The sequence below is a fragment of the Triticum aestivum genome, chromosome 5D (assembly GCF_018294505.1).
Source record: "Triticum aestivum cultivar Chinese Spring chromosome 5D, IWGSC CS RefSeq v2.1, whole genome shotgun sequence".
Lineage (NCBI taxonomy): Eukaryota > Viridiplantae > Streptophyta > Magnoliopsida > Poales > Poaceae > Triticum > Triticum aestivum.
The window spans coordinates 556195041-556267129 of NC_057808.1; positions in this window are offsets into that span (position 1 = coordinate 556195041).

The following is a 72089-nucleotide window of genomic DNA, read 5'->3' on the forward strand; positions in this document are numbered from 1 at the left end:
TTGCTGTAGGTATGCTTGTTTTGTCCTGCATTGCTCTGTAGTGAGTGCATCAAGCTCACAAAGAGGCCTACATATTAATATTTCTGCCATGCTCTGTTTTCTGATAACGGAACTTGATAACGAAACTTGCTATGTTTACATGCTTGCCATCATATCTTCTTGTCCTTTTTGGCTTATGGTCACTAAGGGACTTTTGTTATATGCTTTGAGTAGATTCACGCTATGCCTTTCTTTGCCATGTTAAGTTCCTGTAGAATGTTGATTTCGTGCTCTGAACATTGCTACCTGATGTTATTTCTGTCATGTCCAGTAATTCTGCCAAGTCTGTGAACCTGTTATTATTTGCAATCTTGCCGTGTCCTTTTGAGCATGTTCTAGTGATTTCTGGAGATATCTCAGTGTTCATGTTTTGTTATGCTTTACCTGTACATAATGTCCATGCCTTTTATTTTCATGTTGAGTTGCTGTAGCATATTATTTTGATGCTTGCCTTATGCCTAGTTGCTGTTTTCGTCAGTCTGTTGCTATGTCTTGTTTGGAGTGTATGTGTTGCACCGTTGCTCCGTTTTGAGCGTGCTCTATATGAAACTTGCTTAGTTTTGCATGTAGTCTCATATTATCATGTTGCATCCTTGTGTTGAGGTGTTTGCTTGTTGTTTGTATGCATTTTGCATCAATGCCATGTTTATCTTGTTTTGCTCATATCTTCTAGGCCGTAGCTCCGAATCTAATGATCTTTATATGTAACTTGACTAGAATTTCGTGTAGATCATCATGGTGCTCTTTAAATTGCTGTTTAACAACTTGAATATAAGGTTTATTCAGTTCTGGACCAATTTCGAAATATGCATATGAGGACTTACCGGAATTGTTATGTGGTGTTTCCGGTCTCATTTAAACTTGCCTTGGTGTGTTGTTCTTGTATGCATCATTTCTTGTCGCGAGTAGCTTCATATAGCCTTGTCATGCATCATTCTTGGTTGAGCATCATGCCTTGTTCATGTGTGGTGTGTTTACCTTGTTGTGTGCTTCTTCTCGATAGTTCCCGTGTCCTTGCGATCGTGAGGATTCGTTCGTCTTCGTGGCTTCATCTTCTTCATGGATTCGTTCTTCTTCCTAGCGGGTTTTCCGGCAAGATGACCGTCAACTTGGATCTCATTACTATCATTGCTATGCTAGTTGCTTCGTTCTATCGCTATGCTGCGCTACCTATTCACTTGTCCTTCAAGCCTCCCAAATTGCCATGAACCTCTAACCTTTGTCACCCTTCCTAGCAACCGTTGTTTGGCTATGTTACCGCTTTGCTCAGCCCCTCTTATAGCGTTGCTAGCTGCAGGTGAAGATGAAGATTGCTCCATGTTGGATTAGGTTTATGTTGGGATATCACAATATCTCTTATATATTATTATTAATGCATCTATATATTTGGTAAAGGGTGGAAGGCTCGGCCTTATGCCTGGTGCTTTGTTTCACTCTTGCCGCCCTAGTTTCCGTCATACCGGTGTTATGTTCCCGGATTGTGCGTTCCTTACACGGTTGGGTGATTTATGGGACCCCCTTGACAGTTCGCCTTGAATAAAACTCTTCCAGCAAGGCCCAACCTTGGTTTTACCATTTGTCCAGCCTATTTCTTTTCCCTAGGGAGTCGCTCTCTCGAGGGTCATCTTATTTTACCCCCTCCCCGGGCCAACGCTTGTCGAAGTGTTGGTACGAACTAGAGCCACTTGCAGCGCCACCTCGGGGAAACTTGAGGTCTGGTTTTAGTTGTACGTAGTGCTCATCCGGTGTAGCCCTGAGACCGAGATATGTGCAGCTCCTATCAGGATGTCGGCGCATCGGGCGGCTTTGCTGGTTTTGTTTTACCATTGTCGAAATGTCTTGTAACCGGGATTCCGAGACTGATCGGGTCTTCCCGGGAGAAGGAATATCCTTCGTTGACCGTGAGAGCTTATCATGGGCTAAGTGGGGACACCCCTGCAGGATATTATCTTTCGGAAGCCGTGCCCGCGGTTATGTGGCAGATGGGAATTTCTTAATATCCGGTTGTAGAGAACTTGACACTTGACCTTAATTAAAACGCATCAACCGCGTGTGTAGCCGTGATGGTCTCTTCTCGGCGGAGCTGAAGAAGTGAACACGGTTTCTGGGTTATGTTTGACGTAAGTAGGAGTTCAGGATCACTTCTTGATCATTGCTAGTTCACGACCGTTCCTTTGCTTCTCTTCTAGCTCTTATTTGCGTAAGTTAGCCACCATACTTGCTTAGTCGCTGCTGCAACCTCACCACTTTACCCCTTCCTTTTCCATTAAGCTTTGCTAGTCTTGATACCCATGGTAATGGGATTGCTGAGTCCTCGTGGCTCACAGATTACTACACCACCAGTTGCAGGTACAGGTTGTGCGATGATCATGACGCGAGAGCGATGTTTACTTGTTTGGAGTTCTTCTTCTGCTTCTCTTCGATCAGGGGATAGGTTCCAGGTCGGCGGCCTGGGTTAGCAGGGTGGATGTCGTTTGAGTTTTTGTTTATGTTTCATCCGTAGTCGGATGTTGAGCGTATGTATGATGTATTGATGTATTCTTGCGGCATTTGTATGCCTTGTATGTATCCCCAAATATTATGTAATGTTGATGTAATGATATCCACCTTGCAAAAGCGTTTCAATATGCGGTTCTATCCTTGGTGGGGCCTTCGAGTCTCTTTAGGATAGTATCGCATATTGGGCGTGACACCCGTAAAGGCGGAGATCTCCGTACAGCGCGGCACTGTTGCCACTCCCCCCTTGACGTCACTCCTGACGGACGGAGCCTGTTCCCACGACGGTCTGTCGGTACGGCCCGCAGGCGGCGGGCCCTGCCAGGCAGTGAGAGCTGTGAAGGTGGAGGACGCCGGACCAGCCGGACCGGAGGGAAGCCGGGTTCCAGTAGGCGGCCTGTTCCTCCCTCGAGGCCCGCGCGCCATTAACCAGACAAGACACGGTGTGGCTACAGTGATCGCCCGCCAGGCGGCGGGACTGTAGCCACGCTCCCCCGACCAAGCCTGCGTCATTAGCAGCACGACTACAGTGATCGACAACCGGCAAGACCAGCAAGTTGCCGGAGCGGCCTGCCGGCTCTGTACCAGACCAGTCGGCGGGGCCCACCAGGCGGCTGGCCCCAGCAGCCAGCGGAGAAACCGGAGACCAGAGGCACTGGCAGCCGGGCCCTACACCCGGCGAGGTTACCAATGTACCCCTGGGGGGTAGGCCTATATAAACCTCCCAGGGCACCCATGCAAGGGGTTCCCAACCTGTTAGAACTAGACTCACCCATAGAGAAAGGAGAGAGCTAGCCTTGCTTTCTTCCACCTCTAGCAAACAGCTCAAGGAGCACCATTGTATCACTAGTGCCTTAGTGACTCATGTGGAGACCCCACAGAGCAGGACTAGGGGTCTTATCTCCACGGAGAGCCCCAAACCTAGGTAAAGTTCGCTGGCGTACGTGTCTACGCCTTATCCCGCTTCCAGGCACCAGCGACGTTCTACTCGCTCCCACCATGATAAGTCATCCATTGGCATATGTCGCACCCAACCCCCGACATTTGGCGCCCACCGTGGGGCCAGGTGCACCGCCGTCCGGAGACCTGTTCTGGACGGGAACCTTGTTCCTCCCTGGCGAGCGCAGCCAGCCCGGCATGCCAGACGGAGTCTGCGCCGACGCACTGCATGGCGCGGAGGTCGCTTGCGCGGCGAGCTGCCTCGCCGATCTTGTTGGCGAGGTTCGCCTCTCCGACTGCCCGCGTCTGATGCGGGCACCGATGGCCCTGAGAGCCGCCTCGCGAGCCTCCTCGATCAGCTCCACGTCAGCAGCGAGCCTGCTGTAGACTTGGAATCTGTTGGCTCCACCGACCCGATGCTTGTCGACTCCAACACTGCGTCGCTTGACGCGTTCCCCACCAATATTGTGGTCTACGACGAGCCGCTTCCTCGCGCGGAGAGCGGCGGAAGCACCGTCATGGAGGTGCTTGTCATCGGCCACAGCAAGCACTCCAGCGAAGGTGCTCATGACCCGCTCAATGCGGCACTACAAGACCTGATGGCGCCCATTCCAGAAGACGCCGACGCCGAGATGCTAGAAGCACGCCGCGCCCAGCTCGTCGAGAGCGCCAAGAAGCTGGCCTGCATGAGACGTCTATCAGAGGCCTACCAGCGCGAGATGGACCGCGCTGTGGGTGGCACGCCGGCTCCTGGTGGGCCTAGCCGCATCGGCACGGTCCAGCAACACGGCGTGGCCATCGCCAGCCTGTTCGGGGCAGATCGCCCCGTCTACGCCATGCCCGCGGAAAATATACGAGCCGCTCAGGCGGCAGCAGAAGAGCTGGACAAATTCGAGGGCGAAGAGCATCGCCAGATGGCGGAGCGCGTCCAGCGACTTCTCGACGCGGCTGCTGAGCAACCCGAGGCCGGCTGCCGCACTGAGGCGCCCAACCGGCAAAATGACGATCCGCCTCCCCGCCGAGATCAAGGCGCAACATCCCAGACGCCGACTGCTGGCGTCCACAGAAGAAGAGACAAGGAGCCGGCTGCCAGTCGCGGCCGGACTCGCCTCACCATCGAGCGCGACCAAGACGGCCGCCCAAGAGAAGTGGAACGACGGGATGACTGTCCGCCTCCTCCCCCTCGCAGGGAAAGGCGCGTCTCCCCGTCGCCTGTTGAGCACCCGACACTCGGCAACCGCCTTGGCCGCCGAGAAGGAGTCGGAGAGAACGATGCCCGCCACCGGATCGACCAACTCAACCGATCCCTGGCACTAGAAGAAGATGATGAGCTGGGTCCGCCCTGTTTTGGCCCCCGCATTCGAGATGAGCCCTTCCCCAAATGGTTCACGCTCCCGAGAGACACGCCCAAATACACCGGCTTCGTGAAGCCGGAGGACTGGCTGGTCGACTACTCCACAGCCGTGAGCATCGCGAACGGCAACAAGCGCGTTGCCGTGAAGTACGTTCCGCTCATGCTCCAGGGCACGGCCCGGACATGGATGAACATCCTGAAGCCCGGCAGCATGAACAGCTGGGCCGATTTCACCGAAGCCTTCATCCGCAACTTCACCAGCACGTAGAAGCGGCCGCCCAAGCCCCGCCAGCTCTCCTTGTGTGTCTAAGGCCCCAACGAGTCGACTCGTGACTACCTCACACGCTGGGCCGAGCTCCGCAACTCTTGCGAAGGCGTGCACGAGGTGCATGCCATCGAGTACTTCACCGTCGGGTGCCGAGAGGGCACCCTCCACAAGCACAAGCTTCTCTGCGACGAGCCGGCGACCCTCGACGAGCTGCTGAGCATAGCAGGTAAATACGCCACGGCCGACTCCTCCATGAAGGCGGAGATCCAAGTTGATGCATCTGGCAAAGTAGCTCCTCCGGCTCCTCGGGCCCCGGCTGGTGACACCAGTCGGCGTCAGCAACCCAACGACAACAAACGCAAGGCCGCGCAGCTGGCTTCTACAAGCCGGCAGGTGGCGACAGTCGAAGACCAGCAGCCAGAAGGGCAGCCTCCATCCAAGCGCCAGAAGGGCGGCAAGCCCAATTGGCTGCCCGCTTTCTCGTATGAGCAGACTCTTGATGCACCCTGCAAATTTCACAGTGGCACGAAGCCGTCCAACCACACCACTCGGAAGTGCCATTGGCTCACCAGGATCGCCAAGGGTGACGGCCTTCTGCCTCCTCCACCTGCTGGGCAGCCGCCTCCCCCTCCACCCCAGCAGCCGGCAGTTCGACCGGTCGGAGCCATACAAGACGAGTATCCCGAAGAGCACGTAGCTTATGTCGTGTTCACCAGCATGGCCGACGACAACCACAGCAGACGGCAACGACAACAAGAAGTAAATACAGTGGTATCAGAGACCCCCGAGTTCATGCATTGGTCCGAGAAGCCCATCAGCTGGAGCAGAGCCGACCACCGGGAAGTAATGCCCAATCCGGGCTCCTATGCCCTGGTTCTGGATGCCACTTTTGCCACAGAGAGGCGAGCTGCTCGTTTTTCCCGATTTCTGATAGATGGCGGCAGCAGCATCAACATCCTGTACAAGGATACCATGGAGAAGTTAGGAATCAAACAAAGGCAGCTTCAGCCCAGCCGGACTGTATTCCATGGCATAGTTCCTGGCCTTTCCTGCTCACCAATCGGCAAGATCCAGATAGACATCCTCTTTGGAGACAAAGATCACTTCCGCCGAGAGCCAGTCTGGTTTGAGGTGGTGGACCTTGAGAGCGCATACCATGCACTACTTGGCCGGCCAGCTCTGGCCAAGTTCATGGCGGTCCCCCACTATGCTTACCTCAAGATGAAGATGCCGAGTTCCAACGGAATTCTGACAATAGAAGGGGATTACAAGAAGTCGTACGCCTGTGCAGCAGATAGCAGCCGGCTGGCCGAGTCCCTTGTGATAGCGGCTGAGAAGCGGCTCCTTGACAGGGTTGTGGCGATGGCAGGCAAGCAGCCGGAAATGCCACCCAATCCCAAGGAGTCGGAAGCCGACGGCTCGTTCAAGCCGGCCAAAGAGACAAAGAAGATACCCTTGGACCCGGAGCACCTGGAGAGGCACGCTATCATAGGAGCAAATCTTGACAGGAAATAGGAAGGCGAGCTCGTCGATTTCCTCCGTGAGAATCGGGATATCTTTGCATGGTCTCCCAAAGACATGCTGGGTGTTCCGACGGATTTCGCCGAGCACAAATTGCATGTCCGGTCTGATGCCAAGCCAGTCAGGCAGCCCTTGCGCTGCCTGTCAGAAGAGAAGAGAAGAGTCGTTGGAGAAGAGATAGCCCGACTGCTGGCAGCCGGCTTCATCATGGAAGTGTTCTTTCCAGAATGGCTGGCCAACCCAGTGATTGTGCTGAAGAAAAACAAGCAGTGGCGCATGTGTATTGATTATACCAGCCTCAACAAAGCCTGCCCCAAAGACCCATTTGCTTTGCCAAGAATTGACCAAGTGATAGACTCCATAGCCGGATGCGAGCTCGGCCCATCGGTATCACCAGATCAAGCTGAACCCGGCCGAAAGGCTGAAGACCGCCTTCATCACACCGTTTGGAGCCTTCTACTACTTGACCACGACGTTCGGCTTGAGGAACGCCGGCGCCACGTTTCAACGTTGCATGCAGAAGCGCCTCCTCAAGCAACTTGGCAGGAACGCCCATGTTTATGTGGACATTGTTGTGGTGAAGACGGAGAAGCGTGGAACGCTGCTAGAAGACCTCAAGGAGACCTTTGAGAACTTGCGCCGATTTCAAATCAAGCTCAACCCGGAGAAATGCGACTTTGGAGTACCAGCCGGCAGTTCGACCGGTCGGAGCCATACAAGACGAGTATCCCAAAGAGCTCGTAGCTTATGTCGTGTTCACCAGCATGGCCGACGACAACCACAGCAGACGGCAACGACAACAAGAAGTAAATACAGTGGTATCAGAGACCCCCGAGTTCATGCATTGGTCCGAGAAGCCCATCAGCTGGAGCAGAGCCGACCACCGGGAAGTAATGCCCAATCCGGGCTCCTATGCCCTGGTTCTGGATGCCACTTTTGCCACAGAGAGGCGAGCTGCTCGTTTTTCCCGATTTCTGATAGATGGCGGCAGCAGCATCAACATCCTATACAAGGATACCATGGAGAAGTTAGGAATCAAACAAAGGCAGCTTCAGCCCAGCCGGACTCTATTCCATGGCATAGTTCCTGGCCTTTCCTGCTCACCAATCGGCAAGATCCAGATAGACATCCTCTTTGGAGACAAAGATCACTTCCGCCGAGAGCCAGTCTGGTTTGAGGTGGTGGACCTTGAGAGCGCATACCATGCACTACTTGGCCGGCCAGCTCTGGCCAAGTTCATGGCGGTCCCCCACTATGCTTACCTCAAGATGAAGATGCCGAGTTCCAACGGAATTCTGACAATAGCAGGGGATTACAAGAAGTCGTACGCCTGTGCAGCAGATAGCAGCCGGCTGGCCGAGTCCCTTGTGATAGCGGCTGAGAAGCGGCTCCTTGACCGGGTTGTGGCGATGGCAGGCAAGCAGCCGGAAATGCCACCCAATCCCAAGGAGTCGGAAGCCGACGGCTCGTTCAAGCCGGCCAAAGAGACAAAGAAGATACCCTTGGACCCGGAGCACCTGGAGAGGCACGCTATCATAGGAGCAAATCTTGACAGGAAATAGGACGGCGAGCTCGTCGATTTCCTCCGTGAGAATCGGGATATCTTTGCATGGTCTCCCAAAGACATGCTGGGTGTTCCGACGGATTTCGCCGAGCACAAATTGCATGTCCGGTCTGATGCCAAGCCAGTCAGGCAGCCCTTGCGCTGCCTGTCAGAAGAGAAGAGAAGAGTCGTTGGAGAAGAGATAGCCCGGCTGCTGGCAGCCGACTTCATCATGGAAGTGTTCTTTCCAGAATGGCTGGCCAACCCAGTGATTGTGCTGAAGAAAAACAAGCAGTGGCGCATGTGTATTGATTATACCGGCCTCAACAAAGCCTGCCCCAAAGACCCATTTGCTTTGCCAAGAATTGACCAAGTGATAGACTCCACAGCCGGATGCGAGCTCGGCCCATCGGTATCACCAGATCAAGCTGAACCCGGCCGAAAGGCTGAAGACCGCCTTCATCACACCGTTTGGAGCCTTCTACTACTTGACCACGACGTTCGGCTTGAGGAACGCCGGCGCCACGTTTCAACGTTGCATGCAGAAGCGCCTCCTCAAGCAACTTGGCAGGAACGCCCATGTTTATGTGGACATTGTTGTGGTGAAGACGGAGAAGCGTGGAACGCTGCTAGAAGACCTCAAGGAGACCTTTGAGAACTTGCGCTGATTTCAAATCAAGCTCAACCCGGAGAAATGCGACTTTGGAGTACCAGCCGGCCAGCTTCTTGGCTTCCTGGTCTCAGAGCGCGGCATAGAATGCAACCCCGTGAAAATCAAGGCCATCGAGAGGATGGAAGTGCCCACCCGACTGCTGGACGTGCAGAAATTCACCGGCTGCTTGGCATCCATCAGCCGCTTCATCAGTTGGCTGGGCGAGAAGGCTCTTCCCTGTACCAGCTCATGAAGAAGACCACTTTTTCGAGTGGAACGACAAGGAAGACGAAGCTTTTCTCCAGCTCAAGAAGATGCTGACCACTCCGCCTATCCTGGCGGCTCCGACTCCTAAGGAACCCATGGTCCTCTAAATCGCCGCCACCAGCCGGGTGGTCAGCACTGCATAGTTGTGGAGCGCAAGGAGGAAGGCAAAGCACTACCAGTCTAGGGCCAGTGTATTACCTGAGTGAAGTGTTGTCCGCCTCCAAGCAAAACTATCCCCACTATCAGAAGATATGCTACGGCGTGCACTTTGCCGCCAAGAAATTGAAGCCGTATTTTCAAGAGCACCCAATCACTGTTGTCTGCACTGCTCCGCTTGCCGAGATGCTTCAGGCCGAGTGGCTAAATGGGCCATAGATTTGTCCCCCTACACCGTCTATTATCAGCCTCGCACTGCCATCAAGTCCCAAGCACTGGCCGACTTCCTCATCGACTGGGCCGAGACCCAGTACCTGCCGCCTGCGCCAGACTCCACCCATTGGCGAATGCATTTTGATGGTTCCAAGATGCGCACCGGTTTGGGAGCCGGCATCTTCCTCACCTCTCCCAAAGGCGACAAGCTCAGATATGTGCTGCAAATTCACTTTGCCGCCTCCAACAACGTAGCCGAGTACGAAGCACTCATAAACGGGCTCCGGCTTGCCAAGGAACTCGGCATTCGCTGGATCCTGTGTTATGGGGACTCTGACTTGGTTGTCCAGCAGTCAACGGGCGACTAGGACGCCAGAGATGCAAACATGGCCAGCTACCGCTTCCTTGTCCAGCAGCTCAGTGGATACTTTGAACGGTGCGAGTTCCTCCATGTGCCAAGAAATGACAATGAGCAGGCAGACGCCTTGGCACGAATCGGCTCCACCCGGCAAGCAATACCAACCGGCGTCGCCCCGCAACGCCTCCTCAAGCCGTCTGTCAAGCCATCGCCAGAGTCGGATTCCATCTTCATGCCGGATCCTCTTGAAGCAGTCGGATCCAACTTGAGAGCCCCAGCAGCAGGCACGGGAATTCCGGCAGGCGGCCCGGGGGCCGCGGCAGTTGCACCCGGCCCGGGGACTGCAGCGGTCAACCCGAGGACTGCAACAGTCGGCCCGGGGACTTCATCAACTCAGCAAGCGGCAGCCGACTCCAACCTGCCGCCTCCCGGCCCAACCGCCCTCGTCCAAGTAGCAGTCCTAGCAGTCAAAGAAATTGCAGCACCTTCATGGGCCCAGCCCATCCTCCACTTTCTGGTGAACAAAGAGTTGTCGGCTGATGAGATCTCGGCCCGACAAGTGCAACGCCGAGCTGCAGCATACACCATCGTCAACAGAGAGCTTGTAAGGCGCAGTTTCACTGGTGTCTACCAGCACTGCGTGGAGCCGGAGCAAGGCCGAGCAATCCTCAAAGATATCCATCAATGCGAGTGTGGTCACCACGCGGCTTCAAGAGCACGTGTCGCCAAAGCTTTCCGCCATGGTTTTTTCTGGCCGACTGCTCTAGAAGACGCCAAAGACTTGGTCCGGAAATGCAAAGGGTGCCAGAAGCTCCGCTCCAAGCCACATCAGCCGGCTTCCGCACTCAAGACCATCCCCATTGCCGGCCCTTTGTCGTCTGGGGCCTAGACATGGCGGGACCATTCAAAACAACGCGAGGTGGCATGACTCATCTACTTGTCGCGGTGGACAAGTTCACCAAGTGGATAGAAGCAAAACCAATCAAGAAATTGAATGGTCCGACCGCTGTGACTTTCATCTCCGGCATCACCATCCGGTATGGCATACCGCACAGCAACATCACCGACAATGGCACAAGCTTTGCCAAAGGCGCCTTGGCCCGTTCTGCGCGACGCAGGGCATCCGACTGGACATAGCTTCCGTTGCCCATCCGCAGTCAAACGGTCAAGTGGAGCGAGCAAACGGCCTCTTTTTGTCCGGTATCAAGCCCCGACTGGTCGAGCATCTAGAGCGTTCGGCCGGCTGCTGGCTCAACGAGCTGCCAGCCGTCCTCTGGAGCCTGCGCACAACTCCGAACAAGTCAACCGGCTTCACGCCTTTCTTCCTCGTCTACGGTGCCGAAGCCGTCATCCCGACGGACATAGAATTCGACTCCACTCGAGTCACCATGTACACCGAAGAGGAGGCAGAAGAAGCACGTCAAGACGGCGTCGATCTGCTGGAAGAGGGCCGGCTGTTGGCACTCAGCCGGTCCACCATTTACCAGCAGAGCCTGCGCCGATACTACAACCGGAAGGTCAAGACGAGATCCTTCCAAGAGGGAGACCTTATGCTCCGGCTGATCCAGCGAACAGCCGGCCAGCACAAGCTTTCAGCGCCTCGGGAAGGCCCCTTCATCATCAGCAAGGTGTTGGGCAACGATTCCTACTACCTGATCGACGCTCAGAAGCCTCGAGCGAGCAAGAGGGACGACTCCGGCAAGGAGACAGAGCGGCCAAGGAATGCAAATCTCCTGCGAAGAATTTCATAGTTGATGCAGTATGTACCATGCTACCTTTTGTATTAAAGTACGAAGACTCCGGGTCCCCCGAGAAGCGCTCGGGGATTGCCCTCTTTTATCTATATGATAAGAATTATGCCTATGAATGTGTTATTTCCTTTATGCCGCTTGGCACCGGGTCCGACTAGTCGGCCCGAGGACTCGCCACCTTGTACTATGAAATGCTTCCTGCAGCCGGACAAGTAATGTGTTGGTACTTAAGCCGTCTCCTGCTAGAAGCCGCAGCTCGCAGAGCGACTATCTGGTGGGCAAGAGAAAGGCAGAAAGGGTGCCCACATGAAAAATGGCTAAGGACCCAAAGCATGTGCATAGTTCAAGCCGGCTTCCCGCCTCTACGACCGGCTGTTGAGCAGCCGGCCGGCCGGCTTCTACTTAACTTGCTAAAAAGTTCTAATCGGCTAAGTACTTGCCTTCCCGAAAGTAGCTAAGTACTTGACCCAGCCACAGTCCGCAGAGCGGCTGTCAGGCTGACAATACGACAGCTAAGGGAGGGCGGCAAAGGAAAAAGGCCAAGGAACAGAAAGCAAGAAAAGATAGAACCCGGCAAAAATATTTACATATCTAAAAGCCCTTGGCCGACATTCAACAGAAGTTTAACATACACCCCGCAGGTGGAATTGTGCAAAGTTAACAAGTTCGTCGAGACTGATAAGCAGGTAAAACAAAAGATAAACTGGCAGCCTAGGGAGCAGCAGACGGGTTCGGTGGATCGGAGGAGTCGGTGGCGCCGGTTGGTGGAGTGGCCGGCTGGTCGGTCCCCGCTTGGTCGCCTCCAGTGGCAGCCGGCTCGCCCGGGCGTGGCTCCTTGCTGGAGGCGCAGTCGAGTGAGGTTGGCCGTCCGCTCCGACCTGTGGCGCCTCCTCTTCGCCTTCCTCCCCCTCCTCGTCTTCTTCTTCGCCACTGGAGTTGATCACCTCGGCCGAGTCCTCGCTGTCCTCCGGGTTTAGCCCGAACCATTCTGGTGGCGCCTCGGCGCCGTTCTCGGCCCGCTCTGGGATGAAGACGCTGGTGTCAGTATACTCGGCGATTGCCGCCGCGCGCTTGACAAGGCCATCCTCTACTGTCACCAGCTCCTCCTGGGCCTCCTGTCGAAACGTGGTCAACTGGGCTAGATTTAGCCCAGGGTACCACACCTTGATAAACTCCAAGGCCCGACGCGCTCCAGCTCGGGCCGAGGAGCCCTTCCAGGCCTCAAGACGGCCGGTTGCCACCTCCAGCCAGTCGGCAGTCCGACTGGGAGTGCGCGGTGCCGGCATGTCCGGCCACAGGGCGGCGATCGCCTGGGCGCCGACACACTAAAGGCGGAGCAGCATCCGGTGAGCCGGCCTAAGACGGGCCTCGGTGCTCAGGAGCTGCTCGCTAAGGGTCCGGGGGGCGTTGGCAGCAATCTGCGCACCTTCCGCCCTCCGTCCTTCGCGATCAGCTTCAATGGCCTGATTGGCGGCGTTAGAATGACCAGCGAAGAAGTCTGCCAAAACAGAAAGCAAAGAGCCAAAGTTAGAGGCGAGAGGCCGGCTCGACCAGCAGCCGGCATCTCAAAGAAGGAAAAAGAGGTAAGCTCACCATCAACTATGTCTTCAATCTTGTGAAAGCCGAAAGTCAGCATCGCCTCCTTGTCGGTCCAGGCGGAGCGTTCGGTCGCGAACTCAGCAAGGAGGCTGGTCTCCTTGTTCTCCGCCTCCTTCTGGACCTTCTTGAGAAGCTCCGCCTGCTCCGCTAGTTGCGCAACCAGTCGGTCACGCTCTTTAGCCAGCTTGCCGCACTCCACCTCCTTGGCACGCAGCGCGGTGTTGGCTTCGCCGGGTAGTGCTGCAAGGCGGCGTTGGCCTCTGCAGAGAAAAGAAGAAGGGAAAGGTGTCAGTTGCCAACAGAGAAGAAGTATAGTCGCCGGGGAGATCCGGCCCGACTGCTCAGCAGTCGGCCCGAATCTCGGGGACTACAGCCCGTGGGTGCGCCAGCGCGCCCCCGCGGAGAAAGGAGTCGTCAAAATCAACAGAAAAGAAGAACATTTGTCGGGGAGATCCGGCCCGACAGCTCAGCAGTCGGCCCGCATCTCGGGGACTACAGCCCGTGGGTGCGCCAGCGTGCCCCCGCGAAGAAAGAAAAAGACTTACTCCGGCTCTCTGACAGGTCCGCAGTCCGCTGAGTCAGCTCCTGCACCTTGGAGTTGAAGACGGTCGAACGGAGGTTGTGATAGTCCTGCAATGAAGATGTCAGATAATCTCAGTACTCGGAGCTTGCCAATTAAAAGTTCCGAGCCGCTTGCTCAGCAGCCGGCCCGAAACTCGGGGACTACACCCAGTGGGTGCGCTGGCGCGCCCCCACGGAGAAGCACAAAGTCAAAAAGCAAGAAGTATACCCGGACGGCTGCTCGCGATTCCAAGAACGCGTTGTTGCAGCGCTTGAGAGCGTCGGCTTCGGCCTGAAGTTTGGCTTGGACGTCCAGGATCGCCGTGTTCAAGGGGCCCGTCCCGCCTCCCCGCACCCAACCAATGGGCGCGGCGCTGGTTGCCTCGGCATCCGGGATTGAAGAGCTCGCGGAGGTGGTCTCCTGCGGGCGTGGCGCCGAGGCCGCCTTTGCAAGCCGGTGACGCGTCGGGGTACGGACTCAGGAGTTGGGTCCGTCGCCATCTCGTCTCCAGCTGGTGGCGTCGGTGGGTCAGCTGGCTGCTAGTCCCGCGCTTCCTCAAAGGGCGGCAGCTGGGGCGCGGTGGCGTCCGGCATGATGACGCCGTCGCCGTCCCTCTCCATGATCGGGTGCTCGTCGCCGGCTTCCCCAGTCAGCGCCACGAACTCCGGTGGTGGCGGCGCGGAGTCCAGGGGAGTGACGAATATCGCCGACTGGCGGCGGCCGGCTTCTTCAGCCTACTTCTTCGCCGCGACGTCTGCCTCGGCTTCCGCCAGCTTCTTTAGGGCGGCAGCCTCCGCCCTTTCCGCTTCCGCCTCCTCCAGGCGGGCAGCCTCCTGCTCCTCGCGCTCCTCCCGCGCGTTTTGCTCTGTTGCCTCCCGGAGGTCGGCGGCCGGGTCGATTCGCCGGGTGGTGGCAGAAGTCTTCGCCGACCCAAAGATGGAGGCAGCGGCCGACTTCTCAAGAGAGAGCGGGGCCCTAGATCAAGGGAAGCAAAGCAAAGAAATCCAGGAAAGATCAGCAAGGAAGGGGGAAGTACGAGAGGAAGTCAGTACTTACGCGGAAACAAGCTGCGGCTCCTTCACCGGCTTGCAAAAGCGGAGGGCCTTCGCGGCCGCCTCAATCCGCTTGGTCGTCGTGGCCGAACCCGTGGGCTTCTTCGGCCGGCTGCCGAACAAGCTCGGCGCGGCCCTGCATTTTTTTGCACCACCTTGGGCACCCGGCGTGGCAGATGAGCTCGCGCCTGGCTGGTCGGACCCTGGCTGGTGGCGCGGGGCGACTTTCCCCGCATCGTCGGCGGGCCAGTCCTCGAGGCCGGCTCCGAGCCCTGAGCCGCCTGCTTAACCGCCTCCTCCCTCGGCGTCGTCCTCCAAGGCCGCCGCCCCCAAGTCGGGGTCATCCACGCCACTCTCCGCTCGGTCGGGGAGGAATTGACGCTCCGGCCCCGCGGCGCCGGCGGCCGGCTGGAGGAGGGGGCTCTGTTCAAAGGCCGATTGGTCAGGTTGGGCAAGCAGAACTCGGCAACAAAAAAGATAGAGAAAGGGAAAGAGAACTTACCATAGGCGGGGGTTCGGCGCGCGAATACGGCTCCTTGCCAAACCGCCACTCTTCCGTGAGGTCGCAGTTCGCAAGGTAGTTCACCATGTGAGCTACCTCTGCGCGAGGCATCTCCTTGGTGCACAGCCGGCTTGGGTCCCGATGCCCGCTCATCTGACAGATCATGTGAGGGCGGCCCTGGAGCGGGAGCACCCGGCGCGCCACGAAGGCGGACAACAAGTCGGGCCCGGTGAGGCCCTCCGACTGTGTCAGCACCCGGAGCCGCGCGATGGCGGCGGCTCCAGAAGGCGATAGTGTCTTGGCCCGGTACGACCAGTTGGGCCGCCTCCCAGCCGGCGGGCCGACTGCGTAAGCCGGCAACTTGACCCAGTCGCCCTCCAGGAAGACACTCTTCACGTAGAAGTACGACCACTGCCACATCTTCACCGACTTGATCAGCGTGATGGGAGGAAACGGATTTTCGGCCGCTGGCCTCCGCACCGCATTGAAAGCGCCGCATTGAGCTGGCACGCCCGCGACGAGGGTGCCGAGCTTGGTGTAGAAGAACTCTCCCCAAAGCTCGATGGTGGGGAGGACGCCGAGGAAGCCTTCGCACAGAGTGACGAAGGCGGACAGCAGCACCACCGTGTTCGGGGCCACCGTGTTCGGGGTGAGGTGGTGCGGCTGAAGATTGTAGAACTCGAGGAAGGCCCGGAAGAAGCTGCTCGCCGGCAGGCCGAGGCCGCGCAGGCAGTGCGAGCGGAAGACGACCCGCTCGCCCTCCTCTGGCGCCGGTGAGATCTCCCTCTCCGGCGCGAGGTGAACCTTCACGTAGTCCTTGCCGGGCAGCCGCCGCGTCTATCGGAGAAAGTCGATGTGGTCTTCATGGACTTCGGAGCCGTCCCATGCTCCGGAGCGCGCCATGGGGGGCGTGAGGTTGACAGATGAGCTCATCGGAGACGAACCACAACAGCGCTCGATGTGGCTTGGAGGCGCTACGGCGAGAGGAAGAAGAAGGAGGAAAGAATGGGGAGGAGGGGCGCGCCTGCTCTGCCGCACCCCCTCCTCCCCCTACTTATAGGCCTACGGGCTACGAAGCCGAGGGGGCGGGCATGGGATCGTGGGATTAACTGTGCCCACGACCCCACGCTCCCACCTTTATCGCGCGAGTTACTGCGCGCAGTAATTCCGCAGGGAAACTCAACCACCCGCCTCAGCCGCAGCGGATCCGCTCATGTCCCAAGGCCTGGTAGTGGCGGGCCCCGCCCGCAGGCGTGTCCCGTCGCGCGCGTGGGCTGGCAGGCCGACCCGGCCACTCGACGCCATGTGGCATGCCCACGACGGGCGGCGGCCTGGAAGCTTAGCAAGCAAGCCACCTGGTTCCCGCCGTCGCGATTCGAAGTTCTGGACAAGTCCTCCTGGCTAAGGCCGACTCCCACTAGGCGGCTCGGCAGAAGTCTGAAGAAACTCCACCGCAAGCACTCAAAGAAGGAAACTGCTGAGGCTCCTCGGCTGCACAGCCGCGGCGCCTCACCAGCTTCGGGGACTACTGTCGGAGTAATGGGCCACGGGTAGGCTAACCCGAGACCCAGAACCTTTCAAGACATCGGGGCTGGCTGCGCCCCTCAAGGCATCAAGACGAAGTGCCGCCTTCTGGTGGCTGGCTGGAGGAATAGCCGGCTGCCCGTAGATGGCCGAGTTCCAGAAGCCGGCACCAGACAAGCCGACTCCTAGTGGGCGGCTTCCAGAGAAGCCGGCCCCTAGCAGTCCGCCCGTGGCGCCCACAAAGTCTGCACCCTCATCAATAAAGACAAGACAGGGAGTGGCTACAGTGTAGCCCATCCCTCTAAAATCCAGTGCCGGGCGTGGCCACAGTGCCCCGTACAGGCGGAGATCTCCGCACGGCGCAGCACTATTGCCACTCCCCCTTGGCGTCACTCCTGACGGACGGAGGCTGTTACCACGACGGTCTGTCGATACGGCCCGCAGGCGGCGGGCCCTGCCAGGCAGTGAGAGCCGTGAAGGCGGAGGAAGCCGGACTAGCCGGACCGGAGGGAAGCCGGGTTCCAGCAGGCGGCCTGTTCCTCCCTCGAGGCCCGCGCGGCATTAACCAGACAAGACACGGTGTGGCTACTATGATCGCCCGCCAGGCGGCGGGACTGTAGCCACGCTCCCCCGACCAAGCCTGTGTCATTAGCATCACGACTACAGTGATCAGCAGCCGGCAAGACCCGCAAGCGGCGGGAGCGGCCTGCCAGCTCCGTACCAGACCAGTCAGCAGGGCCCACCAAGCGGCGGGTCCCAGCAGCCAGCGGAGAAGCCAGAGACCAGAGGCACTGGCAGCCGGGCCCTACACCCGGCGAGATTACCAATGTACCCCTGGGGGGTAGGCCTATATAAACCCCCCAGGACACCCATGCAAGGGGTTCCCAACCTGTTAGAACTAGACTCACCCATAGAGAAAGGAGAGAGCTAGCCTTGCTTTCTTCCACCTCTAGCAAACAGCTCAAGGAGCACCATTGTATCACTAGTGCCTTAGTGATCATGTGGAGACCCCGCAGAGCAGGACTAGGGGTGTTATCTCCACGGAGAGCCCCAGACCTGGGTAAAGTTCGCCGGCATACGTGTCTACGCCTTATCCCGCTTCCAGGCACCGGCGACGTTCTACTCGCTCCCACCATGATAAGTCATCCATTGGCATATGTCGCACCCAACCCCCGACACTCAACATGCAACAAAGAGTCACTCCAAAGTCACTTATAGCGGAGAACAAATGAAGATATTTTTGTAGGGTATGAAACCACCTCAAAGTTATTCTTTCTGATCGATCTATTCAAGAGTCCGTAGTAAAATAACACGAAGCTATTCTTTCCATTCAATCTATCCTTAAGATACAAATCAACCAAAACCCTAATGGCACCTAGATACTCCAATGTCACCTCAAGTATCCAAGGGCATGATTATACGATATGCATCACACAATCTCAGATTCATCTATTCAAACCAACACAAAGTACTTCAAAGAGTGCCCCAAAGTTTCTACCGGAGAATCAAGACGAAAACATGTGCCAACCCCTATGCATAAGTTCATTGAACCCGCAAGTTGATCACCAAAACATACATCAAGTAGATCACGTGAATATCCCATTGTCACCAAATATAAGCACGGCAAGACATACATCAAGTGTTCTCAAATCCTTAAAGACTCAATCCGATAAGATAACTTCAAAGGGAAAACTCAATCCATTACAAGAGAGTAGAGGGGGAGAAACATCATAAGATCCAACTATAATAGCAAAGCTCGCTATACATCAAGATCGTATCACCTCAAGAACACGAGAGAGAGAGATCAAACACATAGCTACTGGTACATACCCTCAGCCCCGAGGGTGAACTACACCCTCCTCGTCATGGAGATCGCCGGGATGATGAAGATGGCCACCGGTGAGGGATCCCCCCTCCGGCAGGGTGCCCGAACAGGGTCCCGATTGGTTTTTGATGGCTACAGAGGCTTGCGGCGGCGGAACTCCCGATCTGTTCTGTTCCCCGATGTTTTTAGGGTATATGGATATATATAGGGGAAAGAAGTCGGTAAGGGGAGCCACGAGGGGCCCACGAGGGTGGGGGCGCGCCTCCCTGCCTCGTGGCCACCTTGAAGCTTCCTTGAATTCAACTCCAAGTCTCCTGGATCACGTTCGTTCCAAAAATCACGCTCCCGAAGGTTTCATTCTGTTTGGACTCCGTTTGATATTCCTTTTCTGCGAAACACTAAAACAAGGGAAAAAACAGAAACTGGCACTGGGCTCTGGGTTAATAGGTTAGTCCCAAAAATAATATAAAAGTGCATAGTAAAGCCCATTAAACATCCAAGATGGATAATATAATCGCATGAATACTGCATAAATTATAGATACGTTGGAGACGTATCAGCATCCCCAAGCTTAATTCCTGCTCGTCCTCGAGTAGGTAAATGATAAAAGAAATAATTTATGAAGTGTGAATGCTAGCAGGTGCACATGTTTGATCAATGATAATTTCAATCACCTTTTCTAGCATCATCATATGTCATAACAGTATCTCATCTCATAAAACTTTGCTTGATCAAGTAACAAACTATTCACATGTTAAAGTATAGATCATAAGCTTTCTTGAAAACTAACAAACCGTGTTATTAGTCATCAAACAATTACAATTCATCTTATTTTTAGGAAGAATCTATGTCAGAGCTTTGATTCAGCAAACTTCACATACTCAACTATAATTTAGTCTTCCATAATTGCTACCACTCAAAGCATATTTTTAGAACAAATAGTATTCATCGAACACAGAGAAATATAGGGGCTTAATGTTTCGCCTCCTAACCTTTTACCTTAAGGGTAATGTCAACAATAATAATTCATGTTCAAATATATTTGAATGGCAATATATGCTTAGATCTTTCTCCACCACATGATGCTTGCCAACTAAGGAGTAGGTTGGAATGAGAAGGAATACTACTGACTCTTGCATGAAAGTAAAAGCTAGGCCCTTCGCAGAGGGAAGCAGGGATTTGCAGAGGTGCCAGAGCTCAAAGCAAAAACAGAGATGAAAATAATTTTGAGAGGTATGCTTTAATTGTCAACATAACGAGCAAGAGTTCCCAATATCTTCCATACTAGATACATTATAGGCGGTTCCCACGCAGAAAGGTAAAGTTTTTACTCCCCCTCCACCAACATTCACACTCCACTGCTTGTCCGAAACAACGGGTGTCGTCCAACTATCAACATTCCTGGGGGAGTTTTGTTTAAATTATTTGTGATTTTGTTCTTGATCTTTTGATCATAGGACTGGGCATCCCAGTTACCAGCCATTTTCTCGTGAATGATGAGCGGAGTCCACTCATAGTGAGAATAACCCACCTAGCATGGAAAATACTGACAGCCCCTAGTCGCTACATGAGTGATTCGGGCATACAAACAGATTATTATTTGAAGGTTTAGAGTTTGGCACATGCAAATTTACTTGGAACGGCAGGTAAATACCGCATATAGGTAGACATGGTGGACACTCATGGAAGATACTTGGTTAAAGGAATTTGGATGCACAAGCAGTATTCCCTCTTAGTACAGATATTTTGGCTAGCAAAGGATTCTAAATAGCAAGCACCACATGTTAGAGGATCCATAACAATATAACTTCTATACAAATATACCCAAGCATAACTCATTATGTTGTCTTCCTTGTCCAACTTCAACTAATTTCCTCAGGTTTGAAAATAATTAATGGGGCTCACAATCATAGAAGATGTCCAAGATAGTATATTTATATGTGAAATCTCTCTTCCTTCAATATTCTTTCATGAATTGTTTAAGTGACCAATACAATGTTTGCTAACCTTCAATAAATTTACCACCTCTACTTCTTATATGTGAAATCATTACTCCCCATGGGAAAGGCATATGAAACATATATAATATTACATTTATGACATTCAAATCATTCAAACATTTACTCATAGGATATAAGTGAAGCACACGAGTAAATGACAAACTACTCCAAAAAGATATAAGTGAAGATCAATGATTAGCTAAATAATTATGTAGCTATGTGAAGACTCTCTCTCATTTAAGAATTTCGGATCTTGGTATATTATTCATACAGCAAGCAAAACAAAATAAAATAAAATGACGCTCCAAGTAGAACACATATCATGTGGTGAATAAAAATATAGCTCGAAGTAAAGTTACCGATGAACGAAGACGAAAGAGGGGATGCCTTCTGGGGCATTCCCAAGCTTAGGCTCTTGGTTGTACTTGAATATTACCTTGGGGTGCCTTGGGCATCCCCATGCTTAGGCTCTTTCCACTCCTTATTCCATAGTCCATCGAATCTTTACCCAAAACTTGAAAACATCACAACACAAAACTCAACAGAAAACTTGTAAGCTCCGTTAGTATAAGAAAATAAATCACCAGTTACGTACTGTTGTGAACTCATTCTAAATTCATATTGGAGTAATATCTACTGTATTCCAACTCCTTTATGGTTCATACCCTCCGATACTACTCATAGATTCATCAAAATAAGCAAACAACACATAGAAAACAGAATCTGTCAAAAACAGAACAGTCTGTAGTAATCTGCATCAAACGCAAACTTCTGGAACTCAGAAAAATCTGCCATAATAGGACGACCTAGATAATTTGATTATTGATCTCCATTACAAAAACTCAAAATTTTCCGGTTACTAACGAATAAACCAAGTTCAGTTCGAAATAACAAAGAAGTTCGTCCTTCATTACAAAACTCCTATTTTCCCATTCCTAAAAATACACAAAGAGGTTCAAAAATTGAAAAAATGGAGCGGTTTGATGTCTATAAAAATTCAGATTTTTTCAGTTGATAAAGGGTAGCGTCATTTTCTGCATTTTAATTTTTTGGAGCAATTCCATTTGAAAAAATAAAATCAATAATTTCATATTAATTGGAGCAATTCCATTTTTAAGTATACAACAAACACAAATTCTTCTTTGTTTCCATGCAAAATTAACGTATGAAGTTCAGTTTTAAAAAGGTTTTATGATGTTTACTTAAAAATCATTTTTTCCTTTTATAAGAATAAAACTAAGAAGTTCAAACTAAAAAAAGAGAAGTTCAGAGACAAAAAAACCTAGGATTTACATGCCCAATTTTGAGGAGTGTTTTAGGACTTGGGGCTAAAAAAAGCAGAGAGCTGTTCAAAGTGATAACAGCATGAAGTTCACGTGCTACATGGTGTGTGTGTTTCATATGAGAAAAAAGAAATAAAAGGTAAAACTCTAAAAAAAATTGCGAGAAGTTCAAGTCCTCGGCCAGGGGAACTTCAAAAATACTTGTGAGAGAGGTTCACCATGTATTTACATGTGCAAAAACGAACAAAAAATGTTGTTTATGTGAATTAAAATAATTCTCTCAATCCATTAAAAATTTAAAACAAAAATGCTCTACGTTAAAAAGTTTCTCATATTCAACAACTTTTCAAGGTGTATAAAATATTCTTATTCCAAAAAACAGTTAAACTAAATGGTGCATGTGTGTTCGAAACAGTTAAACTAAATCATTTTTTCTTTATAAGAATAAAACTAAGAAGTTCAAATTAAAAAACAGAGAAGTTCAGAGATTATAAAAACTTAGGATTTACATGCTCAACTTCGATGAGTTAGGAGTTAGGGCAAAAAACAGCAGAGAGCAATTCAAATAGATAACAACAAGAAGTTCACGTACTACATGGTGTGTGTTTCATATGAGAAAAGGTTGAATAAAAAGGCAATGTCCAAAAAATTTGTTGCTAGAAGTTCAAGTCCTTGGCTGGAGAAAGTTCAAAAATTCTTGTGAGAGAGGTTGAACAAAAATATGTGACAGAAGTTCAAGGTGAAAACAGAGGAAAGTTCAACTACTACACGGAATGCGTTTCATATAAGAATATAACAATAGAAAACAAAAAGCTTAAAATGTTTGTTGGAAGAAGTTCTTGTGCTCCTCCTAGAATAGTTCAAATTCATGTGCGAGACGTTCGTCGTTCATTTACATATTAAAAAAAGGCAAAAAATGTTGTTTTTCCATTTTAAAAACTGCTCTCAAGCTGCAACGAATTTGTAACACCTGTCTACATGAAAAAGTTGCTCTTATTCGTAAGCTTTCCAACAGTATATTATATGCTACATTCCGATATACAGTTTAAAAGTTCCATGTATACCAATTAAAACATGTTTTTATATATTGAAAAAAATTCATTTGAACCGCCGCGAGTATGAAAAATGATCAACACGGGAAAGTTGCATGTTTTCAACAGCATTCCATTGGTATATCATTTGTTTGAATCCGGCAAGTGCCTGGGGACTTACGGGCAAAAAACAACACGTGAAAAATGGAGTGAAGTTCAAACAGAAATGTTCCAGGAGTTCAACCTCTTCACGCAGTGCATTTTTGGAGACTCTATTATTGCGATGAAGGCGGAACTCATGATCTCAGAAGTTCAGATTCATAATGCCAGAACTTCACGTACTACACGATGTGTATTTTGTATTAACAAAAGAATTAAAAAACAAAGGCTAAAAGTTTTTTTGCTAAATGTTCAAGTGCTCGACCCGAGAAAGTTCTAAAATTCTTGTGAGAGAGGTTGAACAAAAATAGGTGACAGAAGTTCAAGGTGAAAATAGCGGGAAGTTCAACTACTGCAAGGAATGCATTTCAGGTGAGAATAAAAGCATAGAAAAAATACAAGCTTAAAAGGTTTGTTGACAGAAGTTCAAGTGCTCTGTCCGGGGAAGTTCAAAAATTCTGGCAAGAGAGGTTCACCTTGTATTTCCATATTCGAAACCACAAAAAAGAAATTGTTTTTTTGCGTTTTGAAATAATTCTCTCAATCCACAAAGAAGTTCAGTTATTCTTTGGGAGCAATTCGATTTCAAAAAGGAAATAAAAAATTCAAATTATAGAAATGGAAAAAGTTCATGTACTACATGGTGCGTGTTTAACATGAGAAAAATGAATTAAGAGGCAAGGTCCAATTTTGTTGTTGTTATAAGTTCAAGTCCTCGGTCAGAGAAAGTTAAAAAAAATATTGTGAAGGAGGTTTGTACAAAAGGAATATCATTTGTGTAACACCGACGAATGGATGAGAAAATTACAAACGAAAATACGTCACAGAAGTTAAACGTGAAAACAGCAGGACGTTCAACTACTAAACTAAATGAATTTGAGATGACAAACTTTTAAAATTGTCGTGTGTATGAAAAAATGATCAACACGGGAAAGTTGCGTGTTCATAGCAGTTTTCCATCCGTATATCACTTGCTCAATTTCGTTGAGTGGATGGAGAGCTACAAGAAAAAAAAGCACGTGAAAAACAGAGTGAAGTTCAAGTAGACATGTCGGGAAGTTCAGGTTCTTCACGCGGTGCATTTTCGAAGAATCTGTTTCGCGATAGAGGCAGAACGAATGATCTCATTATTTTCAAAATTACTTGAAAATGGCTAAGAATCAGAGAAACCATCAACATGAAAAAGTTTCACATTCTCCTTAGCTATTCAATGGTATATTATTTGTCCAATTCCGATAAAGTTTGTAGAAATTACAGTGACTACTTTTTTAGCCATTTTCAAAATTGACTTAAACCAGTAAGGAATTGGGAGAAACAATATATACCAAAAAGTTTCGCATTTCCTCAAGCTTTCCAACGCCATATCATTTGCTACATTCGGACGTACGGTTAAAAAATTAGCTCGAAAATACAAACTCAGTGCAACTTGGACCGTTTTCTAAATTACTTTTAAAACGTTCAAAATTAGATAAAAGTTTAAACATCAAAAGTAGCGCATTTTCATAAGCTTTCCAACACCATATCATTTGCCTCAATTAGATTATCCGTTTAGAAATAACATCGAAAATACGAACTCGGCTGTTCGGTTTGCGAAATTTTACGATTTCCCAAATTACTCTTTAACCGTTGGGAACTAGAGAAAATTTTCAACATCTGGAAGCAGAGGTTTTGCAGCAGCTTTCCAACGCCATATTATTTGCCTCATTCCGGTAAACGGTTTTGAAATACGATCGAAAATACGATTCACGTTTTTTGTATGAAGAAAAAACGGTTTTCAAAACGGCTTTTAAACCGCTTACATTTTGCCAAAAATTTAACTTGGGTCATGATACTGGTGTCCATAGCTTTACAACGGTATATAGCAAGCCCCATTTGGGCAATGTTGGCGGAAGTTCAACCTAGCACAGGGGGAAGTTCAGGTCGAACAACTCAGGCAGTAAAATTACAAAAACGCGAGTTCATCATGACCGGAGTGCAAAATCCGCCAACGAGCGAGATTCCTATTTAAAACGGGTATTTAGTTGCTAAAAAAACGTTTCTAGATTACACTAACATCATATAGAACACGACTAACCGGAATAATTCGCGGGGGAAGCCACGGTTGCGAAGATAGCCCGAAGGTCGAGTTCGTACAGAGAGAAGTTCAGGCGCGTTACTCACGCAGTTGAGGTTGTGATCAGAATATTATTCTAATCCCGTGATCAGAATAGTGTTTATCTGTGTGTATATATCAACGATGGCGAGGAAGTGGTATGCCGTGGTATGTAGGGCATGTTCCGGGTGTGTATGATGAGTGGCCAGAGTGTCAAGCCGAAGTCTCTGGCTTCTCGGGCGTTAGCCACAAAGGGTTTGATAGCAGAGTGGAAGCCGAAGCTAGTTACTTGAGATTCATAGCACAACAGGGGATTCAGAACCAGCGCCACTACAAAAGCTACTACATAATACCGCTTTTGATCATCGTGATCGCTCCTATCTTCTATGCAGTCATATCATAGTCTACATAGATGATGAAACATGAGTATGTGACCATGTAGTTGCATGTATTGGGAACTTGTAATGACTTGTAACGCTATTTCCATATATGTGTTCGACCATGATTAATGATGATGAGATACTTGCACTTCTAGAAAAAGGCCTGCTAGTGGCGCATCTGTTTTGCGTACTAATGGCGCACTACAGGTGCGCCACTAGCACCACGCCATTAGATTTTATTACTAATGGCACACCACAGGTGCGCCATTAGTATACCAGATACTAATGGTGCACCATGTAGTGCGCCATTAGTATATCATTCGGTGCTCCACTGGTATTCCCTCCAGGTGCGCCACTAATAACCTTATAGGTGTGCCACTAGTAATAAAGGAAGGTGCGCCACTAATAAGGGCTTAAATGCGCCACTAGTAATGTATTTGGAAAACAAAAAAAATCTAAATTTACAGAAAACAACCTATAAGGAAAAATAATTTAAAAACAAAAAATGAAATAGAATCATAATTTTTATTATAGTAAGAATATTGCAATGTCTTTACAAGTTTCCAATAAAAGGAAAATTGCAAGGAAATAACAGAAAATCCTAAAACTAATCTTTTCTTCTTTTTCTTCACTTTATCCCTGCAAAATGTAACAAAATAAACAGAAAGACAAACAAACTATTTATAACATGTCAATACTGTCATTTTTTTATGCAGAACTAGATATGAGCATATATTTCCAGAATTACATGGTAAGTAGTGCAGCATCTGTTGTTAAGTAATGATGAGAACCTCAGGACACCAGCATTGGCATGGCAAGATTAAGGAGCACCTGTTCTTATCAGTGAGAGTAGGAGAGAAAGAAAGAAAGTGAAAGACCAGTGTATCATCTGTCCAAATCACATTTAAGAGAGAGGGAATTGGCAAGGAAAGATATAGTCCATAACCTGCAAGAAGAAATAGGCCATTGATAGCACATTTACTAAACATCTGCTGTAAGCAGAACACATACACCCACTTACACATGGGTACTATTATGTATATAGGTACACAAGCACAACACATGCACCTGGTATAGATAGGAGTATAAGCATGCATCTAAATCATGTGAAACATATGAAATAGCTAATGCAAAGAAAGAATTATCACTACATGCAACCATCAGGACTATGTCATGTACAATATACAACTAAACCACCAATAGATGATGTACTAAACCATACAAGAAATACCAATACATGGTATTTAGATAAAGACTAGTATATATCAAACACAATACCAACTTGAAAGAGAAACTATAATTTTATACCACTACGGGAGCAAGTCATGAACTACAGAGTAATTGCAGTAAAGAGATGAATCAATATATGTTGATCAATAAGAGAGTTACAGCTATATACAAATGAAGGACTATATCCTTTATAAGATAACAAAGAAACATTAGCACTTATACATATGAACAAATAGAACCAGCATCCAACTAATAAAGAAAGTAGCATGTGCTATATGAGAGGAACAATAACATCTATAAGACCAAGATAATTGCAATGATAATAGTAGGGTCATGCCATCATTCGATCCAATCATTGCAGAACTAGTTGAGCGACCAATCAAATATAACAGTAGTTCCATTGGTTCAGCCAACAAGTTAACAAAAGTTTACTTCCTACTAATTTTGCAAATCGTGATACTAAAGAAAGCAGAGCTCGACATCACAGCAACAAAAGTGGTAGACTAGGAGCTTGGAACCATGCACGTCAAATCGCAGAGCAGAAAAATAGCAGTACTACCTGGAGCAATAAGAAACTCAACAGACTGGGGCAACATTTGGAAGGAGACAAGCAAGTACTACAACAGCTAGCTAGGCTGAATTGAAGATTAAAAAAATCATATGTTGAGCATGATTATACACATCAAGAGGAAGGGGTTCACGGCAGGGACCTTCAGGTCATGGCATGGCTTGCATCTCTCCTCCGCATGTGCATTGGTTTGCATCCAATCCTTGCAGTCCAATCCACGGATGTCCCTCCCTCCCTGCATCTCTAGAACAACACGACACTTAAATTTCATCAACTTCTGTTGCTACTGAATAAAAGAGGAGCAAGATGAATATGCTGCATAAGACATACATGGAGAAGCAAGCTGCTTGAAAACAGAGGAGATCCATGATGGTTGTTTTCATTCGCAACAGAAGAACTCAAAAAAATGCGCAAGTGTATGCTATCTATGGATACACCACCTCCACCAGTACCTAGCTCCCAAACTGAGAAAAGAAATCCATTCATATGCAGCAACCCAAACTTGACTTTGAGAGAGCGGACTGATTAACATTTTTTGTTGCGTCGAATTTTTCACAAATAGAAGCACTCCAGCAACTATGAGAATAAATCATAGAGGCTGGCCGAACTAATTGGTGCACTCAAACGATACCTGAGAGCGGCCTGATGAACACATTGTTAGGGACGCACATCTAGCTAGTTTCATGTATATCAATTAAGCTACTAGCTTGGTTGCTTCTTTTAGCTAGCATACACGTACGGGATTTGTTATAGCATACATAAACAAACACACGTTTCTTTTAGCTAGCTAGGCGGAAGTGAAGATTGACCAAAATCACATTCATATCAAGCAATGTGAAGCATCATTATACAAGGAAAAGGGGGAAACAGAGGAGTGCAGAGGGGCTCACCATGGGGGTGCTTTAGCCGATGCAGTGCACCGCCGTCTCGCCGGAGTTTACCCGCCGCGTGCATCCACCCCGCAGCCACTGGGTGCAGGAGCACCGACCACGAGGCGGAGCCGCCCGTGGGACTTGCGGTGGGCGTTGAAGAGGGCGGAGCAGAGTCGCCAGCGACATGCCGGAGTTGGAGGGGACGCCACCCTCGAAACCCTAGCCATGGGGAGGGGTCGTGGGTGAGCTCTCGGGGCCGCGAGAGGCGGATCTGGTCGGAGGGAAGGGAAGAGCGGTGGTAGGGGAGCACGGATCTGTGCTGCGAGCCGGCAAGGGCCGCCGGAACACGCTGGAATCGAGCGGCATAGGCAGCGGCGGCGAGGGTTTCATGGGTGGGGGAAGGGAGCAGGGAGAGACGAGCAAGAGAGGGAGAGGGAGAGGCCGTGCTGCAGGGTGCCTTTCTCTAGATGGATGGATGGATGGGTGGATGGATGTGGGGTGGAGAGCTAGTGGCGCACGGGGTGGCTGGTGCGCCATTACTAGTTAACACTAGTAATGGCGCACTGTGCCACGGTGCGCCATTAGTATTTTTGGAAAAAAAAACAAAAAACAAATTTTGTTAGTAGTGGCGCACCATGTTTGTGGTGCGCCATTAGTGTCTATCACACTAATGGAGCACCAGCACACGGTGCGCCACTGCTATATAGGAGTGGCGCACCACATGTCTAGTGCGCCATTAGTGTGCATATTGTCTATAGCCCTTTTCCTAGTAGTGTTGAGACATGTCGAGACTTCTGATAACTTTGGCTCATCGATGACTCACTTGCTTTTCAATGAATATGCATGTTCTTGTATAAATGGTGGATCTGTTTAAATGTGTACAGAGCCAAAACACAAAAAAACTACAAAAGTTAGTAGTGGCGTGGGGGTAAAGATTACCAGTAGCACTCAAATAACAATAGCGCTGGCTAGCTACACGCGCTGTAGATAATTATCAGTAGCACTGGAGGGAAGAGCGCTACAGCTAGCTTCAGGTACCAGTAGAGTTGGGTAAAACAAGCGCTGCTGCTAAAAAATAGCTGTAGCGTCGTAGCAGCAGCGCGCCTGCCCACGCTACTAATAGAAAAAAAACCAGCGCTACACGTAAGGGTTTTCCTAGTAGTGTGGCCCAGCTGTCAAGAACTCTCCGTTACCAACCAGCAAAAATAAGCGCATAGATGTGAACTCGGCTTGGCTCATTCCCGCAACCCGCGGCGTGGCGCGGTGGGCGGCAGAGGAGGAGTGCGCAAGGGCCTCTTCCATTCTCAAGTTCTAATAGCATGTGGAAGAGAAACCCTTATAAGGAGGTCCAACTCCTCTCCAACTTCCGGGATGGGACTAAACTTCCCACTACACCTAGTGCCAATTAAACCACATGGGCCCTTAGAGATTTTTAGAAATTGTTAGATGGGCCCTAGAAAAACCCTAAGAACCCCCCACCAGATCTCGAGGGCCCATTCTGTCCTCTTTTCCAATTTTGCTGTTCGATATACTAGTGTTTCAGTGAAGACCTGTTAAGGTTGAACTTCACCAAGAGAAAGTAGCTACACTCCTTCACAACTGAACAATCGACTATGCCTTGAATTGTTAGTTTGGCGTAAAGAAGCTTCACCAGATGTCTTACTAGTACTAGGCTGCCGAAGGCTGACCCCTCGGGTGGAGCATATAAGTCACACTCCTGGCCTATTGATCATGAGATTACTAGAGATCACCCCAATTTCATAGACTGTGACCAGCAGTCGGGCGCATATAGGTGTTTTCCTCCAAAGATCGCTCTATAGGATAGCATCTTGCTTACATAAGCTTTGGAGCACATTAAGACAATAGTCATCCTATAACCATACAGTATTGAGAGTGTTGTATCTCCAACGGAATGGGTTAGCATAGTTATTCTCCTCGGTTCACCACTGGCTTGTTTTTCCAGGTCCTACTTCAAAGGATCTCCGATCACATAGGTTGGGTTACCACCATGGGAACTCTTGTGGGTCTCATACCCATCTCCCTCGATGCATTATCTATCACAACACATGATAGTCCTTTTGGAAAGGGATCTGTCAGATTCTTAGCCGTTTGGAAATACTCCAACGCTATCACTCCAGAGTTCCTAATTTTCTGAAAGCTTTAATCTCATTCTTATGTGTTTATTGGACTTCATGTTGTCCTTTGAACTCTTCACCTTGGTGATGACAGTTTGATTGTCACAGTTCATAAGGATAGCTGGAACCAGTTTTTCAACCAATGGCAAAGTCCATCAAAAGATCTCGAAGTCATCCCACTTCGACGCCAGATGTGTCTAATGCTGTTAATTCTGCTTCCATTGTCGATCTCGTTAAGATCGTTTTCTTGCAAGACTTCCAGGAAACAGCGTCACCTCCAAGGATAAACATATACCCAGTTGTGGCCTTCATCTCATCAGCATCAGAGATGCAATTCGCATCACTATGCCCTTCATGTACCGACGGGTATCCGACATAGTGAAGAGTTCATAGTACCTTTTAGATAGCGCATAACTCTCTCAATAGCATGCCAATGTACGTCACCCGGATTGGAAACAAATCGGTTCAGTTTTCTCATAGCAAACGCGATGTCAGGCCTCGTTGCACTCGCTAGCTACCTGAGTGAACCAATGATTTGAGAGTATCTCAGTTGATCCTTAGATGTGCCTTCAAACTTCTGAACCAACACACTAGGATCATATGGTGTTTGAGATGGTCTGCAGTCTGAATATCCACAACGGCTCAACACCTTCTCAACATAATGGGATTGCAGAAGTGTCATCCCGCCCTCATTATCTCTTAGTAGCTTGATGTTTAAGATAACATCGGCCACACCAAGGTCTTTCATCTCAAAGTTCTGAGATAGAAATGACTTAACCTCCTCAACGACTTTGAGGTTGGTTCCGAATATCAGTATGTCATCAACATACAAGCACAGTATAACTCCTTTACCCCCACTATGGCGATAGTATACACATTTTTCAGTTTCCTTAACAACGAAGCCAACAGAAGTCAGAGTTGTATTAAACTTATCATGCCATTTCTTAGGTTTTTGTTTCAGGCCATATAAAGATTTCAACAACCTACACACTTTTCCTTCGTGACCATCTATCAAAAAGCCATCTGGCTATTTCATGTAGATTTCCTCGTATAGCTCTCCATTCAGGAAAGCCATCTTAACATCCATCTGGTGGATGAGAAGACCATGTGAGGCTGCCAACGAGAGTAATACTCGAATGATGGTCAGTCAGGCCACAGGTGAATAAGTATCAAAGAAATCTTCCTCTTCTTTCCCGTCATAGCCCACAAGCATGGCCTTGTACTTTTCAATCGTACCATTGGGCCTAAGCTTCTTTTTGAACACCCACTTACATCCCAATGGTTTGCAACCATAGTGACGCTCAGTGATCTCCCATGTCCCGTTAGCCATGATGGAATCAATCTCGCTACGGACCGCATCCTTCTAGTAGTCAGCTTCTAGAGAGGCATACGCTTCTGAAATAGAAGTGGGATTATCATCCACGAGGTACACAAAGAAATAATCACCAAAGGTCTTTGCAGTCCTTTGTCTCTTGCCCCTACCAAGTGTTTCCTCGTGATCCTCCTCAGGATTTTCATCATGTGTTTGTTCATAATATTCCATAGGAATGGCATGCTCAGGAGTCTCCTCATATTCTTGTCTAGAAATGATTTGCATATCTCTCATAGGAAAAATATCCTCGAAGAATGTAGCACCCTTAGACTCCATAATTGTACTGACCTTCTAGTCAGGTACCTTAGATTTCACTACTAGAAATCTATAGCCAACTCCATTCTTAGCATATCCTAAATTAACGCAGTCCACAGTCTTCAGTCCAAGCTTATGATTTTTGGGAATAGGCACATTGACTTTCACTAAACAGCCCCAAGTACGCAAGTACGAGAGTGTTGTCCTTCTCTTCGCCCATTTCTCATAGGGAGTGATCTCATTATCCTTTGTCGGAACTTTATTCAGGACATGGCATTCCATCAATATAGCCTCCCCCACCATGCCTTCGATAAACTCAGTGTATCTAACATGGCGTTAAACAAATCAGTTAGAGTACTGTTTTTCCGCTCGGCAACCCCGTTTGACTGGGGTGAATAGGGAGGCGTCCTCTCATGAATAATGCCGTATTCCGCACAAAAAGAATCAGACTCACTCGAGAAGTACTCTCCACCATGATCTGACCGGACTCGTTTAATTTTCTTTTCAATTTGATTCTCAACTTCTGCCTTATATAATTTAGAGTAGTGTAGAGCCTCATCTTTAGTATTTAGCAGATACACATAGCAATATCTAGTGGAATCGTCTATCAATGTCATGAAGTATTTCTTTCTACCTTTAGTCAACACACCATTCATCTCAACAAGATCAGAATGTATGAGTTCTAATGGTGCCAAGTGTCTTTCCTCCACAGCCTTGTGAGGCTTGCGAGGTTGCTTAGCTTGCACACATGAAAGGCACTTAGAACCTTTGGTAAACTGAAACTCGGAATTAAATCCAACTTAGCTAGCCGTGTCATAACAACGAAACTATGTGACAAAGACATGAATGCCAAACTTCAGATTCATTAACACTCGAATGAATATGGTTCACGACTTTATTACAAAAATATGTGAGGGAAAGGCAGAACATCCCTCCGCTCTCATAACATTTTCCAACAAATAGTCCATATTTAGTAACAACTAATTTATTAGACTGAATACCAACTTAAACCCTTCTCTACATAGAATGGACCCACTAACGAGGTTCTTCTTGATGGCGGGGACATGTTGCACGTTCTTCAGCTGCACAATCCTTCCTGAAGTAAACTTCAGATCGACCGTGCCAACACCATGAATAAAAGAACTTGCACCATTCTCCATCAATACAGACCCGTGGCCTGTGACTTGTTAAGAAGAAAACAATGAAATGTCAGCACACACATGAACACCTGCACCTGTGTCCACCCACCAATCGGTGGGCTAAAACACTAAAAAGTAGTAAATAAATTACCGTACCTAGATGCACCATTTTCATTGTTGCCCACAATCCTTTTGACGGCCTTGGAGTCCTGTCCTGACTTCTTGTACTTGTTTGGGTATTTGTTGGCCCAATGTTCATCCGAACCTCAAGTGAAGCAGCCATCTCCCTTCTTGTTCGTCTTGAAGGTCTTCTTACCTTTCTTCTTAAAGTTGGTATTATGTTGGATACCGTTCTTTCCCTTAGGACTATGGAGTTGAAGTTCCTCTGGTTCACCATGTTGGCGAAAGAAGTTCCTTTGACCGCTTTCCCGTTCGAGTCATTTGCTCTCGAGTTCTGCTCAATACTCAGATGGCCAATGACATCCTCCACTGAGAATTCACGCCTCTGATGTTTCAGAGTGGTAGCAAAGCTCCTCCGGGAATTAGGGAGCTCAACGATTATGCAGCCCGCGACAAACTTGCCTGATAAATCGCACTTAAGAAGCTCAAGCTCCTTAGCGATGCATATTATCTCATGAGCCTGCTCCAGTACAGGATGGTTTTCAACAATCTTGTAATCGTGGAACTGCTCTATAGTATATATTTCGCTCCCAGCATCGGTGGCTCCGAATTTAGATTCGAGCACCTCTCACAAGTCCTTGGAAACATGCACATGTAAATATGCGTCGACCAACTTATCTCCAACCACGCTAAGAACTGCTCCGAGAAATACGACGGTGGCTTCCTTGAACACCATCTCCTGTTCAGGAGCAATCGTTCCCACCGGCGACCCAGAACACGTTCATAGACGTGAGCCCTAACGTGGTCTTTGTTTGTCAACGCTTAAAATACGTACCGGTAAACTTATCCGCTTTTAGTGCAGCGACAAAGTCGCCAACCGAAAAATTCGTACACATATTAGGTTTTTGGATTGTTGAGTATATAGACAATTTTTGACTAATTTAATCCATGAATAAATCACTAGCATGACACTGACAGAATTAACAGGATGCTGATATTGGTTCACGAAAGCACATACTATGCTAACAATAGATACATCTACGCATAATACTAGTATGGCTAAGACAGTAATAAGCAGGAGTGGAATAAACGAGTTATACCCTCCTATGGGCCAGGCAGAAGCCACGGAGGCGGTGGCGGTAATAGCGGCGTCCTCGGTGGCTTCAAGTTTCTCGGCAGCGGCACGTTCGGCGCCGGTGGACATGGTGATGACGTGGGCGACGTAGACGTAGAGGAAGTAGACGAACGGCGAGCAGTCATGTAGTCGCTTACCAAAAATGTAATCGCCCCTCTCCCGTACATGATCCGGAGAGGTGGGGTTTCGGAGACCTGCTCTCCCATCAGCCGTGTACGCGGTGAACGGGATGGAGTCGCTGGCGGTAGCAGTAGCAAAGGAACGACTGTGGCCGGTGTGCGTGGAGCAAATGTGATATGTTTGTCGCACACATATATAGGCGCATCCGCGTGGAGAGGCGTGGGTTGGACCAACGTCCGAGTCCGTGAAAGCCCACGATCTGACGTCTCATATCGTGGCCCAGTTGTCAGAAACTCTTCGTTACTAACCGGCAAAAATAAGTGCATAGGTGTGAGCTCGGCTCGGCTCATTCCCATGGCGCGCGACGCGATGCGTCGTGACGAGGCGTGGCTTGCCGAGGCGGGCGGCGGAGGAGGAGTGTGCGAGGGCCTCTTCTATTCTCAAGCTCCAATAGAATGTGAAAGAGAAACCACTATAAGGAGGTACAACTCCTCTCCAACTTCCAGGGTCGGACTAAACTTCCCACTACACATAGTGCCAATTAAACCCGCATGGGCCCTAGATTTTTAGAAATTGTTAGATGGGCACTAGGCCCAGCCTAATATTTCAACAAAACATGCTGGCAAGGGAAGCGCGTACGAGGCACGCGGACTCATCCCGCAGGAGGCGGAGGAACATCTCCTTGAGAAGATCGTCCAACAGCACCGGCAGCGGGATGGTCTCGGTGGAGGCTAGGGTTTCGTCGGGAGGGGGAAAATTTGAGCTTTTGATTAATACCGAATTATTCGGTGGAGGCATGGGGCGGACGCTGGTAGTGGAGCACCGCCGCCACGAAGAGTGGAAGTGGGGCGGCGGGGGCTTGATGGTAATGGCGACCTGCTGCAATGCGATGCGGGAAATCAGATCAGGACATGAGAGGAGGTGCGGGCTTGCGGTGTAGCAAGGCGGTGGTGGCCGGTGACTGGCGATTAGGAGCAACGGCCGACAAGCTGGGGTTTGGGAGTTGGGTAAGAAGAAGAAACGATGAGAGTTCGGTGGTGACCATCTTTGGTTGCTTGGGAGTGTCCGACATGTGGGGTCAGAGTGGTAGTGAGAGTAAGTAGCCTGATCTCGTTCTCGCTCCTGCTTTGGTTTCTTTGGGTCGAACACAAACTTGGCCAAATGGGCCGGCCTTAGCGTGTCGGCCTGATAGCCCGCGTGCCCGGCCTGTGACAGACAACACTGGCCAACCTTCCTACCCACATTAAGATACACAAAGTCGAGGTTGTCACCAAGCGGCATCGTCGTCACTCCCCCATGAGCCAGCGACTCTGACTTCGTCATCGACTTCCACCCACAAAGTCCTCGTGACCGCAAAATCTGGAACTCTTGTCGGCCCATGCCAAATAGTCAGCCACCGATGTAGGCACCCAGACAACTCTGATTAAGAAGACCACCAAAACATAGGAGAAGTGGACAGAGTTGGCGCCAACCAACACCTCCACAAAGACCACCAGTCACCTATCATCGCTACCGCCTAGGTACCTCTAGGCAGCTACGACTTCGCGGTGACATGGCGAGACTCAAAAGAAACATGTGGAGCACGCTGAGGAAGAGCTGGCAACTAAAGCATTATGGTGACCCTGCACCGCTAGCCATCATGATCGTTGCCGAACCGGACACCACACCACCATATTGGCGGTCAGGTTCAAGCTCACACTCTGAATCTTCCCGTTCCTCGGCTCATAGAACTCTTTTACTTCATTTTTCGCCTTGAAAGTGGTAAAAATGATCTTTTTTGCAACTTCAGCTGCTTCATCCTTGGTCTAACACTAATATCTAAATCGAGACAGATACAATGAAGGTAACTAATTCAACGCCTCCTATTCCTGTAGTCCAACAGTGGCTGTCCGTTGGGGTATGGACCACCCTATGGGCCAGTGCCATCGCCGCCACCTCATGCTCTCACAGTGGCATCAATGAATGGAAAATGCTTATCTTCCTCGTCGTTGTGGGATCCTCTGCCACCTTTCTTGTCGTCGTTGTCATGGGGATTTATTGTGCTCTCTCCGCCTCGCCTACTGATTCTTTCGCCGCCATGGGAGAGAGGAGAGGAATCACGAGAGGGGAGAGAGGGAGGCCACCCTATCGAAACCTAGCCAACCCTAGGCTCCAACTGAGCGGTGTCCTGGCCGAGCCAGTGTCGCACCGCCAGCTCTGCTCGTCGTTGTCGTGGGGATTTATTGTGCTCTCTCCTCCTCCGCCTACTGGTTCTTTCGCCGCCATGGCAGAGAGGAGAGCAATCACAAGAGGGGAGAGAGGGAGGCCACCCTATCGAAACCTAGCCAACCCTAGCCTCCGACCGAGCGGCATCTCGGCCGAGACGGTATCGGCTCACCGCCAGCTCTGCTGCCATGTGGACGCTTTGCCATGTTAAAAACTGCTCTTTTTTGTTGGTGTTTTGTGTCGCTGTCAAACAATAGCGTTCGATACATTTTGTCACATTTTCAATTGTGGTGTTTTTTTGTAAGTTGGGACACAATTGTGGTGGTTTTATGCATTGCACTTACACTTACAATTTCTTATTGAAAAAAATTCGTAGTAAAGTTTTCCTTGTGAAATACATTTTTTATCCACGTACAAGATGCAAAATCACATTCCCTCAAAAAAACAAGATGCAAAATCACACACTACCTAACAGTCCTCCCATGAGCAGGAAAAAAACATACTAGTACTCTGTTTATCCTCTGTTCTGCGGATGTGTCCCTGTCATCTGAATCCACCTCGCGCGGGTGAGGCAAATTGAGGGGATCGAGATGAGGCCAAGAAGAGCATCAAAAACCAAGCACCACCAAAACACCTACCAGCTGTTGTCTCCCAGCCCTTGAAAGTAGTACTATTTTGGTTCACAAGGTTAATTGTCAGATTTAACAGTGAGCCAGCGTGCAGCAGCAATCCTCATCTCTTGGGCCGAAGAAAATAGCAAGTCTGCACATGCCCTCATCCTCTGCTGATCATTTGAACCTCCTCTGGGAGGAGAATTCAGAGACTGGACCAAAGGGAGAGAAAACTGTACAGGTCTCCAAAAAAGATGGCGCCAAACATTTTTTCTCAAATAAAATTAAGCATTAAAGATGGTTTTAGCTCTACTGATATGAGAAGAGTTTAATATAAGTATATTACTACAAGAACATGAATTTGCATCCATAATCTTGGCAACAAGTATCGTTAATCTTATATAGGAAAAGAATGACAACAAATAACAACCGCAAGATTACTGCAGTAACATTACTTTGCTAGAAATGTACTAATTTGCTGCAGTAATAACAACACCTGACATGTAGTACTAGTTAAGTACTTAAGTTCACAAGGTAATTGAGATTTATAATCAAGCCATGCACAAGCCATCATCATCTCTTGATCAGCGGAAAATCTTAGCTCAGGAAAAGTCCTCATACTGTGCTGATCATCCGAACCTCCTATGGGAGAGGATTTTAGAGATTGGACCAAAGCCGGGAGAGCAAACTATTCAGTTCTTTCAGTGGTACTGCCTGCAGATACATATAGGATCACCCTTACAGGTGACACGAAAAAATTACCAATCTTACTCACAAAAGTCAAAATTCTAGACAAAAATCATGCATATACATGTTGTGAAACACAAATTAGCACATTTTATCATGAAAATTTGCATGTAAATGCTATACTACCCTATGCACATGAGTGACTCTTTTTAGAACATTTTGAAACTTCACAGTTCTCAGATTTTTTGAACTATCCAAGTGAGCTTGGGTTCAGTAAATCCATGTCGAGCATCGTGCCCGTCAGCATACTCAACCATTGTAAATGCCCTAGCAGCTCTATCCTCTATGCTATAATGGATATGATATCTTACAGAAACAGGGTGAATGCAGTATTATAAGATCCAAATACGAGAGATAGGTGAATGCAGAAAAACAGCCCGCCCGAAAGGCAATTCATTTCTTCCATGAAGGATGAATAATATTAACTAACAAACACTTGGAACAGAGCCATACCTCTTCCTCATATATATAGGTACAGAAAAATCAAGAGAAATGGTGTTCAAAATTTTGAGCAAACACTAGTAGAAAAAGGGTCAAATGTTCAGCTCATTAGTGCCGGTTTGAATTTGAGTTGGCACTAATGTGTCCATTAGTGCCGGTTCCAATGGCTAGCCGGGCCGCTCTCATTAGTACCGGTTCATGCCAAACTTTTATTACCGGTTCGTGCCACGAACCGGTACTAAAGAGAGTGGTGGCGGGATGTTGTCAGTCTGGGCCCCCTCCAGCAACTTTAGCACCGGTTCGTGGTACGAACCGGTACTAAAGGTCGTCCTATATAAACCCTTCGTCCACCCGAGCTCGCTTCTTCCCCCTTTCCCCTCTCCTCTATTCTTCCCTTCCTCTCGAGCTCATCACAAATTTTGTCCAAATTTTGTCAAGATTTGAATGCCCCCATCCATTCAAATGATCACAAAGGTTAGCAACTTTGTCCTTTCATCTCTCATTGCTAGATTAGCTCTTGCAATGGTATATGTAGTGATTAATTTGTGGGTTTTAGTAATTTGGGAGGAATTATATGTGGTAGTATTTAATTTATATGCAATTTGAGGTCAAAATAACACTTAGTTTGCATCTGTAGGTGTGGTTTACTTAGTGGCTTCTAAATCTCCATCGTAACCAATGTTGATCGCACACACCATCCGTCGCCGGCACCACCTTGTGGTGAGCCTCTTGTTCATGAATTTTTTATATATAAAATTGATGTTTGTGTGATTTGGATATATAGTTACTCGTATAATTATCTTACCCGTACGTTGTTTGTTATACATAGTGCCATGGTTTTGATATCCGTCCCCGTCGGCCCTCGTCCTTGTTATGATTCGGATGTGATATATTCTCTTTTAAAAACTATTTGTTGCATTTCGTGTTTATGACAAATTATGCCCATCAAGTTGACATAGAAATTTTTATCTAGGAGGTATGTGAACCGGAAATTCCAACCGACCCTATTGTCGAGAGGTTAAATTTAGTTGAAAGAGAAAACGAGTATTTGAAAGAAAAATTGAAAAGAATTGAGGGGGAGCAGATGGAATTGGAGTTGCATGTTGCCGATGTCGTCGATGATCACAAGATCAAGATGGATAAAATGCGCTTGAAGATTACAAAGATTTGAAAATATGCCATTGATAGTGAGGCTTGGTATCATTATGTTGTTGGATCAATTGTTACCTTAGTTGCGATCTTGATCGCATTTGTTGTTGCATTTAAATGCTTTAGCTAGAGAGTTATTTGTTTGTTGCATTTAAGTGTTGTATGAACTTTATGTATGAACTTGTATTAATTTGGTCTTGTCGGTGTTGTGTAATGAATATGAGCCGACAATGGATGTACGATGACCGATGCTCTCCCGAGTTCATTAATGGCGTGCAAACTTCTGTGCTTGCGGCTGAGGCAAACAAGCGGGCGGATGGTTTTATGCCTTGTCCATGTGTTGGCTGTAAGAATGATCACAATTACTCTAAGTCAAGAACCATTCACGTCCACCTGTTTGAGTCCGGTTTCATGCCCCACTATAATGTTTGGACCAAGCACGAAGAAAGAGGCGTTATGATGGAACACAATGAAGAAGAAGAAGAGGACGAAGACAGCTATCCTGGCCATGGGTTCCCTGAATACGATGATACAACAATGGGGGAAGAAGCTGAGCCGGCAATGCGGAACGAAGCTAAAGAAGAGGCATCAGATGAGCCCGCTGATGATATAGGTCGGGCCATTGCCGATGCAAAGATAAACTGCGCAAGTGATTTGAAGAAGAAGTTGCAGCGCATGTTACAGGATCACAAGAAATTGTTGTACCCGAATTGCGAAGCTGACAAGAAAAAGTTGGGCACCACACTGGAATTGCTGCAATGGAAGGCAAAGAATGGTGTATCTGACAAGGGATTTGGAAAGTTGCTGGTAATGATAAAGAATATGCTTCCAAAGGACAACGAATTACCCGAGAGTACGTACGAAGCAAAGAAGGTTGTCTGCCCTCTAGGGTTAGAGGTGCAGAAGATACATGCATGCCCTAATGACTGCATCCTCTACCGCGGTGAGTACGAGGATTTGAACGCTTGCCCGTTATGCGGTGCATTGCGCTATAAGATCAGCCGCGATGACCATGGTGATGTTGAGGGTGAGCGCCCCAGGAAGAAGATTCCTGCCAAGGTGATGTGGTGTTCTCCTATAATACCACGGTTGAAACGTTTGTTCCAAAACAAAGATCATGCCAAGGCGATGTGATGGCACAGAGAAGACCGTAAGAAAGACGGAAAGTTGAGAGTACCCGTTGACAGGTTGCAGTGGAGAAAAATCGAGAGAAAGTACAGGGAGGAGTTTCCAGGTGACACAAGGAACGCATGGTGTGGTCTAAGCGCAGATGGCATTAATCCTTTTGGGGAGCAGAGCAGCAACTATAGCACCTGGCCTGTGACTCTATGTTTGTATAACCTTCCTCCTTGGTTGTGCATGAAGCGGAAGTTCATTATGATGCCAGTGCTCATCCAAGGCCCTAAGCAACCCGGCAACGACATTGATGTGTACCTAAGGCCATTAGATGAAGAACTCTTACAGCTGTGGAATGGAACAGGTGTACGTGCGTGGGATGAGCACGGACAGGAAGAATTTGACCTAAAGGCGTTGTTGTTCGTGACCATCAATGATTGGCCTGCTCTCAGTAACCTTTCAGGACAGACAAACAAGGGATACCGCGCATGCAATCACTGTTTGGATGATACCGACAGTATATATTTGGATAATTGTAGGAAGAATGTGTACCTGGGACATCGTCGATTTCTTCTGAGCAGGCATCCCGTAAGAAAGAAAGGCAAGCATTTCAAAGGTGAGGCGCATCACCGGACGAAGCCTCGCCACCGTACTGGTGCTGATGTACATGATATGGTCAAGGATTTGAAGGTAGTCTTTGGAAAGGGTCCTGGCGGACAACCTGTTCCGAATGACGCTGACGGACGCGCACCCATGTGGAAGAAGAAATCTATATTTTGGGACCTGCCCTATTGGAAAGACCTAGAGGTCCGCTCCGCAATCGACGTGATGCACGTGACGAAGAATCTTTGCGTGACCCTGCTTGGCTTCTTGGGCGTGTATGGGAAGACAAAAGATACACCAGAGGCATGGGAGGACCAGCAACGTATGCACGGAAAAGACGGCATACATCAGGGTCATGCCAGCTACGCTCTTACCAAAGAAGAGAAGGAAATCTTCTTTGAATGCCTGCTCAGTATTAAGGTACCGTCTGGCTTCTCATCGAATATAAAGGGAATAATAAATATGGCAGAGAAAAAGTTCCAGAACCTAAAGTCTCATGACAGCCACGTGATTATGATGCAACTACTTCCTGTTGCATTGAGGGGGCTTCTACTGGAAAACGTTCGATTATCCATTGTGAAGCTATGTGCATTCCTCAATGCAATCTCTCAGAAGGTAATCGATCCAGAAATCATACCAAGGTTAGAGAATGATTTGGTGCAACGTCTTCAACATCCTTCCTCAACATCATGACACACGTCCTAGTTCACCTATCCGAAGAGATTAACGTTTTGGGTCCTGTATTTCTACACAATATGTTCCCCTTTGAGAGGTTCATGGGAGTCTTAAACAAATATGTTCATAACCGTGCTAGGTCATAAGGAAGCATCTCCAAGGGCCATGAAAATGAGGAGGTCATTGAGTTTTGTATTGACTTTATTCCTGACCTTAAGCCGATTGGTGTTCCTGAATCGTGGCATAAGGGCAGACTGGATGGAAAAGGCACGCTAGGATGGAATCAAATAATATGTATGGACAGACATTCTCTCACTCAAGCACACTACACAGTTCTACAGAATTCTGCCTTGGTGGCTCTGTATATGGACGAACACAAGAATTTTCTACGCTCCAAACACCCGGAGCGGTCTGATGACTGGATTACACATGAACAAACAGCGACTTTCGCCGGCTAGTTGCAGACACGTGCCATGCATGACGCCGCTATTGAAGATGACATGTACTTGTTGTTCCAGTTACCATCTACGAATATAATGACTTTCAAAGGGAACGAGATAAATGGGAATACATTTTACACGATCGCCCAAGATAAGAAGAGCACCAACCAAAACAGTGGTGTCCGCTTTGATGCACCAACCAAGACGGGAAAGGAAACATATTATGGTTACATAGAGGACATATGGGAACTTGACTATGGACGTGGTTTGAAGCTCCCTTTGTTTCGGTGCAAATGGGTCAATATGACACGAGGCGGGGTAACGGAAGTCCCGCGGTACGGAATGACAATAGTGGATCTCAACAATCTTGCGTATGCAAACGAACCATTCGTTCTAGCCAATGATGTGGCACAGGATTTCTTGTGAAGGACATGTCTACCAAGCCGAGAAAAAGAAAACATAAGGAAGCGAATGCATCATACGATGAGTCAAAGCGCCACATAGTTCTTTTTGGGAAGAGAAACATCGTGCGAGTGGATGACAAGACAGACATATCAGAAGATTATGAAAAGTTTGATGAAATTGCTCCATTCACAGTGAATATTGACCCGAGCATCCAGTTAAATGATGAAGATTTTCCATGGTTACGGCGCAAAGGGACACACGCGAAGAAAAAGTTTCACACCCAAAGATCTGGGATGTGATCGGCTTCACTATCATCACTTTCTTCTGTGTTTCACACCCAGGAGGGAATCTCTGTAATAGTTTGGGTAGTTATGTGTTTTGGCATTTGAAACGCGAAGAAATTTGATGTGCAAACAAATTCTTCCATGCATTTACTGATTTTTTCAGCTAAATGACCCTGAAATTGAAAAACACTTCAAATGAACTCCAAAAAGGTTGAAAGTTGGCATGGTATCATAATTTCACCCACATAGCAGGTGCAAAAAAGTAGAGAGGGTTACGGCAAAAACTGGATGCACTTCGTGTACAAAATGGACAACCTCTTTCGAAGTATCAGGGTTTCGGACGAAAACTCATCTGTTACAAAGACATTTCATTTTTTAAATAACCTAAGCATTACCAAATTGAATATAATGATAAAACACACTAATATTAAACATAAGAAAAAAAAGAATCACTGGAAAATCTATTTTTAAAGTTAAGTTATTCACAAACTAGTGATTCACACAAATTTCAAATAATTCAAAATTTAAACTATTCAAATTTGAAAACTACCGGCACTAACAGAAAGTTCGTAATTTTTTGTACCTAAAGAAAAAATATTCACAAAGAAACTCTAAATACAGCAAAAAACAACTCTGAAATAAATAAAAGAAAATAAATAAATAAAAGAAAATAAATAAAGCAAAAAAGAAAATAAAAAAAGCCCGCCTACTCGGCCACAGCGGTCTACATACGACTAGAAACCCAACCTGCTATTGGGCCAGGATGCAGGCCTGCAAGGCCCAGTAGGCCCACAGGGAAGAACAGAACAGGTAGGCCCAGAAGGCCTGCTTTGGAGAGGAGCTCGAAGGAGCAGCCGCGGCTGGGTTTATAAACGAGTGCGGCTGCCCTTCGCTAGGCGAGGTAGGACTAAACTTTGCGCCCCTCGCCTGGCAGCTCAACCCCTTTAGTACCGGCTGGTGGCTCCAACCGGTACTAAAGGGTGGGTCTTTAGTACCGGTTGGAGCCACCACCCGGTACTAAAGGGCGTGCGCTTCCCGCCGTTTGGTCAATCCTATATAAGAAACACTTCGAAATATTTCAGTTTTTCATCTACCACTTCTCTCTACTGCCGCCCCATCGTGCCGCACCGTCGCCGCCCCCATCGCGCCGTCCCCGTCGCGCCGCTGCCCCGTCCCGCGCCGTATGTCGCCGTCCCCGTCGCCGTCCCCTCGCCTCGTCGTCGCCGTCGCCTTGGATCGACCTCGCCTCGCCGTCGCCGTCGCCTGGACCTCGCCGTCGCCGTCACCTCGACCTCGCCCGCGCACGTTGTGAGCCCCTCCCCCGGCCTCGATCTCCTCCCTCCACCGCACATCGCCACCAGCGTCGGCCGCGCGCGCACACACACACACTACACGCGCACGCACACACACACACACACACACACACTACACCCGCGCACACACACACACACACTTTTTCTGTTTTTAGTTTTTCGTTTTTTCTGTTTTTCATACAAAGTTTTAGATGAGTTAATTAATTATATTAGATTAATGTCAAATAGTATATATAGAAATGTTAGTTATAATATAATGTCAAAGGTTTTTTCTGTTTTTTATACAAATGTTATAAATTTTAGTATATAGAAATGATAGAAATTTCAGAAATGTTAGCAATTTTAGAAATGTTAGTTTTAGCTAGATGAATTAGATTAATTTCAAACTGTTAGACGATGATCGATGTTAGTTTTAGTTTCTTATAATTTTAGTTATAGAAATTTAGAATTGTATATAAGATATCACAATCCAATAATTTAAAAAAGTTACATTTGTATATTGTTTTTGTTTTCGACGATGCCCGGCACGCATCCTCGCCGTCGACCCGTTCGCGACGAGACCCATGTCCGGGACTGGGCTCCGCCGGGCTGGCACTGGGAGGTGCTACCTTCAGGGGTGCGCCGCTTGGTGAGGAACCCGGCCCCGGGTCCCGTCATCGACCCTAATCACCTTTGGTGGCGTTCGCGTGGGCCACATTCGGTGTAGAGGGAGCCGGCCCCGCCGGAGGTGGTGCATCGCCGTGTCAGGGAGGAGGACGAGCACGTCCGTCGCTACATGGCTGCTATGGACGTTAGGTTCTCCAATACCTGGCAGGTTCTTTGGGCAGATGACCGGAGATATGATCCTGTGATGGTTCCTTCTCTTTGGGTGTCCACCGCCCGCGCCTCACGAACCATGAGTGGCCTAGATTCTTCTGTAGTATTCGATCTTTATTAGCTAGCTAGCTAGTGATGTATTCGATATATAATATTCGAGACGATGTATTCGACAATATATATATTATTAGAGACGATGTATTCGAGATTATATATTATTCGAGACGATGTAATCGAGATTATATATTATTCGAGATGATGCATATTATGTACTATGATTCAGTTTTTCCTTATTGATTGCATCCATGCATTGTAATTTGAATACTAAATTGTTTTATATTTCTTCTGGATTAGTTAAATAAAAGCTATGGCGGACAATACTGGCAGAGAGGGAGAAGAGGCCCTGTTCGAGATCATACGCAGCCCTCGCGGGCCAGATGATCAGAATGAAGATGACGGCTCCCAATATCTGAACAATACCGGGGAGGGTGATGATATGATATTCGATCTCGACGACCGAATTGATGAAGTCATGAACTATGATTATGATTATGATGATGCCGACAATGTTGATCTTGAAATAACAGAGACCGGCGAGGTATATTTATATAAGCAGGCATCTGGTTATCATCACATGTTTTTTATTATTTGAAGCTATATTAACGAATCGATCTTTCTTCTTTCAGCCCTCCGGATCGAGCAAATCTGCTTCTACAGGCAGCAGGACAAAGCGTGGCCCGGGCAAAACGTTGAAGGAGGGTGTAAAGTACAACATCGATGCCATCAAAGCTAATGGCAAACCAGTCACGCCTACGAACATTTCGAACAAGTTCATTTGTCAGTGCGGAGTTCTTGTGAAGGACCAACTCCCGATCTCCATTCAAGAATGGAGAGAGCCAGCAAAGAAACGTCCAGATCTTACTTTTGTCGACGACAGAGCAACATCTCTGATTTGGGAAAAACAAATGGAACATTTCACCCTACCCCTGATTATTTCACAGATGCAGATGTGCAGAAAGTCAAGGACGCTGCTCTTAGGAAGATGGCAATTGCATTCAACACCCACAAGAAAACTGTATGAAGAGACTACGTCAAAGGAGGAAAGAAGACTCCAGAATTCAAGGGAACACTGGAGAAGTAAAGAGAACACTAGCCCGCTTTCATGAAATTCAAGGAATCAGAATTATCTAAGGAACGGTCGAGAAAAAACAAGGCCAATGCCGCAAAAAAGGAGCAGTTCCATAGGCCGGGGCCAGGTGGCTATGCAGTGGCAATGCCTAAGTGGGATAAGTCTGAGCAAGAGATGCTGGATGCAGAGGTCACTCCAGCTACTAGGAGCTGGCCCCCCAGGTGCAGAACTTGGTTCTATGCGCATGGGGGGCATTGGACCCGAAGACAGACCTGGTTTCGAAGAAGGCAAGTATAAAAGGAGCCGAAGATAAGTTACTTGAAGCAATAGAAGATGCTCGAAAGGGGGTGTTCACGCCCAACAGAGAGAACGACGAGCTGACGCGCGCCCTGGGAAATCCTAAACACCCAGGAAGAACACGAGGCAACAGCGTTGTTCCGTGGTATGAGGGCTTTTTGGACTGGAACGCCGACTACAGAAGCCGTGCAAGAAGGAAGATGGAGGAGGCGAAGAAGAGGAAGCTGGAGGAGGAGCAGAGGAAGCAGGAAGCAGAACGCCTTCAAGGCCAAGAATCAGCGCACGTGGACTTGGCACTCAAATTCCAGCGGCAGCAGCAGCAGATCGACCCACTTAGCCAGGAAAGGGGGTCTCAGCAGCGGCAGCAGCTAGCGGATGATCCAACATTGGATAGCACCGCCCATCCATGCCGAGAAGCAGCGTTGGTTCCGCCCCGGGCGACGCAGTGTTGGATAGATACCCTGTGCATGACATCATGGAGAGCACTAACTGTGAGCTACACTTCAAAATGAAGAACATATCCATGAAGGTGGTGGATGCCATTGCTCATACAAATTCCTCCGATGCAACCTTCCATTGCAACCCGATTCCAGCCGGCTATGCTCATGTCGTGGTTGATGAGGTGGTGGAACAATATTCGGGGCTAGAGCTTGACATTCCTAGAGGTGATGAGGAGAACACACTGGGAGAGGCCAAACATCGTATCATCCTATGGAGAAAGGATTGCATCATCTTTCCAAGGCCACCGACACCGCGTCAGCCGACTCCTCCTCGAAGTCCGCCACCGCGTCAGCAGACTCCCGCTCCTCCAAGTCCAACAATGCGTCAGGCCACTCCTCCTCCTCCAAATCCGGCACCGAAGGAAATATGCCCTAGAGGCAATAATAAAGTTATTATTTATTTCCTTATATGATGATAAATGTTTATTATTCATGCTAGAATTGTATTAACCGGAAACATAATACTTGTGTGAATACATAGACAAACAGAGTGTCACTAGTATGCCTCTACTTGACTAGCTCGTTGATCAAAGATGGTTATGTTTCCTAGCCATTGACATGAGTTGTCATTTGATTAACGGGATCACATCATTAGGAGAATGATGTGATTGACTTGACCCATTCCGTTAGCTTAGCACTCGATCGTTTAGTATTCTGCTATTGCTTTCTTCATGACTTATACATGTTCCTATTACTATGAGATTATGCAACTCCCGTTTTTCGGAGGAACACTTTGTGTGCTACCAAACGTCACAACGTAACTGGGTGATTATAAATGTGCTCTACAGGTGTCTCCGAAGGTACTTGTTGGGTTGGCGTATTTCGAGATTAGGATTTGTCACTCCGATTGTCGGAGAGGTATCTCTGGGCCCACTCGGTAATGCACATCACTATAAACCTTGCAAGCATTGCAACTAATGATTTAGTTGCGGGATGATGTATTACGGAACGAGTAAAGAGACTTACCGGTAACGAGATTGAACTAGTTATTGAGATACCGACGATCGAATCTCGGGCAAGTAACATACCGATGACAAAGGGAACAACGTATGTTGTTATGCGGTTTGATCGATAAAGATCTTCGTAGAATATGTGGGAGCCAATATGAGCATCCAGGTTCCGTTGTTGGTTATTGACCGGAGACGTGTCTCGGTCATGTCTACATAGTTCTCTAACCCATAGGGTCCGCACGCTTAAAGTTCGATGACGGTTACATTATGAGTTCATGAGTTTTGATGTACCGAAGGTTGTTCGGCGTCCCGGATGTGATCACGAACATGACGAGGAGTCTCGAAATGGTTGAGACATAAAGATTGATATATTGGACGACTATATTTGGATACCGGAATGGCTCCGGGTGAGATCGGGATAATACCGGAGCTCCGGGAGGTTATCGGAACCCCCCGGGAGGTATATGGGCCTTAATGGGCTTTAGTGGAAAGGAGGGGAAAGGAGCAAGGGAGGGGGCGCCCCGCCCCCCAATCCCAATCCGAATTGGGAGGGGGGGCGGCCCCCTTTCCTTCCTCCCTCCTTCATCTTCCTTCCCTCTCCCTCTCCAATAGGAAAAGGAGGAGTCCTACTCCCGGTGGGAGTAGGACTCCCCCCTTGGGCGCGCCTCCTCCCCTTGGCCGGCCCTCTCCTCCCCCTTTATATAACGAGGAGAGGGGCACCCCATAGACACAACAATTGATCTCTTTGATCTTTTAGCCGTGTGCGGTGCCCCTCTCCACCATAGTCCACCTCGATAATATCGTAGCGGTGCTTAGGCGAAGCCCTGCATCGGTAGAACATCATTATCGTCACCACGCCGTCGTGCTGACGGAACTCTCCCTCAAAGCTCGGCTGGATCGGAGTTCGGGGGACGTCATCGAGTTGAACGTGTGCAGAAATCGGAGCTGTCGTGCGTTCGGTACTTGATCGGTCGCAACGTGAAGACGTACGACTACATCAACCGCGTTGTGCTAATGCTTCCGCTTTCGGTCTACGAGGGTACGTGGACACACTCTCCCCACTCGTGCTATGCATCACCATAATCTTGCGTGTGCGTAGGATTTTTTTTTAAATTACTACGTTCCCCAACAGTGGTATCAGAGCCAGGTTTTATGCATAGATGTTATATGCATGAGTAGAACACAAGTGAGTTGTGGGCGATATAAGTCATACTGCTTACCAGCATGTCATACTTTGGTTCGGCGGTATTGTTGGATGAAGCGGCCCGGACCGACATTACACGTACGCTTACGCGAGACTGGTTCTACCGACGTTCTTTGCACACAGGTGGCTGGCGGGTGTCAGTTTCTCCAACTTTAGTTGAACCAAGTGTGGCTACGCCCGGTCCTTGAGAAGGTTAAAACAGCACTAACTTGACAAACTATCGTTGTGGTTTTGATGCGTAGGTAAGAACGGTTCTTGCTCAGCCCATAGCAGCCACCTAAAACTTGCAACAACAAAGTAGAGGACGTCTAACTTGTTTTTGCAGGGCATGTTGTGATGTGATATGGTCAAGACATGATGCTATATTTTATTGTATTAGATGATCATGTTTTGTAACCGAGTTATCGACAACTGGCAGGAGCCATATGGTTGTCGCTTTATTGTATGCAATGCAAACGCCCTGTAATGCTTTACATTATCACTAAGCGGTAGCGATAGTCGTAGAAGCATAAGTTGGCGAGACGACAACAATGCTACGATGGAGATCAAGGTGTCGCGCCTGTGACGATGGTGATCATGCCGGTGCTTCAAAGATGGAGATCACAAGCACAAGATGATGATGGCCATATCATATCACTTATATTGATTGCATGTGATGTTTATCTTTTATGCATCTTATCTTTCTTTGATTGACGGTAGCATTATAAGATGATCTCTCACTAAATTATCAAGGTATAAGTGTTCTCCCTGAGTATGCACCGTTGCGAAACTTCTTCGTGCTGAGACACCATGTGATGATCGGGTGTGATAGCCTCTACGTTCAAATACAACAGGTGCAAAACAGTTGCAGATGCGGAATACTCAAGTTAAACTTGACGAGCCTAGCATATGCAGATATGGCCTCGGAACACTGAGACCGAAAGGTCGAGCGTGATCATATAGTAGATATGATCAACATAGTGATGTTCACCGTTGAAACTACTCCATCTCACGTGATGATCGGACATGGTTTGGTTGATTTGGATCACGTGATCACTTAGAGGATTAGAGGGATGTCTATCTAAGTGGGAGTTCTTAAGTAATATGATTAATTGAACTTAAATTTATCATGAACTTAGTACCTGATAGTATTTTGCTTGTCTATGTTGATTGTAGATAGATGGCCCGTGCTGTTGTTCCGTTGAATTATAATGCGTTCCTTGAGAAAGCAAAGTTGAAAGATGATGGTAGCAATTACATGGACTGGGTCCGTAACTTGAGGATTATCCTCGTTGCTGCACAGAAGAATTACATCCTGGAAGCACCGCTAGGTACCAGACCTGCTGCAGGAGCAACAGCACATGTTATGAACATCTGGCAGAGCAAAGCTGATGACTACTCGATAGTTCAGTGTGCCATGCTTTACGGCTTAGAACCAGGACTTCAACGACGTTTTAAACGTCATGGAGCATATGAGATGTTCCAGGAGTTGAAGTTAATATTTCAGGCAAATGCCCGGATTGAGAGATATGAAGTCTCCAATAAGTTCTACAGCTGTAAGATGGAGGAGAATAGTTTTGTCAGTGAGCATATACTCAGAATTTCTGGGTATAACAATCACTTGATTCAAGTGGGAGTTAATCTTCCGGATGATCGCGTCATTGACAGAATTCAATCACTGCCACCAAGCTACAAGAGCTTCGTGATGAACTATAACATGCAAGGGATGGATAAGACGATTCCCGAGCTCTTCGCAATGCTAAAAGCTGCGGAGGTAGAAATCAAGAAGGAGCATCAAGTGTTGATGGTTAACAAGACCACCAGTTTCAAGAAAAAGGGCAAAGGGAAGAAGAAGGTGAACTTCAAGAAGAACATCAAACAAGTTGCTGCTCAGGAGAAGAAACCCAAGTCTGGACCTAAGCCTGAGACTGAGTGCTTCTACTGCAAACAGACTGGTCACTAGAAGCGGAACTGCCCCAAGTATTTGGCAGATAAGAAGGATGGCAAGGTGAACAAAGGTATATGTGATATACATGTTATTGATGTGTACCTTACTAATGCTCGCGGTAGGACCTGGGTATTTGATATTGGTTATGTTGCTAATATTTGCAAATCGAAACAGGAACTACGGATTAAGCGAAGATTGGCTAAGGACGAGGTGACGATGCGCGTGGGAAGTTCCAAAGTCGATGTGATCGCGGTCGGCACGCTACCTCTACATCTACTTTCGGGATTAGTTTTAAACCTGAATAATTGTTATTTGGTGCCAGCGTTGAGCATGAACATTATATCTGGATCTTGTTTGATGCGAGACAGTTATTCATTTAAATCAGAGAATAATGGTTGTTCTATTTATATGAGGAATATCTTTTATGGTCATGCACCCTTGAAGAGTGGTCTATTTTTGTTGAATCTCGATAGTAGTGATACACATATTCATAATATTGAAGCCAAAAGATGTAGAGTTGATAATGATAGTGCAACTTATTTGTGGCACTGCAGTTTAGGTCATATTGGTGTAAAGCGCATGAAGAAACTCCATACTGATGGACTTTTGGAACCACTTGATTATGAATCACTTGGTACTTGCGAACCGTGCCTCATGGGCAAGATGACTAAAACGCCGTTCTCCGGAACTATGGATCGAGCAACAGATTTGTTGGAAATCATACATACATATGTATGTGGTCTGATGAATGTTGAGGCTCGCGGCGGGTATTGTTATTTTCTCACCTTCACGGATGATTTAAGCAGATATGGGTATATCTACTTAATGAAACATAAGTCTGAAACATTTGAAAAGTTCAAAGAATTTCAGAGTGAAGTTGAAAATCATCGTAACAAGAAAATAAAGTTTCTACGATCTGATCATGGAGGAGAATATTTGAGTTACGAGTTTGGTCTTCATTTGAAACAATGCGGAATAGTTTCGCAACTCACGCCACCCGGAACACCACAGCGTAATGGTGTGTCCGAACGTTGTACTCGTACTTTACTAGATATGGTGCGATCTATGATGTCTCTTACTGATTTACCGCTATCATTTTGGGGTTATTCTTTAGAGACGGTTGCATTCACGTTAAATAGGGCACCATCGAAATCCGTTGAGACGACACCTTATGAACTGTGGTTTGGCAAGAAACCAAAGTTGTCGTTTCTTAAAGTTTGGGGCTGCGATACTTATGTGAAAAAGCTTCAACCTGATAAGCTCGAACCCAAATCGGAGAAATGTGTCTTCATAGGATACCCAAAGGAAACTGTTGGGTACACTTTCTATCACAGATCTGAAGGCAAGACTTTTGTTGCTAAATTTGGATCCTTTCTAGAGAAGGAGTTTCTCTCGAAAGAAGTGAGTGTGAGGAAAGTAGAACTTGATGAGGCAACTATACCTGCTCCTTTATTGGAAAGTAGTTCATCACAGAAACCGGTTCCTGTGACACCTACGCCAATTAGTGAGGAAGTTAATGATGAGGATCATGAAACTTCAGATCAAGTTGTTACTGAACCTCGTAGATCAACCAGAGTAAGATCCGCACCAGAGTGGTACGGTAATCCTGTTCTGGAGGTTATGTTACTAGACCATGACGAAACTACGAACTATGAAGAAGCGATGGTGAGCCCAGATTCCGCAAAATGGCTTGAGGCTATGAAATCTGAGATGGGATCCATGTATGAGAACAAAGTAGGACTTTGGTTGACTTGCCCGATGATCAGCAAGCTATTGAGAATAAATGGATCTTCAAGAAGAAGACTGACGCTGACGGTAATGTTACTGTCTATAAAGCTCAACTTGTTGCAAAAGGTTTTCGCAAGTTCAAGGGATTGACTACGATGAGACTTTCTCACCCGTATCGATGCTTAAATCCGTCCGAATCATGTGAGCAATTGCCGCATTTTATCATTATGAAATTTGGCAAATGGATGTCAAAACTGCATTCCTGAATGGATTTCTGGAAGAAGAGTTGTATATGATGCAACCGGAAGGTTTTGTCGATCCAAAGGGAGCTAACAAAGTGTGCAAGCTCCAGTGATCCATTTATGGACTGGTGCAAGCCTCTCGGAGTTGGAATAAACGCTTTGATAGTGTGATCAAAGCATATGGTTTTATACAGACTTTTGGAGAAGCCTGTATTTACAAGAAAGTGAGTGGGAGCTCTGTAGCATTTCTGATATTATATGTGGATGACATATTGCTGACTGGAAATGATATAGAATTTCTGATAGCATAAAGGGATACTTGAATAACAGTTTTTCAGTGAAGGACCTCGGTGAAGCTGCTTATATATTGGGCATCAAGATCTATAGAGATAGATCAAGACGCTTAATTGGACTTTCACAAAGCACATACCTTGACAAAGTTTTGAAGAAGTTCAAAATGGATCAAGCAAAGAAAGGGTTCTTGCCTGTGTTACAAGGTGTGAAGTTGAGTAAGACTCAATGCCCGACCACTACAGAAGATAGAGAGAAGATGAAAGATGTTCCCTATGCTTCGGCCATAGGATCTATCATGTATGCAATGCTGTGTACCAGACCTGATGTGTGCCTTGCTATAAGTTTAGCAGGGAGCTACCAAAGTAATCCAGGAGTGGATCACTAGACAGCGGTCAAGAACATCCTGAAATACCTGAAAAGGACTAAGGATATGTTTCTCGTTTATGAAGGTGACAAAGAGCTAGTCGTAAATGGTTACGTCGATGCAAGCTTTGACACTGGTCCGGACGATTCTAAATCGCAAACGGGATACGTGTTTACATTGAACGATGGAGCTGTCAGTTGGTGCAGTTCTAAACAAAGCGTTGTGGCGGGATCTACGTGTGAAGCGGAGTACATAGCTACTTCGGAAGCAGAAAATGAAGGAGTCTGGATGAAGGAGTTCATATCCGATCTAGGTGTCATACCTAGTGCATCGGGTCCAATGAAAATCTTTTGTGACAATACTGGTGCAATTGCCTTGGCAAAGGAATCCAGATTTCACAAGAGAACCAAGCACATCAAGAGACGCTTCAACTCCGTCCGGGATCAAGTCCAGGTGGGAGACATAGAAATTTGCAAGATACATACGGATCTGAATGTTGCAGACCCGTTGACTAAGCCTCTTCCACGAGCAAAACATGATCAGCACCAAGACTCCATGGGTGTTAGAATCATTACTGTGTAATCTAGATTATTGACTCTAGTGCAAGTGGGAGACTGAAGGAAATATGCCCTAGAGGCAATAATAAAGTTATTATCTATTTCCTTATATCATGATAAATGTTTATTATTCATGCTAGAATTGTATTAACCGGAAACATAATACTTGTGTGAATACATAGACAAAGAGTGTCACTAGTATGCCTCTACTTGACTGGCTCGTTGATCAAAGATGGTTATGTTTCCTAGCCATTGACATGATTTGTCATTTGATTAACGGGATCACATCATTAGGAGAATGATGTGATTGACTTGACCCATTCCGTTAGCTTAGCACTCGATCGTTTAGTATTCTGCTATTGCTTTCTTCATGACTTATACATGTTCCTATGACTACGAGATTATGCAACTCCCGTTTACCGGAGGAACACTTTGTGTGCTACCAAACGTCACAACGTAACTGGGTGATTATAAAGGTGCTCTACAGGTGTCTCCGAAGGTACTTGTTGGGTTGGCGTATTTCGAGATTAGGATTTGTCACTCCGATTGTCGGAGATGTATCTCTGGGCCCACTCGGTAATGCACTTCACTATAAGCCTTGCAAGCATTGCAACTAATGAGGTAGTTGTGGGATGATGTATTACGGAACGAGTAAATAAACTTGCCGGTAACGAGATTGAACTAGGTATTGAGATACCGACGATCGAATCTCGGGCAAGTAACATACCGATGACAAAGGGAACAATGTATGTTGTTATGCGGTTTGACCGATAAAGATCTTCGTAGAATATGTGGGAGCCAATATGAGCATCCAGGTTCCGCTATTGGTTATTGACCAGAGACGTGTCTCGGTCATGTGTACATAGTTCTCAAACCCGTAGGGTCCGCACGCTTAAAGTTCGATGACGGTTATATTATGAGTTTATGAGTGTTGATGTACCAAAGGTTGTTCGGAGTCCCGGATGTGATCACGGACATGATGAGGAGTCTCGAAATGGTCAACACATAAAGATCGATATATTGGACGACTATATTTGGATACCGGAATGGTTCCGTGTGAGATCGGGATAATACTGGAGCTCCGGGAGGTTATCGGAACCCTCCGGGAGGTATATGGGCCTCAATGGGCTTTAGTGGAAAGGAGGGGAAAGGAGCAAGGGAGGGGGCGCCCCCCCTTTCCTTCCTCCCTCCTTCCTCTTCCTTTCCCCTCCCTCTCCAAATAGGAAATGGAGGAGTCCTACTCCCGGTGGGAGTAGGACTCCCCCCTTGGGCGCGCCTCCTCCCCTTGGCCGGCCCTCTCCCCCCCCCCTTATATACGGAGGAGAGGGGCACCCCATAGACACAACAATTGATCTCTTTGATCTTTTATCCGTGTGCGGTGCCCCTCTCCACCATAGTCCACCTCGATAATATCGTAGCGGTGCTTAGGCGAAGCCCTGCGTCGGTAGAACATCATCATCGTCACCACGCCGTCGTGCTGACGGAACCCTCCCTCAAAGCTCGGCTGGATCGGAGTTCGAGGTACGTCATCGAGTTGAACATGTGCAGAACTCGGAGGTGTCGTGCATTCGGTACTTGATCGGTCGGATCGTGAAGACGTACGACTACATCAACCGCGTTGTGCTAACGCTTCCGCTTTCGGTCTACGAGGGTACGTGGACACACTCTCCCCTCTCGTTGCTATGCATCACCATGATCTTGCGTGTGCGTACGAACTTTTTTGAAATTACTATGTTCCCCGACAGGCACAGCATCAGGCCACTCCTCCTGCTTCAAGTCTGGCACATCATGAGACCACTCCTCCTGCTTCAAGTCCGGCACAGCATCAGACCACTCCTCCTGCTTCAAGTCCGGCACAGCGTCAGACCACTCCTCCTGCTTCTAGTCTGGAACAGCGTCAGGCCACTCCTCCTGCTCCAACTCAGCCACGTCACCTGTCTCCGGCGCCTCAGCAATCGGGGAAGAGAGCCGCCGCAGCTATGGTGCGTAGCGGTACGAGTCGAGGTAGTACAGGACATACAGGCGGAGGAAAGCGATATAAATATGGTCCAAGCCTCGCTCCCCTTCCTCAGAGGCCTTACGACATGACCAAGGAGCAAAGCGCAGCCATAGTGAAGGCCCAAGTGGACGCCCATTTTGGACCGAAAGCGGCACCGCCGCCAAGGGAGAAAGCGCCTAAGGAAAAGATTGACCACTTTATTTGTATGGCTAGACCACCAGCTCCCAAGCCTGTTGACATAGACTATGAGCGCCAAATCAGGAAGGCACATCGAGCACGACTACAGAAGGAGTCGAGCTCGAACTCGAGCCAAGCAGCTGGCAAAAAATGCGGGAAAACTGTTCCCCAGCTAGGAGAACAGGCGGCGCAATCGATCCCCCCGCTTGTTGTGCCAACACATGAGAGTACCGGCGCCCTATATATATGTGGGCAAACCGTTCCCCAGCTGGGCAATCTGGTAATAACCGAGGAGCATATAAGCCAGGCTAAAATGCTCAGTATCACTGTTAGACAACTCCTCGAGATCGAGCCCATGTCTCCGCTTAGAGAGGAAGAAATAAAACGGAAATATGTCCGCGGCCAACCTTTGGTCGAGCCCGAGGAGGTCAAGAACCTCCCAACGAGAATGTATGAATTGGATGATTGGTACATGAAAATTACCAAGAGTTCCAATCGAGAGTCCCTCATGGTGAATGTCAAGGAAGAGCATTACTTCCATAAGCTAGGTCTGTCCGTTGAGTATTCAGAACTATTTCAGTTATTCAATCAAGATGCACTCGACAAATCTGTAGTCAGTTGCTATTGTCTGTAAGTGATTTCTTTCTGTAAGGTAAGTCTCAAGCTAGATTTAGTGCTCATTGATCGATCATTACCTGTAATTATCCTCACTATATTCTTTTTTGTGGTAATGCAGGATGAAGATATATGAAATCAAAAAAGTTGGACGCTATGGCATTGGGTTCATTGACCCAAATACCATTAATGAACACACATGGAAATTGGAATGGTATAAACAAGATGTAGAGAATAAAATGCTAGAGTTCTTGAAGCGCCTCAATACCAATGAAGATATACTACTTCCTTACAACTTCCTGTGAGTCACACTGTCTTGTACTACAAATTCTGTTTTTGCTTACTAGCTAGGTAGATGTTAATAATTAAGTGTATAGGGTTTAGGGTAGTTCATTAGTGTTATGCACATGCCCGCTTAATTAAGACATGCAAACGTGTGCGCATGCAGTTACCACTGGATCTTGTTAGACATTAGAGTTGAAGAAGGAAAAGTTGACGTACTGGACTCACTACTTAAAAAAGATAGTGACTTCACCATCGTGAAGGGGATAGTCGACAGGTAATTTCAATTATTATTAACTATATCTCGGCCTATTTAGTTCATCATTTCCTGATATCAACTATTTAATAACCCCTTTATTAATTTTCTTTGTCGGCGGGCAGGGCTTGGGCAAAGTTCATCAAGGTGACTCTAGGCAAATGGCGACAAAAACTGTTTTGGTATCGACCCAAGGTAAGTAATAATTAAGTAGTACTAGCTAGCTACCATCTCTTTAATTCTTGTTTCAATACCATTAGTTAATTATCATGCTTGACTCATTATTATCTGATTAAATTCTATTCTCGTAAAGGCCCTGAAGCAGGCATCGGGGACTGATGTGTTTGCATACTACGTTTGCGAGAACATTCGCATGATGACGTCCGAAAGTAGCAAATCTGCTAGATAGCAATGGGTACGTTTGTCAGAACACTATTCACAATTTTTACATGATTATCGATATCTAGTCACACAACTAATACACATGCATATTGATCTCCTTCTTAACAGTTCAAAGACGTGCGGGGCCAGCTCCTACCAACAGAGCGCATACGAGCACTTCAAGAGGAAATAGCGGGATTTTTGCTTGACCAGGTCATAGATCCCAAAGTAGAAAACTATTACCCGCTACCGCCCCCATGAACCACTCCCAATTGTCATCGTGCTCCGAAGGCACCAAGCCAACATGTAGGATAAATTGTATATATACATAATTGTGTATACATATATATATACATGTGTATGTGTGAATAATGGTGGTTGTGAGACATTCGATGATATATATATATATATATGATCGGTTCTACCAGAAATTCTATATATTTCTATATGCATAACATGTACAATATGTAGTATCGTAAAATACCAACAAACAAAAAAGAATTAAATGGAAAACACAAAATTAAAGGAAAAATAAATCAAGAAACCAAAACCCCCCAAATATTTTAGTACCGGTTGGTGTGACCAACCGGTACTAAAGGGCTCCCCGCCCCCGGCGTTGGCTCGTGCCACGTGCTGGCCCTTTAGCGGCGGTTCGTGCAGAACCGGTACTAAAGGGGGGCCTTTAGTCCCCACCCTTTAGTGTCGAACCGGTGCTGTAGCCCGGTTCTGCACTAGCGAAAAGATCTTATCTAAGGAAAATCCGCGAATATCAAAGCAGTTACAATGATCAATCTGACCAAACATATGAACATCTTCGTCTCACATGGACATTGCAGTCTTATTATGTGCACTGCAGGCCAAAAATATGCAACAGGTAACAAACTACTCAAGATCTTCATGCAGTTTTGTGGAGCTACTGAAGCAAAAAAAATGCTTACAAGATCTTCAGGCAGCAATACAACACCATAGCTGTAGTTACCTGAACATGTGGCTCAAGATCTAGTTTACATGTTATACTCGTCAGGAACACTGCTTTGCTAAAAAAAGAACACTAACTAAATTCACTAAATTAATTAAGGCATATCAGTGAGACAACATGCAGAATCCATCACCATCTCCACTTCTTTAGGGCGAGACAAACCACTAGCTCTAGACATGTCATCGTTATTAACTCATGAGAGATGAATTTAGATTTGGCAGAGCAAACTGTAAAGTTTTGAAAATGGTAGGACTAAGTTACTGTCTACAGATCCATTTTCAAGAAAATTGAACAACAAACGGTAGGACTATAGCATCGGTTTTTTGTCTCTCTAAATCTCTTGACGTAATCGGGGACCCATTCATCATGTTTTTGTCTAACCGATGTAAGATGTGACTACTTAAGCTCATTATCACCACTATAAAAATGATCATGAAACTTTTTTTCCAAGTGAAACCATGTGTAGTAATAGAACCGAGTGGTAACGCAGAAAACTACGAGAAAACAATACCGGTTAAAGATAAAGGAAAATAATGTACTCTCCACTCATCTCGTGAACTTGCCTCACCTAATTGTGCTAACTACTAACTAACATGCTCCCATGTGGTTTTGTGCCTTCTCCATTAAACTTAACAAAATCTGGAATTTTATATCCCGGAGGGCATTGAATTGCATCAAAGTACTCAGGGTATGGCTTTTGGTAAATGCGGTTCCTTGGTAACTTAAATCCAAAATTCTCTCGGAGCATCTTAGCCATCTCCTCTCTAAGATTAGCTAGATCATCATCCATAGTGGACGATGAAGCTTGTGGCAGTGGCATAGGAGGAGTAGGGTTAGTAGCTGCAGGTGTGAATTGTGGCATGTATGCCGAGTTGTAATTCGGCAGTGATCTAACAACGTTTGCACCTATAGGTAGGGCTTCGTTCGGCGTTGCCACCGAACCTGGTTTGCTCATGATAGGATTAATGGGTGCAACCACAATCTGTTTTGCTTGGGTAGGGTAATAAGTCATCAGCACGGGAATCGCCGATGAAATAGGTAAAGCCAGATTAGGGTTTTGCATGCTAGCAGCTATACCACCATTACCACTAGATGACTGAGATATATTTTTCTGAGCATTAGTATTTTCTATGAAAGTTTGATAGATAATATTGTTACCATCAGCAATACGACTCTCAATCTCAGCCCACTACTCAGGAAAAAAAGTAGTACTCACAGAGGGTTTAACCTGCTCGGTTTGAAGAGGAGGGAACTTGATTTCTTCAATCGGAGTGATGTTGCCTTGACGATCCTTCTTGAATTTTGCAAGGAACTCCTGCAAATCCTTCTCTTCACGCGCCTTCTTGTACTCCTCATAGATTTGGTGATGATCGGCCGATATCTCATCAAGACTCGGCTTAATGATGTTATCGGCGTCTACCTCAGATGGCTTGGGAAGATCAGACATGGTGGATGATGATGATTGATCTTCAGTCCCCAACGGAGTCGCCAAAAAGTGTGTACGCACACGAACACGTCACCGTATACCCTTGGCGTCGAGCGCGATACGCAAGACACGACGCCGAAGGAGGCTCACCGGAAGCGCGATACGCAAGACAATCCGGCGAGCTCTTTTCAAGACCCGAAACCCCACGCGGCAGGGAGAGACCCCGTCTGGATGCACGGCGGTGATGGACTGCCCTAGGTCGGTTCGCCCGCCCCTAGGACTCCGTAGATTGAAGCTCTCCGAAGCGAAGAACACCGATGAACGAGAAGCAGAAAACTAGGGTAGGACATAAAAGTTTGTAGATGGGTTTTGCGATTGTGTGTTGTTGTTCAATCGGTCGTCTGCCCTTAGGTATATATGAGGCGGCTGGACTTCCCGTGCAAGGAAATGGCTTGGATTCACGCCCAAAACCCTGGCCAAATTCGGATTGGTTTTGTCTGAACTTTCCAAAACTGTTTGGTTTAAACTGGGTGCAGCTTGCGGGTCTTTTTTGTGGCAGTAAACGACCTCGAATGAAAATGCGCCCAAAAGCATATTTAGTCGTTTCGACGAGATGAACAACTTTTATGTTGAACGTTTTTTTATTAGAGGCCATATTCTGGGCCCAAACAGTCGCGCAAAACATCTGAATTGTGGTGCTACCCATCAGACATGTGTCTGGTGGGGCGCGTCATATTTCGCCTTCGGACAGGGCTGCATTTCGATAACTCTAACTTTTGCATATGAACTTGGATTGGCACGATTTTTTATCAAAGTTGACCGTTTCAACGAGACGAAGATAATTTGTGCAGAAAGTTTTTCATATGAGGCCGTTTTGAAGGCGTAATTGGCTGAACAGTACTCCGAGTGCCCAAATCCTAGTACTTCGAGCACAATTTTGGCCCTCGAGATGAGATCAGATGGTGATGGCCCAAACTTCAAAGATGTTCATTTCGACAATACGAAACTTTTTCATGTATATCACTTCGCCATTTGAGGCCATCTTAATTAAGTTCTTGACCGTGCCAAAATCTGTTGTGAACACTATGGAGAGCGACAAGGATGATGTGGAGTTGCTGATCATGCACGTAAGGGCTAAGGCAATCGCCTATCTTAATGATGATCGGTCCCAGCATCCCTACATGAGGATCTAGCGCTTCCCTCCTGTAGTGGGTTAGGGTACCTTATTTGTCTTGTCTTGCGTGCCTGAAACTGTCATTTGCCTCTGTTGGTTGTTGCTATTTTCTTTTCTCATTCCTGTATTGGCCCTTGTGTGTTGACTCTGTATACCTGTGGTACGCTTGGTGGCTTTACTAATTTAAAGCCGGGCCTCAACCTTTATCTAAAAAAATGCAACTAAACATTAAAAGACGGCAATAGCGGTAATATAACCAATTTTTTAGAACCGGGCTTTTACCCCTTTCCATTGCAAAGAACGGAAATACAACCAGTTCAAGCGAGAAAGACAGAGGAGGGAAAGAGGTATAGCGAGTTCTAGAACTACCAAGAAACCCACCATACTCGCTCGCCGTCGAAACGAGTATCATGGGGCGAAAACCTGGATAGAACGACATAACATCTAGCCTATTACATTCTCAAAAGATCAGAATAAGTATCAAGACACAGCCGCGTGCCAAGCAGACAGAAAGCAAACTTCTCCGGGAAGAAGCAGCATCGAAATCGCGCGCCCAACATCTCTACATCCAGCGCAACTCCAGAAACATCAAGCACTTTGGATTGGTTGCTTGACAGCACCACACATCTTCATCAGCTGCATTGTGCTAGCCCTGATCATCTCAGCTCCAGCGCGCAGCTCCTTGGCGTCCTCTCCTTGTTGAAGCTCTGTCCAGTAAAGTAGAAAAGAGCATAGAGAAAACAAAATCTCAAAAGGAGTCTTGATTTGTTTCTTTTCAAAAGTAGCTCGATTGCGTGCCAGCCAAATGGCCCAACATGTGGCCGCTAAGCCCACTGTATAAAACGTTTGCTTCCCAGGAAGAAATTTGTGGCACCACACGAAGTATTGCCAGTAATTCGACGGGCATCTATCAGTGCCAAGAACTACTCCAATAGATCGCCAAACAATTCTGGCCACGGGACAAGTAAAGAACAGGTGTTGTACCGTTTCCACCTGATTGCAGAAAGAGCAATAGGGATTCCCTGGCCATTTTCTCTTGCTCATCACTTGCCTAGTAAGAACTGCGTCCTGTGACATTTGCCATAATAAGATTTTGATTTTTAAAGGGATCTTGGCTTTCCAAATCCATCTATAATGGCACCCACTTAGAGTTTTCTCCAACATCTTATAAACTGACTTAGTGGTGAACTTGCCATTCTGGTTTAGTCCCCAAAAGATACAGTCACTCCTCTCATCAAGGAGATTTTTTAACTATAGCACGCATATCTACCCACTGTTTGAACAGCTCAGGGGTAAGCCTGCGTCTGAATATAGAGGTGTCATCAAGTTCATCTCTTTTGCCCAGGGTACTCGTTGGATAATTGCAGATCTCAAATAAGCGCGGATATCGATCCTGAAATGGGATTAGCCCATTTATTGGATCTTTCCATAGTCTAATCAAGTTCCCAGCACCAGTCTCAATCTTTCTGCCCATCATATAGATATTTTTAATCTTAAGCAAGGCTTTCCAACAAGGCGAGTCAGAGAATTTGGGAGAAACTTCAGCAACAGAGTTGTTGCAAAGATACCTGGCCCGGACTATATCCTGCCATAGTCCATTTTGTGTCTCTAACTTCCACCACCATTTAACCATGAGACTAATATTTTGCTTACGAAGATCTTTTATACCTAACCCCCCTTTGTCTTTGGATCTACATATCTTGCTCCACTTAACAAGATAGTATCTCCTTTTTTTGTTGCAACCTTGCCAAAAGAACTTGCGTCTGTGTTTATCTAGCCTCTCAATGAAAGTTTTATTCTTGAGCCACATAGACATGTGATAGAGAGAGATCTGTGTGACGACAGAATCACGTAGAGTGTGTCTCCCCCCCCCCCCCAATGATGCAGCGTTGCCAATCCAGGCCTCGAACCTCTTCAGGTATTTACTAACAATAAACTCCCAATCGGACATTCTTAGATTAGCGTAGCTCACAGGCATCCCCAAGTATTTGAGTGGGAAACTGCCAACCTCACAATTAAAGATTTCTGCATATTTTTTCACCACACTATCATCTCCACCCGCAGTGAGAATCTCACTTTTCTGAAAGTTAACTTTCAGACCAGACATCATCTCAAACATATACAGCAGCACCTTCAGGTTGACTGCCTTCTCAATATCATCTTCAATGCAAATGATAGTATCATCCGCATATTGCAGGACCGCCACCCCATCAGGAATAAGATCAGCAGCCAAGCCCACAATAAGTTTGTTTTTTGGGGCATTTTTGATCATTTTGGTGAGGCATTCAACGGCTAGATTGAATGGAAAGGGAGAGTGCGGGTCCCCCTGTCTTACCCCTTTTTTGCTTTGAAAATACGGCCCAACACTACCATTAAGCTTGATGCTAACTGTCCCATTACGCAGTATCTGTTCAATCCATCTACACCAAGTATCGTTAAAGCCCCGCATCTTGTGGCATTCTAGGAGAAAGTCCCAATTCACCTTATCATAGGCTTTTTCAAAGTCCAATTTAAGGACAATCCCCACTTTTTTCTTAACATAAGTGTAGTTAAGAATTTCATGGAGGGACAAAACTCCGTCCATGATATTTATTCCTTTTACAAAGGCGTTCTGAGTAGGGCTAATGAGTTTGTTTGCATATATAGCAACTCTACGGTCGAGGACTTTGGTAATCAGCTTATATGGGCATCTCAACAAGCAGATAGGCCTGTACTGCTGGATTTTCTCGGCTCCAGAAACTTTTGGGAGCAGAGTAATAACTCCATAATTAAGCCTCTGGACATCCAACGTCCCTTGATGAAAAGCTTTAAAAAGGGCCATAATGTCGTCTCTAATGACATCCCAGCACACCTGATAGAACTCAGCAGGAATATTATCAGGAATATAACCAATTTACTAGAAGAAAAAGAATTTGCAATACATAATCTTGGCAACAAGTACTATTTATCTATCAATAGGGAAAAATGACAATCCGAAGACCAACTTAACAGTGATGCACAAGTAGTCTCTCCCAGGTTGTGAATCCCAACCTAGTGGATTATAATTGAGTTATAATGTCATACGTTCTTGTAGAAAGGTTCCCCAAGAAACTGACAAGGACATATTGCTATGGATGCAAGGCATAGACATGCCTTGGGGATGTGAATATTTGGTTTCAATGATATTATGGAAACGTTAAATGAGCCCAGGTTTATAATTAGATTACAGAAACCGCTAGCTCTGGTAATGCCCTCAGCATCTGCTCAACAGTTGTACCGCTTTTTGGAGATGAATATAGAGTTGGGTCAAAGCTTGGAGGGCAAATTTTAGAGGTTTAAAAATGGGAACACTAAGATATTGTCTACAGCTGCATTTCAAGCAAATTAAACAACAGAGAACATAGCTGATGCCGCAAGAAATTAGAGGTTCAAAACAAATATAATCCGATCCATTCACCCGCTTATGTTATTCAGATTACAGACAAAGGCTACGAGCACTAAGAGAATACCAGCACCATTGCACCAAACCAGCTACTAGATACTTTATAATTCATCACAAGACCCACTCGCCTCCTAGTGGTCATCTTTCATGTTTGATGACAGTGGCCACCTGCCCTTAGGCATATTCAGCCCTACATCGTCAATGAGCCGCATCACAAGAAATCATCCTTTCTGCAAACGTAGATTTGTATGTGTAATTTCAGAAGGTAAAAGACACGATACTATATAAATTGCCAATTAGGTGAACATTTGAAAGTATGCATGAGCACATATATTATCACAAATTGAAACATCAAGTAAAACTTTCAGTCTCATTAAACAGTATATTTTGTTTGTTTGGCTAGTATTATTACTTAAGACTTGTCCACATATCACAAAAGAAAGGACATATAGATATACCTTGTGGATTGGGGAAACCCATGTACGGAATCAAACGCCAAACATTTTTCGTTTTCCATAGCTTCTTCCACCGTAGCGACTTTAGATTAAGCTCGTAGATGCCAAGGTGTGTGGTCACGAAAATGATATCACTACCCTCCAGAGATCCAATCAGTTGAATTCTTCTACTAGGATTCTGAATGGGGAGAAGGTTCTTGAGATCAATGATTCTAGGATGAGTCCATGATGTAACTCCATCGGAACCCAAATGCCTTGACCACAGGTAGATGGTTAACCTTTTCACTTGTGCAAAACCCAAACTGTCGTCCTCCATAGCCATGAGAACATTGGCACCAATAATGAGAGATCCCCTCATCGGCGCATCAATCAGCGATAAGCAATTAGAGCCCAAGTCGTACTTCAGAAATCCTGTTATGTGATCATCTTCCAAGCTCGCTTGCATGAAGTAAAGTGCGCCTTGGATGGCGACAGGGGACGCTGGCTTGATGAATGCATCATTGCCAAGATCAAGACCAGGGCATGGCTGGGGCTCGCTCCAGCCAAGTGTCTCTGACGAGAAGACAGACAGGTGTATAACACAATGAGCACCATCAACGCTCATGCCGAAGAAGACAACCTGGAATGGGCCGTGGTGACAGGCGCAGTGGTCACAGCCGGCCACGACACAGAGCACCGCAGCCCCAGTGGTTCTGTTTTGTCCTTTGGGAGCTTGCATCTTCGTCAGGCAGCCTGCCTTGGGATCCCAAACGACAAGTGGATTGTGTGTAGCACGATCACCAAGGAGAACGCGGCCATGGCGGCAGTCCAACGCAATATAGTCCGCCAAGTCGTCGTCGGGAACGCGAGCGACGAATTCCGTGGTGGAGACAAAGCGTGGGACGGGTTCGTCCTCCTCCGGCTCGGCGTAGGAGGACAAGGCATAAATGAAGCCCAGCATGGGCGGAGCACCATGAAACTCGACGTAGCGGCTGCGGAATCGAGCGCTGGAGAGGAGTCCAAGCCAGAGCTTGCTGGCAAGGGAAACTGCTATGTCTCATTATAAAACATATGATTTGGGAAATTGCTCGACACCCTAAACGGGGTGTGGCTATCTCATTATATAGAAGTATCAAGGGGTTCAATACAATGTTACAATGTGTAGACAGAGGCTACTTATATACAGTCTAACACCCTCCCTCAATCTTAACTATGGCCTGAAGTACAAAGCAAGTTAAGATTGCGCCTACAGCCTACAAACTGTGGTTGTGGAAGACAGGAAGAGGCTTCGTGAAGATGTCAGCAAGTTGATCCTTTGACGAGATGAACTTGATACAAAGTAGCTTCTGTGCAACGCGTTCCCGAACAAAATGATAGTCAACCTCAATGTGCTTCGTCCGAGCATGAAACACCGGATTAGATGAAAGATATGTAGCACCGATGTTGTCACACCACAGAACTGGAGGGCGAGCTGGAGAGACTCTCAACTCTCTCAATAGAGACTGTACCCATATGATCTCAGCAGTCGCATCAGCAACCGCCTTATACTCAGCTTTAGTACTACTGCGAGACACTGTTGCTTGCTTGCGAGCATTCCAGGCGATCAAGTTAGAACCCAAGAATAGCGCATAACCCCCCGTGGATCGCCTATCATCAGGACTACCAACCCAATCTGCATCTGAAAAAGCTGAGAGCTCACAAGACGGTGCAGGCTGAAGAAGCAACTAACAGGAGGCAGTAAGACAGGTATAACGCAAAATACGCTTCACAGCTGACCAATGAGATGTCCTGGGTGCATGAAGGAACTGACACACACGGTTGACTGCATAGGAGATATCAGGCCTGGTAATAGTTAGGTATTGCAGGCCACCAACGAGACTGCGATACTCAGTAGCATCATCAAGTGAGAGAGAGTCTCCATCAAGAGCAGACAACTGATCAGTGGCAGACATCGGAGTGATATCATGTTTGCATTTCAGCATTCCAGCACGACGCAACAAGTCCAAGGAGTATTTCTTCTGAGTAAGAGTCAACCCAGCAGAAGACTTTGAAACCTCTAGACCAAGGAAAAAATGCAGAGCACCTAAATCCTTGACAGCAAAATCACCACTTAGTGCAGTCACAAGACGATCAGCAGCAACATCGGAGGAACTGATGAGAATGATATCATCAACATAAACCAGGAGATACATCGTAACCTCGGGACGCTGAAGGAGAAACAGCGACATGTCAGCAGTGGAGGGAGTAAACCCAAGAGCCCGAACACTAGTAGAAAACTGGGCTTTGGTCACAGGGCAATATTCACATTAGTCCCGGTTCAGTTACGAACCAGGACTAATGTGAGCATTGGTCCCGATTCGTGCGGCCAGGGGCCTGCCGGGCCTCGTGGGGGCATTGGTCCCGGTTCGTCCGGACCCTTTGGTCCCGGTTGGTGGGACAAACCGGGACCAATGGGGCACGCTCCTGGCCCACCACCCTTTAGTCCCGGTTCATAACACAAATCGGGACTAAAGGGCTGGTCCTAGTTGCGGCCAGTGTTTAGTCCCACCTCGCCAACCGAAGGGCGCTCACACCAGTTTATAAGCCTGTCCCTCTCTGCCTTGTTGAGCTCCTCTCAAAGTGAAAATAGATGCCCTTATACAGGGAATTTGACCTAAATTCACAGTAAATTTATTTGAATTTCATAGAAATTTATTATGAATTTAGGTTGAATTTTCTCTATAGGCGCATCTATGTTCATTTTTTTATAGTAAATAAAAATAAATAAACCTTAATAAAATAAACTATAGTAACTAAAATAAATAAACCTTAATAAATTAAATAAAAATAGCAGCAGTAAAATTAATAAAAATAAAATAATTAAAGTAAAATACATAAGTAATTAGAAATAAAATAAATAAGTTTTTTGTTGCAAGTAGAAACAAAACAAAACAAATAAAGCAAAAGAGAAAACAAAAAACAGAGAAAAAAAATTATGCCACCTACTGGGCCACCACGGCCTGAATACGACTTGAAACCCATCCGTGGGCCAGGATTCAGGCCCGCAGAAGGCCCGGTAGGCCCCACAGGCAAAGAGAACGGGTAGGCCCGAAAGCCTGCAGTTGAGAGGAGCTCGAGAGGGTGGGCGCAGCAGCGCTTATAAACCACTCTCGAGCCCTCTCAACTAGCGAGGTGGGACTAAACTTTTGACGCAGGGCAGCACAAGGCCTTTGGTCCCGGTTGGTGCCACCAACCGGGACTAAAGGGGGCATTGGTCCCGGTTCGTGGCACCAACCGGGACCAAAGGCCTTTAGTTCCGGTTGGTGCCACGAACCGGGACCAAAGAGTTCCCTATATATACCCCATCGCCATAGCAGAGCACTCCACAGTGCTCTGTTTTTTCTGGCCGGCGAGGGGAGGGCATTTGGGTGCTCTAGCTCACCTCCTATGCACATGAGGTGTTCGATGAAATGTCTGAGCCACACTAGTTAATCTTTCTCCTCTTGAAACTCGACCTCTGAGCTCCATTTTCCTCGAGATTTGGGTGCTCTAGCTCACGTCCCGTCCCCGTCTTCACCGCCGTCGATCGCCCGCGCCGATCTCGTCGCCAGCACCACCGTGTTGAGCCTCTTGTTCTTATCTTCTTTCTGAAAGGAAAAAATTCTTACTTTAGATAGTTACTTGTCTAATTTTGTTACTTTTATTATTCCTTCTTATTACCTAGTGCGATGGTTTTGGTATCCGCCCCCGTCGGCCCTCGTCCTGTCTATGATTCTGATGTGGTATATATTATCTTTTTATAACTATTTTGGTTCATTTATTGTTTATGACAAATATACCAACCAACGTGACATAGATTTTATTTATCTAGGAGGTGGTTGAACCGGAAATTCTAACCGACCCTATTGTCGAGAGGTTAAATTTAGTTGAAGAAGAAAACAATTACTTGAAGGAAAAAATAAAAAAAATTGAGGAGAAGATGATATTGAAGTTGCATGTTGTGGATGTCGTCGATGATCACAAGATCAAGATGGATGCAATGCGCTTGAAGATTAGAAAGATTAGAAAATATGCCATTCATACCGAGGCTTGGTATCATTATGCCGTTGGATCAATTGTTACCTTGGTTGCGATTATGATCGCATTTGTTTTCGCATTGAAATGTTTTACATAGTTTCAATGTATGGTTTAATTAATTAGATGCTCTGGAGAGCTATATATATCTTGTTAGATGAGAACTATGTATGTACTTTGGTTTTAATGTGATGATGAACTTCTATTAATTTGGTCACTTAATTATCTACTCATGATGTTCTGTAATGGTTTTGACACACTTAATTATATATAATGCACGCAGATGAACCGGCAATGGATGTACGGTGAGAGACACACCTCCGAGTACATTAAGGGCGTGCATGATTTTCTCGAAGTGGCTGAGGCAAACAACCAGAATGGTTTTATGTGTTGTCCATGCCCTATATGTGGGAATACGAAGTCTTACTTTGAGCAGAAAATCCTTCACACCCACCTGCTTTACAAGGGTTTCATGCCACACTATAATGTTTGGACGAGGCAAGGAGAAATAGGGGTTATGATGGAAGACGGCGAAGAAGAAGAGGACGATGACAACTATGTGCCCCCTGAATACGGTGATGCTGCAACGGGGGAAGCTGCTGAAGATCAAGAGGAACCAGACGATGTGCCCAATGATGCTGCAAGGGGGAAGCTGCTGAAGATCAAGAGGAACCAGTGCCCGATGATGATGATCTCCGCCGGGTCATTGTCGCTGCAAGGACGCAATGCGAAAGTCAAAAGGAGAAGCTGAAGTTCGATCGCATGTTAGAGGATCACAAAAAAGGGTTGTACCCCAATTGCGAAGATGGCAACACAAAGCTCGGTACCGTACTGGAATTGCAGCAGTGGAAGGCAGAGAATGCTGTGCCTGACAAAGGATTTGAGAAGCTATTGAAAATATTGAAGAAGAAGCTTCCAAAGGATAACGAATTTCCCAACAGTACATACGCAACAAAGAAGGTCGTATGCCCTCTAGGATTGGAGGTGCAGAAGATACATGCATGCCCTAATGACTGCATCCTCTACCGCGGAGCGTACAAGGATCTGAACGCATGCCCGGTATGCGGTGCATTGCGGTATAAGATCAGACGAGATGACCCTGCTGATGTTGACGGCGAGCCCCCCAGGAAGAGGGTTCCTGCGAAGGTGATGTGGTATGCTCCTATAATACCACGGTTGAAACGTATGTTCAGAAACGAAGAGCATGCAAAGTTGATGCGATGGCACAGTGAGGACCGTAAGAAAGACGGGAAGTTGAGAGCACCCGCTGACGGGTCGCAATGGAGAAAAATCGAGAGAAAGTACTGGGCTGAGTTTGCAGCTGACCCAAGGAACGTATGGTTTAGTTTAAGCGCGGATGGCATTAATCCTTTCGGGGAGCAGAGCAGCAATCACAGCACCTGGCCCGTGACTCTATGTATGTATAACCTTCCTCCTTGGATGTGCATGAAGTGGAAGTTCATTATGATGCCAGTTCTCATCCAAGGCCCTAAGCAACCCGGCAACGACATTGATGTGTACCTAAGGTCATTAGTTGAAGAACTCTTACAGTTGTGGAATGGAACAGGTGTACGTGCGTGGGATGAGCACATGGGGGAAGAATTTGACCTAAAGGCATTGCTGTTCGTGACCATCAATGATTGGCCCGCTCTCAGTAACCTTTCAGGACAGACAAACAAGGGATACCACGCATGCACGCACTGTTTAGCTAACACCGAAAGTATATACCTGGGCAGATGCAGGAACAATGTGTACCTGGGCCATCGTCGATTTCTCCCGACCAACCATCAATGTCGAAAGAAAGGCAAGCATTTCAAAGGCGAGGCAGATCACCGGAAGAAGCCCGCCATGCGTACCGGTGATCACGTACTTGCTATGGTCTCTGATTTACACGTAATATTTGGAAAGGGTCCCGGCGGACTAGTTGTTCCGAATGACGCTGAGGGACGCGCACCCATGTGGAAGAAGAAATCTATATTTTGGGACCTACCCTACTGGAAAGAGCTAGAGGTACGCTCTTCAATCGACGTGATGCACGTGACAAAGAACCTTTGCGTGAACCTGTTAGGCTTGTTGGGCGTGTATGGGAAGACAACACCTGAGGCACGGGAGGACCTACAACGTTTGCATGACAAAGACGGCATGCCTCCGAAACAGTATGAAGGTCCTGCCAGCTACGCTCTTACGAAAGAAGAGAAAGAAATCTTCTTTGAATGCCTGCTCAGTATGAAGGTCCCGACTGGCTTCTTTTCGAATATAAAGGGAATAATAAATATGCCAGAGAAAAAGTTCCAGAACCTAAAGTCTCATGACTGCCACGTGATTATGACGCAACTGCTTCCGGTTGCATTGAGGGGGCTTCTACCGGAAAACGTCCGATTAG